Source organism: Cupressus sempervirens, chromosome 9, assembly GCF_028749045.1.
Source record: "Cupressus sempervirens isolate cs-2001-9-10 chromosome 9, ASM2874904v1, whole genome shotgun sequence".
Classification (NCBI taxonomy): domain Eukaryota; kingdom Viridiplantae; phylum Streptophyta; class Pinopsida; order Cupressales; family Cupressaceae; genus Cupressus; species Cupressus sempervirens.
In genome coordinates this window covers 10,716,426-10,788,514 of record NC_143126.1, presented here as the reverse complement: position 1 = coordinate 10,788,514, position 72,089 = coordinate 10,716,426, and the positions used below count along the sequence as shown (strand labels likewise).

At 35.1% G+C, this 72,089-nt stretch overlaps 1 protein-coding gene and 1 long non-coding RNA gene across 2 annotated transcripts; one reads left to right on the top strand and one right to left on the bottom strand.

Moving 5' to 3' along the window:
- Positions 1-24,202: 24,202 nt before the first annotated feature.
- Positions 24,203-26,537, top strand: LOC149537382 (uncharacterized). The gene is made up of 2 exons (XR_016356565.1): positions 24,203-24,488; positions 25,930-26,537. It is a non-coding gene; the product is annotated as an uncharacterized LOC149537382 (long non-coding RNA).
- A 1,608-nt stretch (positions 26,538-28,145) lies between these two features.
- LOC149537381 (uncharacterized) lies at positions 28,146-61,380 on the bottom strand. The gene is made up of 4 exons (XM_089802879.1): positions 59,829-61,380; positions 29,055-29,262; positions 28,806-28,935; positions 28,146-28,717 (listed from the first exon to the last, which is right to left on the bottom strand). Exons 1-4 carry the CDS (start codon positions 60,776-60,778, stop codon positions 28,485-28,487), a joined length of 1,521 nt encoding a protein of 506 aa, XP_089659005.1. The 5' UTR covers positions 60,779-61,380; the 3' UTR covers positions 28,146-28,484.
- Between the last annotated feature and the right edge of the window lie 10,709 nt (positions 61,381-72,089).

Here is a 72,089-nt window from a genome sequence, read left to right as displayed (position 1 = left end):
CCCGCCTTAAGCCGTTATTCCTTCTTCTCGCCTTCAGTTGTTATCTTCCTATTTTCTCTCTTGCAGATTTGAAGCTAGGTCATTTACTTTTCTGTTATGGAATAAATGGTAATTTTCTATATATATAGGAATCAACCCAAGTGTGTTAAGTTTTAGAACCAGTTAGAAGAAATAGTTTTTGAGAATAGACTGTTAACTTTTACAATTGTGTTTTTACAGCTCTATGTTATGTAATGAATTTCTACATTGAATGAAATAGTTTTCGACTTTCATATTGTTTTAGTAGTTTAGAGAAGCCGACCAAGGGGGACCACTTGGAAGGTGGATTAGATTAGGATAGAATAGATTAATTTCCAAGCATTCATAGCATCTTAGTTAGAAGTTGTGAGTTCCTTCCTGTAGCATCACATTTTGTGAATGTTCCTGCAGCATATGTGAGAACAATTTTAGTGGATGAGCCAAGTTGGAATATTTGTTATCTTTTCATTATATTTCCAGTATTCATAGAGTTAATTGTGTTATTTTCCTGCAGCAATAGTGTAAGTTCTTTTCCTTGCATTTTTACTTTCCTGTAGCAGAAGCTTAGTGACTCATTAAGAGACCTAGTGCACATACTGTGCCGACCATTTCAAGTATACGTCCCTGGGTTGATAAGATTAAATGCACCTCATAATGGGAGAAATAGTCCTTAGTTTGAATATATTATTCCTAAGTAAGGCCTAGTGCATGACTATGATACACCTATTGTGAGGCGGGTCAGATGGTATGAATTGTTTTCCCAGTTTTGGTTTGAACATGTGAGTGTTTCCCAAACATCACCTAGGTTGAATCTCTAGACTGAAACCCTACTTCCATTCCTTCTCAAGGGAATTCAACTCCTAGCATTCCATTCCCAAGCTCAAGTTCATAGGGTTAAGGCATAGACATGAAAACACATACACCCAAGGAATACAATAATTAAGGATTGAGATACCTAGATACAAAAGCAAGTAATAATTTATTCTCTACAAACATTGATTCATCTCTTTCCTATAAATTAACTCATGGAAGCTTTCAACATGAAAGATAAAGAGGACTAAGCCTACTTGGTTTCCTATGTAGGGTTGTAGATGGTGTCCTTGTGTGTGAGCCTCAAGTTTCCTTAGCCTCCATGTTGGTTCGATTTCTTCCTCCTTCCTAGATTTCTTGGGACTAATTCTTTGTGTGGGTTTCTTCAATAGTTTAACTATAGTTTTGCATTTGATTTTTCTATAGCTTTTGTCCAATATCTTCTAATGTTTTTCTCCCCAGGAAATCTCCATAATTATAGGGGACTATATCTCATTTCATTGGTTACATCTGTTGCAACCGACAACCCATAAGGTTTGATTCAATAAATCAAACCTTTAATTAATTAATTAATCTTGTTCCAATCTCTAACTAATAATTAGGTTGTCTAGGTTGTCATGTAGTCCTTACTCAAAGGATTCTTGTGATACAGTGGTTAAGGTACTCTTCCTACATCTACGAGGTTAGGGGTTTGATTCCCATGATCTTTTTTTTGTTGCTCTTTCATCTTCTTTCTTAGTCAACTGCAACTTATAACTTATTCCTTTTACCATGGTCCTTGAAGAGTACACTAGATGAGATGGTATATAGTGGGTTTAGTAATTAAGGGGTCAAGAGTTCAAATCTCCAAAAAGGGTCAAGGTGTGTTGAGATGGTATATAGTGGGTTTAGTAATTAAGGAGTCAAGTGTTCAAATCTCCAAAAAGGGTCAAGCTGTGTTCTTTTTAATTTATCGTGTTTATTTTATTAAATTTTTTTTGGTCTATTCATTTTTCTTTATCCATTAATTAAACTAAAACTCACCAAATAATGTATTTGAACTAATGCCACACATATGTTAATTGTAATTATATATTTATTTAGGTATATATGTGTGCACCCATATATACTCATATAAATATACGAGGCATCATGAAATAAAGAGCACATAAATAACATGCAAAATATCACTGCATCAACTTAAGATCACATCCATATATAAAACCACCATTACAAAATCAAGTATCACAATATCAAATTAGAGGAAAAATTCCAAAAGTTCCCCAAAAGGTAGATAACCCCCTAGTCAATAATTCTAGGCTTAGGGTAGCTATATGGATCATGGTTCCATCTCCCTTTTAACAAAAAATGGTTTGAGGTTTTTGAGGCACGCTCAAACCTGTGTAGCTAGGTGGAATTGCTGCCTAGTACTTGCACACACCTACATCACCAACCAACAAGATACAACACATAACACACACACACACACACACACACACACACACACACACACACACACACACACACACACACACACACACACACACACACACACACACACACACACACCATTGAAAGACAAGGAAGGAGGGGTGAAACATTGTGTAGATCTCCCAAAGAAATGACTATGACCGCCTCCCCTCACCCGGAAGAAATGCCAAGAAGAGTAAATACACACACACACACACATAAGGAATCATGGGTTAGCTTAAGAACAAATGATAATAATTAGAACATTATAAAAAAGGTATTGAAATCATAATAATAAATATAGAATAGCATATAAGCATTATACAAATAAACCTTAGACCTAATCTCCTAAGACTTTTATATAAAATATGATAAAGTGTCTAACACAAGCAATATCTAACATCATAAACAAGAGATATGTGTATGATAAGTATAGAAATGTTTCTAAACATATTATAAAATAAGAACCTAGTTGATTACTTTTTTATGAGTAGATATGTATTATTCTTTTGTATTAATAATGTTGGATGCTATCTCATAGTTTTACCTATGTGTTAATTTGTCAAGTTGTGAAATCAAGGAGTACCAGAAGCAACCTTAGCTCCAACATTGCCCAAGTATACTTATATTATCTCCAACTCTACTGATACTTTTTAAGATAAGAGGGGTATTACACCCTAGATAGTTATCCTATAGTGTGTTTGGCTAGTGACTTGGTGTATTGTATTGCTTTCACATTCATTGAATTCTTGTGTCATGCATTGATTAGCATAAGTGTTAACCTTGGATTTTTTATCTTTTGTGATTATGGTCGGGTCATTATCTCCACGAGCATGATATAGTGGGCCTAAAGGTTCCATGTGGTTGGGAGACATTTCTAACTATACCATTTCTAGGGATCAAAGAATAGGGACGACTATCTTATAGTTGTGAGATATCATTGACTTACCTCTTCTTCTCTTGTCCTCTTGACCTCACTTTGTACTTGTATTCTTGGTGCATATTTCTCTTATTGTACATGCCATCATTATATCTGATAGTTAAATGCTTTAAGTGACTTAATTTAATGTATTGATGACTCTAGAATAATTGAGTTCTTATCTCCCCAATTCACCCATATCTTTTACTCCCTAGTGTGGAGATTTCCTTATGTTTTTAGCTTCCTTTATTGTTTTCAAGTTGATTTTGGTGTTTCATCACACCCCTTTGATGCATCTTGTCACACAATCATGCAATAGGGACATCTCATTGCACACAGTTGTGGCATTGTATCACACAATGAGATGTATGATACATTTCATTGCACCATTAACTATGAAGTATCATGTTAGTTACTTGCATTGTATCGTATGATGAAGTATTGTATCACACCCCTTCCAGTGTTTCATCCTACAATGTTTTTGATAGGTAACATTATAATTTATTATTAAACTTAAAAGAAATTACATAAGCAAAGTGTAGCATTTTTGCATCATTGATTAACTAGCAATCAATGCCTAACAACCTCCATGCAAATAGACTACATATTACTATCACAACTCTAGTAGGTTCAACTTTACAACATAATTAAGATAGCACCGCAAAACCTCACTAAAAATAAATTGGTTTCAAGATAATCCTCGCTACTATGGTGCCCATTCGTGTCTCTACAAGCTTCAGTAACTCTACTACTGAGCAAAAAACAAGTATCGTCAACAAAAATCCCCATTTACTATATTACCAACACAAAGCCACACACACACGATCCCTTAAAACTATATGGGTGCAATCCACCAACAAACAAATGACCCACATTTCTGTTGGCTAAATTTTTTGTACATCACTAACTACGACTTATAAAATTGTGACTTTAGGCCACATTTCATTAGATTTCTCTCTCCTCTTAGCAACAAGGGAGGACCTCTTCTTACTGCAGGTGGTTTCAATAAGAACCTAACTAAAATTACAAGAAAGATGGTTCTCTTAATCAAATCCTCTTTTTTAAGGAATGATTTGCATATAACTACAACTTTCCAACTTAACAAAAAGTTCCTTATGGATATGATAATATTAGAGACCCTAAAGTTCATGTAAGAAAAACACTAGGGGCATCAATTTACTTTTTTATATTTTTAAAAACAAAACATGGACCCAAAGTCTCCTATACTTTCCTTGAATGAGGATTCAAGAAGAATAACTAGTACGACACAAAGTCTCTTACTAGATACCCTCAAATTCAATAAAGACACTTACAAATGAAGCCCATAGTATTCAACTCTAAGTGATTATAGCCACTACCATCTATTATGATTTGTCTTCCTACAACACATTTCTTCAAAAGTCCAAATTGGCTTTGAATGTAATACAGTAGCTCAAAGTCTACACAATTAAATTTAAATCCCTCTTAAGCGAAGCTCCAAAACTCACAATCAATATCCAAAAAATATCATCACATAACTTCTTGAATCAACACAAAGTTTGAAAATAAGTTCCTCTTTTATTGAAAGTATTTAGATTTACATCCAAGCAAAAAGTCTTAGAGTGCACAAACAAATTTGTAGAACTTTCTTTCCTTGCCAAAAGATGATTATTTACAATGAGCTCTCTCCTTTATATAGGAAAATAGGAGAGTGAAAGGTAGAGGGAAAAGGGTAAATCCTCAGCTACATTGACTTATTATCTAACAAACTTCTAACAAACTAATTTTACTTATTCAAAGTTGTATGCCTAATGATGTTGCAACTTAATTACATGTTACAACTTTACACGTGATATTATCACATGCAAATACATCTTGTTTTCTTATTATATGTAATATGTCAATTACAAATACATGATACATGGTAAAAATAATCCAAGTTCTCAAAAATACATGTTTTTTATTACATCATCCTTTTTTTTTGTCTTCATGCTACTATACGATGCTCAAAGTTTGACGTGCTTAGGTTTGGTGAAATGTCTTGATGTGGAACATGAACTTGCATAATTTCTCAGTCTATAGTGTAATGGTGACTATCTCTTGAAAAAAAAATTTGTTTATTTTCATATCCATCTTGAAAAAAATTTATGCATTCAATAATTCTCTCATCTCATTGTAAACTCTATTATGTGATCACTCTTTCTTCACATTCATCTTTCCTCTTTGCAAGACTAGGGTTATTTATGTTGTCATTTTTGAGTTTCCAAAAAAAGTCATTGTATGTTCTTTCAAGCATAGATAGGTCAATTTCTCACTTTTGGTGTGTAAAAACACATATTTGGGCAAAGTATAAATAGGGAACATGTATGGGATGATATCACTGAGTGAATGAGCAAATGGGTTAAGCTCAAAATTGCTAAAAAATGAGTAGAAAAACCAAAAATGAGATTTTTTGAGTGCATAACATGTGCGAACAAAGACATTTAAGTTTTGAAAATGAGGGTCAAATGAGTAGCTATTGGGTAACATATGAGAGGCATAACACACTTTTATAAATGCAATTTATGAAATTCTATCCAACAAGCATGTGGGCAATACTTTCAACCATAGGGCCGCCATATGGAGATTTATGAAATGCATGATGATGGGATTTAAACTTGCATTCATGTGAAGAGAAATGAAGAAATTTTCTTTCCTTAGAACGAGAGCTTATCTCGATTATGCAAGTAAATGAAACCTTGCACATACAATTTAGAGAAGTAGATGAAAGAATTGAAGGAGCAACAAATTATATACAAAACTAATGCAAATCTAAAAATAGAAATGAAAATATTTGGAATAACACTTTAACAAAAATAAATATACAGATTTCCTTAAGAAAACTAAAAGGAAAATATACCTCTCTTCACTAAGAACAAAAGAATAAGTCTCTCTCAAATCTTTGAAAAAACTGAAAACAAATCGAAGAGATTTTGGATTTAGATTCGTTAAAGAGAGCAAGACTTATACAGATTTAGAAATTCAATTCTTGTGACTAGTCAAGGTTTGAATTTAGATAAGTGTAGATGATTTGAGAGATAAAATGCACAAAAAAATGCAACAACCTTTGACCAAGCAATGCCATATGCAAATGCATTTAAAATGGTGTCCAGGGCATTATTTTTAGCTTGAAAATAATGAAGAATAAGATGAAAATAAAAATACATACCTTGAACTCTTTCTTGGAATGATTTGAATGAAGAAAATGCTCACAAATGAGACATTTTGGCAAAAAAACGTGCCCTACATGGGCTATTTTTGCCAAAAAATATGTGTCTATCAATGTGCTTTCACTCCTAAATTCACCACTTTACAAAAATGTTCAAAAAAGCTTTGTATTTGTGCTCAAAACTTGCCTTTTTTGAGTAAAAACACTTGCGAAAGGGTTACCGATACTTGGACTCACATTTAGAGAATATTTGCATATGAAAATGATGCATAATAACCCTCCAAATCCACATTGAAAATGAAAAATGTGGTTTCTTTAACAAAACACATCCAATAATCAATATGCTTCCCTTCAATAAAATGCCACAAAGGCTTTTATAGAGGAAACCATATTTAAAAAAGTAAAAACTTGTATTAAAAATGTGCAATGTGACATAAAATCACCATAAAGCATTAGTTTAAGCAAACAATGGTCATAAAACATTTTTAAGAGGCAAATAACATATAGAAATAACATGCTTTCGCTTATAAAATGACCACCAAGGAGACTTTGGTACAAACTTAGTGAAAACCACTCTTTTGGAAGTCACTTACATGTTTGAAAATACATGTAATGGGTTAGAAAATTTCCACCATGCCTTAGATGCACTTTATGACTCAAAAATATGGTTTTCCTCATTAATACATGCAATTAAAACAAAAATCGCCACTTATGTTTAGATTAGGTAGAAATGGATTTTTAAATATCACATACACATGTAATTGGGTCCAAAATTACCACTAGTGTCTAAGTTAAGTGAAAACTCATTTTAGACATGCATTTACATGTTATAAAAAACATGCTATTTGATTTAAAAAGTTATTTTAAGTGATAATTTTAAAAGATGTATATGCAATGGGTTAGAAAAATACTATTTAAATACATTAATATATAAAAAATAAACATAAACATTCAAAAACATATATAAATGGGTTAGAATTTGTCACTTACATTGATTTAATAAGTTTTGAATATGCAAATGCATATTAAAAACCCACTTAACATATTAAAATGTGTTACTGCATTGAAAAATTTCATTTAAATTAATGCTAGGACTTATATATTATTGGAAGTGGGTTTCCACATAGTGTATAGGCAATGAGTAATAAAAACCCCATTTTAAAGCATTAAGTTGTCTTATATAATTAAATTTAATATCTAACTATAGTTTTAAATTAAGTAACTTGAAAATTAGTCTTAAGATTAGGCTAATTTCATAGAACATTAAAAACTATGGTCAAATCAACTCAGAATGAGTTAAATTTTTAAAATGGATAACAAAATCCAGTTTAAATATTAACTATTATTTTAATCATGTTTTTACCAATAAAGGCCCTTTTTATGAGGTTTTTAAATTGAGATATGTAGTTGTCTTGAATAACCCCAATTTTTCCTTTATAACTTGAGCTAGACAACTCTGATTTCAACCTAAGTTAGATCTAAATGAGAATAACTCCGAGGGCTATTCACCTAAGAGAAAACCAAGACTAAAAACTATTTACAACACAAAGTAAAAAAATAAAAGCTACAAAAATTTACCAAAAATTGAGCGTTTGCAGTTAGAGAAGAGAAACTCTCACTAGCAAACAATTTGGGATTTAACTAATTAGAAAACTTTAAAAAATGTAGAGAGAGGATCAAATAGAGTACAATTTAGGGATAATGAATTTTTCCATGACACCTTATCGACACATTAAAACAACGAGGATGCGCTTATGAATCCATAAGAAAATTGTGTAGGGTTGCCCCAATTTTGTGAAGCCAAAATCAAAATTGGGGAACATACCTTGTTTGTTCTTAGAAACAATGAGGGATGTAGAATCCAAACCTCTAAGTTCCTTTATCTACTCCATTGGGATATAGAGTTAGGAAGCCAAAAACAAAAGGACTCAAATGCCACTAACACAAAGAACAAATAGTTTAAAACAAACATGTGCAAGCACACTTATCAAAAACAAAGAAAAACCAAACTATTTAAAACTAGTCGATCATGCAACATTTGGATGAAACCATTTACTAGTTCGACAAAATAACTACCTTTTTTAGCAACTTGCATTACCTAGCATGTTCATATGCAACTTCATATAATAGATGGAACACGAATAACTAGAGCAATGATGTCAATGCTTGTTGATGAACAAATTCACCATTTTAGATGAATCATGTGTATTGCTGCTCCAAGATAGGTTTTGTTGGAAACAATTCTTCAATTTTATATTGACATTGATGTTTACACAAATGTCAGTATTAACCGAGCAATGTAGAGTTTGCAGTATTAACCAAGTAGTCGGGTAAAGAACACTTTCTAGTATTAACGGAGTAGTTGGTTAATAAAAGAAAACTATTTGTAGTATTGTCCGAGTGGTCAGACATTGAAGGAGTCATAGTGTCAACGAAGTGTTCCATCCTAGTATTGATCAAGTGACAACATAATGCGTTTGTCAAATATTTGATTAATTGAGGCTGACTATTTGGATGTTTGTTGATGTTTTGAAAGGGTATTCAAGCCAAAATTTCATAGCTTATGATATATAAGAAAGGTCAAGTTGTGAGGATAAAATGTAAGAAGTGGAAATATGATATAGGATGGATATGTGAGAAAAGAAAAGGTAGGGCAGGAAAGTGTGGAAGATAAGATGCAAAGAACATCTGATTAGGAAGGATCCAGAGGTCAAGCCAGAACAAAGATCTGAATCTGTAAAGAAAAGTTGCTTCATAAATCAGGTCAAAATTGTTGTTGCTTTCTAACTATTGTAGCAGTAAAGAAATCTCTTAACAAAGTTGACTTAACAACCATATTGTAAATCCTCTAACAAGGTAACATTTCAAAGATTGAAGTGTTTGAAGATCTCGAAATATGCCACTCCTAACAGGGTCATACTTAAACAATATGTTTTGTAACCTTTGACAGGGTTGGCTCCTAACAGGGCTCACTTTAGAAGAGTGAAAAATATTGTGACTAGTTGTAAGGTGGTTTTTCCCAAATTGGGTTTCCATGTTAAATCTTGGTGTCATCTGTGTTTATTTTATTTTCTTATGCTTTATGTTTCTACAACTAAGTTACTAAATGTTAAAATAGATTAATAATCTTAAGATTTCTTTGTTAACCAAGTGATAGTAAAATTCTAATGTTAATTGAGCTAGTCAGTATTGCATGATCTGTGGAAGTTTGTATCGATATCTATGGGACAAGGATTCTTTATAGTGACAAATGATTCATCCCTCCCCTCTTAGTTACTTTGCTTACATTTCCAATAGGTTCATGAATTGAAACTACTCCCGCTGAACTAAACATGCTTCTTTGACTTCTTCTTCAATGGTATCTTCATGTTCAGGTACATGTGGAATGTCTAGATTTTTGTTGGCCTCCAACCAAGCCAAATGACTTATTGGACATCCCCTTGGTTAAAAAAATTCTAGACTCTTCTTGCTAACTGCAACTTACTTGATTGGTTCATTAATCACCTGTACCTCATGTTGATTGGGAAAACTATGCTCACGTGTTTCTGGTAATGACTTGACTGTATTGCACACTTCAACATGAACAAAACATGCTTCTTTGACTTCTTCTTCAATGGTATCTCGATGTTTAGGTACACATGGAATGTCTAAATTTTTGTTGGCCTCCTACCAAGCCATATGTCTTATTGGACATCCTTTTGATTGAACAAATTCTAGACTCTTCTTCCCAACTACAACTTGCTTGATTGGTTCATTAATCACTTGTACCTTAGGCTGATTGGGAAAACTATGCTCATGTGTTTCTAGTAATGACCTAAATGTACTACACACTTTAGCATGTTGCTCACAAACTTTTGACTTGGGAAAGTCTTTATTGTGTACGAGAAATTCCTTTTCAAGAGATGGGGTAGGGCATCCATGCAAAGTACACCCAAGTTCATGATCTTGATACACAAGTGCATCATTTTAACTTGATAAATACTTGCTAGAATGTCCACTTTTATGACATAGTCATTTTGAACATTGCAAGAAAAAAATCCTTCCTCACATTTTCATCACCAACCTTCTGAGACTGCGTGAACCAAATATGAGATTCACTAGCTATGTCTTCTTCCTTTTCTTGAAAGAGAATAAAAAGATCACTATCTTTAGGTATAGGATGTTGTGTTCCTACTGTTAGATTCTGCAAGAAGCGAGAATCGAGCCAAGATCTGATGTCGATCGTAGATCATATGCACCTCCACTCAACAGATGATCGAAGATCAAAAGAGAAGAATGAAGAGATATCTGAAATGAGAGAAAAATAGAGACAAAGAAAGAGAATTTTGAGAAGACTCTCAATACTCTCACTGAGCTATCACTCAACTAATGAAGGTGAGAGGAGAGGGCTCTTTATATAGAAAAAATGGGGCATATACATCCAAGAGGTGCATTAACTCCCATATCCCATAAAAGGTGAGAGGTTGTACCTACTTGGTAAAATGTCAAAACATGTGAGAAATCTAACTACCCCATGACCTACCTAGGTAAGGTCAAAAAAGTGGTTATGAGAGGTGGCACAAAAAGCCAAAAGAGGATGTGTAACTCAACTACCCATGTGTGGGAATGAGTTACACATGTGGCTTATGTATTTCACCATGTGTCCTCATAGTAACCATAGAAAATAAACCTAAGCAAGCTTAAATAATATCTGTAGGAAAATAAATACCCCCTAACATTAGGAAAAAAAACCTACACTAACACCTACATTTACTAATAGTGACTCAATGGAAAGCTTTTTTAGTGGTGAAACTAACTTTTGTTGATTCTCACCAACAAGATTATGAGTAACATTAGGAAGAGGTGTCCTCGATACATCTTTGTGAGAAACAAAGAACATGCCTTGAGTTGTTTTCTTTTTTAGGTCAAGAAACTCATTTGCTAACCTTTACACTGTGAGATCTATCCTTGTAATGGAAGAAAATTTAGAAGAAAGATAACTTTCCTCAAACTCAGTTGCCTCAATGCTTATCTTCCCAACAAGAATAAGATCATCTTCAATTTCATTCATCAATTTTTTCCAGTTGCAAGAGTGGATGAGGCTTCTCTTCTTAATAGAAAGCTAACTTCATGAATTTGAGCATTGACAAATAAACACTTCAATTTTATATTTGTAGGTTGATCAACAACTGAAATTCTTCGTGTTAATTTGTTGAATTAAGTAACAAATTCATACATAGGAATGTGAGATACCTTCTTTAGATGTGTGAGTTAAGTGAACAATGCATGAGCATCTTCAAGAGGTTTGAATCTTTCTTCAAACTTGGCTACGAGAGTAGCCCAACTTGTGATACTACATGGTGGTAAATGGTAAAACCAATTAGAAACCATGTCTTGGAGAGTTTCCATGAATAAACTTATAGCCACGTCCTCATATTAAACACCATAAACACCACATGCAATATAGAAATCAATAATATATTCATCAAGATATTGTTGTCCATCACCAAAGCACTTTGACAAATTCTTCTGTGGGCCATCAGGAACATCATGTAAAGGTAGAGCTAGATTTAATTGACAAAATGTATTTCTCCAAGGACCTTGAGCCATTTACATGTCCTTGGTAAAATATTGAAACAACTACAAGAAATAAAATGTAATGAATATATACAATGAAAAAGGACATGGGTATGCTTCAAAAGAAAGCATGAAGCTCTCGAATGCACATCCTATCCTCAGTAGAGTCACCAAAAATTGTTGGCTAATTTTTGTATACGTCACTGACTATGACATACAAAATTGTGACTTTAGGAAATAGTTCATGACATTTCTCTCTCCTCTTAGCAACTGTTAAGTTTCAGGATTTGCACCCTTTACTAAACTAAAAAAAAGTTCAGTAAACCCTTACTTAACATGGGATTCACTCCACTGTATGGGACTGGACAGTGAGATGAAACCTCAAGATTCTAGGCCAGCTCCTATTGAATCTCTCAGTGATAACCTCTTAAAACTTAAAGAAAACTTGAGGGAAAAGGGGAAGAAGTTGTTGAAAACCAAAACCAAAACCTTAAGTCTAAACTAAGGAAGTGATACACCAAAGAGGGATATGGAAATGTAACCCACATGTAACAGAGAGGATAATATAGCTTTACGAAACACAGATGAAGCACAACTTCCTGTAAAGGCTTGCACAAATGATTTATAATAAGGTTTTCCTCTGAAACCACAAAGAGAAGGATAAACTAATACCTCCCTTTGACCAATTTCACCTAAAAACACATGTTATAACCTGCAAACATACTTACTATTCTACATAAAGGTGCTGAAATGAGACAGAAAACAAGGAATAATGAAACATTCACAAGTTAACCTATCCAATCATTAAAAATGCACACAGAAATTGTAGAAAGGAAAAGGGCTCACTAATAACTTCACCAAGCATAATCACACTGCTGCAACCTGTATTATATCTCCAGAAATGAATTACAGAATTTGTAGAATGAAGTCCAGGACTCAGAGAAAAGCCACAAAACCTCTATCCACCCAAATCAGAACCCTTACAAAATGAGCCTTAACCTCATACTTATGCACAAAAATACCCAACTACATTTGGAAAGTCATAAATGCTGGGTCGGATTCAACCCCAAAGGCCAACTTGAGTCCTTGACAAGACTTCAAAAAGGTGTACAAAATAGCCCAAAAGGCATGGTTTGATAATATCACCAACTGCCCCTCATAAATGTAGCCCCAAAACTCCTGCCAGACTCCAAAAGTCCTCCAAAAGCAATAATTTCTTGCCCCCAAGTCTTATCATACATGACTCAACACTTAATCATAATGATCTGCAAAATATATGTCTCCCAACCCTCTTAAAAGGAAAATAAATATTATCTCTTTGCATAATAACATCTATTAAATGATTTATATTTTAAAAATATAAAGCATCTAATATTTATTAAATTATTATAATATAATTTATTTATTATTTATTCATTTCTTTTTATTTTAATAAATATTAATTATACATAAAATATTAAGTGATAAAAATAATCACTTAATGTTTTATTAGAATAACTAATATTTTTAAAAATAAAATAAAATAAATAATAAGTTATATTATAATAAAATATTGAATGAAAGGAAACATATTTATCTTGACCCTTTTAAAAAGAATTAAAAAAAAAAACCTTGCAATAAAAAAAAATGTTGAGCATGGGTGATAAAAGACCTTGGCAAAAAATTTGCAACTATGAGAAATAAAAATAATGAAAAACTCCCCTTCAATATCCCGGACTCCAAATATTATGCAAAAGAACAAAGGGCAAGAGATATTATTCGACTACCCTAGAAGGTTTTCATTCTGTCATTTCTTACTTTGCTTGTTTGGAGTTCTAGAAGGTTGGAGAATGAGGGTTTCTGGGAGTTTTTCGCCACCATGAAGAGTTTGGTGAAGGTATACTATTCTAAAACTTTATTTTGTCTTACTTGCTGGCCGCCATGAAAGTTTATTTTGCTGGAGTCCCTCTTTACATACCATTATGTCTTGCTCATTCTAGACATACTGGGTAAGAACGATATATCATTCTTGTTCATTTCATGATCACAGATACTGTTGAATCATGTATGCCGCCATGGAGATTTATTGCTGTTCTTACTGTTTCGAACTCACTGGTTGTGTATTCTCTTCATTGCCACTGATATATTTGCTGAGAGCTCTTGATTTGAGCTTGCTGTCCCATCATTGTTTAGATGAAATTAACAAATTTCTTGCATTTCGCCGTTCCTGCTGGTGGAAAGAAATCGTTCTGGGTTCATTGTAGCTGTAGCAGTGCCCAACCCTTCTTCCTTTTGTTAGCTCTGTGAGTTGCAATTGTTTTAAAATGGCGATTTTGTTTGTGGAGTTTCTGCTCTGTATACATGCTATCCTCTGTTTTGGAAGATGTCTTGGTGTATCTTCATATTATTGTATACTGGTTCTCTTTGTTGGCCGCCATTATTGAGCCCTTATCCCTGCTGTTGATACTAAAAAGAACCCGTTCTGGGCTTTTTTGCATTTGGATTTCATTGCTGTATTATGGATCTGTATGAAAGAGTTGCTTTTTAAAACAAATAATGATCATGAGTCTCATTGATTGATTCTGTGGATCTAGGTCCCAAACCCTTGGTGGGTGAACATGAAACTTGATGGTAAAATTCGTAACAGCCTGGTTCCCTTTCAAACAAAATATGTTGTTTGTGGTTTGCTGCAAGCTTTTATCAAAACTGAAACTGTTTTTTGCTGTATGGGTTATAGCACACATAACTCCACTTGTGTTTATCATTTTGAATCCTTCTTACTGTGCCGCCTTTATTGATATCTTATCTCCGCTGTTGATACACTTCACCATGAATGATGATATTTCAAACCACAAACCAGTCCCTGTTAGGTAGAAGCAGAAAATGATAATAACAATAAGACTCAGAAAATGATATGACATAGACATCAGTAGCCTCTTGCCCAACTCTACTTTCGTCTATTCGTTTTGGAGAATTTTTTCACCTGCCTGATTCCTATGATGAGTAGCACCAAGAGCCTTATAATTATATACTAATTCCATCCTTACTAGAAAGAAGTTCCATAGATAGGGCATCATCATTAATATTGTTTGAGAAATACTTATTTGATCTCTGTTATCTTGCTATCATGTTGCATGAGGTACTTCCTATTGATTGCCAATTTGCATACCAAGTGACCTGCTGATAATACAACCTATAATTGAGGTACTTGTCATTTTTGCTGAGAATACGATGTAAACAACATTCCTCGGTATCCCTGTTGTTTACCGCACTTTTGTCTTTTAATTCGAAGCTATAACTGTCCATCCTCTTAAAGATTTTTTGCATTATTTAGATTAATACTACCCTTTCATTTTTCCTTTTGTTGAGTTAAAATCCGGAACTCAGATTCTATTTTGCTTGTTGCACATGTTCGTAATAGCTTCATAATACAGATTTGTCAGTCTATTCATCTTTTCTATTTTGTTGCATATCTTATGAGGTTCGAGCAAGGGCTCATGACACTCACAAATGGTTTTATTTCTTTCAGCACTAAATGTCAATATCACTGCTTGTTTTCTTTCATGACAGGATGCATTGACAGGTAGAATATGTAGTTGTAGAGATATGCAGTCATTGCTTAGATCCCTCGGGATCTAACATCAGTTGTTTTATGTTTTTTTGCAGCTGTTGGAGAGCATAGGGCTCGGAGTTGGATGAGTGTGGCAGGAAAAGAAACCATGACCAGTCAAAGCATCAGGCAATGACTGGTTATCTCTATTCTTATTTCTTTTGTGTATATATTTATCTGTTAGTGTGTCTCTTGATGAAAGAAAATTAATCAGTTATCCTCACGGCTTGTGTGAGACTTTTTCCATTCAGCACATTAATTCATTTCATATTGTAAAAATGAAAATTGTACATATCAGTGATGATCTATACAATGAACATTTATATCTCTTTCGCGCATGGTTTCATAAATGATTGCAAAATGATGGAAATGAATAGAAAATGAATACTTTCTTTTGCAACGTTTTCAGTGATGTTACTTAAAGTAAAATTTAGCATGTGTGAAATTTTGGTAACAACAACAAGGTAGGCTCCATTCTTATGGTAGGTGGATTCAATTAGAACTTAACTCAAATTACAAAAAAAGATGGTTCTCTTAATCAAATCCTCTTTTTTCAAGAATGATTTGCATACAACTACAAATTTCCAACTAAACAAAAAGTGCCTTATTACTACGATAATACTAGTGACCCTGGAATTGACGTAAGAACAACACCAGGGGCAACAATTTACTTTTTTATATTTTGTGAAACAAAAATAGGAACCCAAAGTCTCATGTACTTGTCTCGAATGAAGATTCAAGTAGAATAACCAATAAGGCACATAGTCTCTTGCTCGATACCCTAAAATTCAATAAAAAACACTTACAACCAAAGCAAAAAGTCTTCAACTCTAAGTGATTATAGCCACTACTATCTATTACGCTTTTTCCTCCTATAGTACAAAGTCTTCAAAATTTCAAATTGGCTATGAATGTAATAGGGAAACTCAAATTCTACACAATTAAATTCAAATCCCTCTTAAGCGAAGCTCCATAACTCATAATCAATATCTAGAAGATGACATCACATAACTCCATGAATCAACACAAAGTTTGAAAACAAGTTGCCTCTTTTATTGAAAGCAATTTAGATTTACATTCAAGCACAAAGTCTTAGAGTGCAAATACAAATTAGTAGAATTTTCTTGCCTTGCCAAAAGATGATTATTTATAATGAGCTCTCTCCTTTATATAGGAAAATAGGAGAGAGAGGTGGAGGGAAAGGAGAAATCCTCAACTACCTTGACTTATTCTCTCATTCAAAGTTGCATGCCTAATGATGTTGCAAGTTAATTACATGTTATTACTTTACACGTGATACTATCACATGCAATTACATCTTATTTTTCCATTATATGTAATATATCAATTACAAATACATGATACGTGATTAAAATAATCATGTGTCTGACAAGACAATATTTTTATTGTATCATCATTTTTTTGTCTTCATGCTCCTATCAGATGCTCAATGGTTGATGTGCTCAAGTTTGGTGAAAGCTCTTGATTTGGAACATGAACTTAGATCCTTGCTCACTTTGTAGTGTAATGGTGATTGTCTCTTGAAAAACACATTTGTTTCTTTTCATCTCCATCTTGAAAATATTTTATGAATTCAATCATTTTCTCATATCATTGTAAGCTCCATTATATGATCACTCTTGCTTCACGTTCCTCTTTCTTCTTTGTAGATATGGGGTTATGCATTTTGTCATTATTGAGTTTCCAAAAAAAGCCATCGTATGTTATTTCAATCATAAATTTGTCCATTTCTCACTTTTTATGTGTAAAAACATATATTTGGGCAAAGTACAAATATGAAAAGTGTATGGGATGATAGAAGAGAGTGAATGAGCAAATGGGTTAAGCTCAAAATGGCTCAAAATGAGTAGGAAAACCAAAAATGTGCTTTTATGAGTGCATAACATGTGTAGACAACAAGCTTTAAGTTATGAAAATGAGGGACAAATGAGTAGTGATTGGGTAGCACTTGATAGGCATAACACACTTTTATAAATACAATTCATAAAATTTTATCTAGAAAACATGTGGGAAATACTTTCAACCATATGATTGCCATATGGAGATTTATGAAATGCATGACGATGGGATTTATACTTGCATTCATGTGAGGAGAAATGAAGAAGTTGTCTTTCTTTAGAACGAGAATTTACCCCGACTATATATGCAAGTAAATGAAACCTTGCACATACAACTTAGAGAAGTAGACAAAATAATAGGAGTAGCAACAAATTATATACAAAACTAATCCAAATCAAAAAATAGAAATGAAAAGATTTGAAACAACACTTTAAAAAAAAATATACAACTTGGCTTAAGAAAACTAAAAGGAAAACTTACCTCTCTTCACCAAGAACAAAAGAATAAGTCTCTTTCAAATCTTTGAAAACTTTGAAACTAAATCCAAGAGATTTTGGATTTAGATTTGTTAAATAGAGCAAGACTCACATAGATAAATCTTATGAATAGTCAAAGTTTGAATTTGGACAAGTGTAGATGATTTGAGAGATAAAATGCACAAAAAAATGCAACAACCTTTGACCAAGAAATGCCATATGCAAATGCATTTAAAAATGATGTCCAGGGCATCATTTTTAGCTTGAAAATGATGAAGAATAAGTTGGAAATAAAAATAGATACCCTAAAATTCTTCTTGGAATGATATGAATGTAGAAAATGCTTACAAATGAGATGTTTTGGGCAGAAACTATTCCCTAGACAGGTTGTTTTTGACCAAAAACACGTGTTTATCAATATGCTTTCACTCCCAAATTTGCCTCTTTGCAAAAATGCCCCCAAAAACTTTGCATTTGTGCTAAAAATGTGATTTTTGTGAGTGAAAACACTTTCCAAAGGGTTACCAATACTTGGACACACATTTAGAGAATGTTTCCATATGAAAATGATGCATAATAACCCTCCAAATCCACGCTGAAAATGAAAACACGATTTCTTTAGCAAAACACATACAATAATCAATATGCTTGCCCTCAATAAATTGCCACTAAGGCTTTTATAGAGGAAAACACATTTAAAAAAAGTAAATGCATGTATTAAAATCGTGCAATGTGACATAAAATCGTTACCAAGCATTAGTTTGAGCGAACACAATTCATAACACATTTTTAAGAGGCATTAGCATATGGAAATAACATGCTTTCACCTATAAAATTGCCACCAAGGAGACTTTTGGTACAAAATTAGTGAAAACACTCATTTGGAAATCACTTACATGTAATGGCTTAGAAAATCGCCACCATGCCTTAGACACACATTATGACTCAAAAACATGTTTTAAAAAATATATGCAATTGGACCAAAACTCGCCACTTATGCTTAGGCTAGGTAGAAATGGGTTTTTCAATATCACATACACATGCAATTGGATCCAAATCGCCACTTACATCTAAGTTAAGTGAAAACTCACTTTAGACATGCATTTACATGTTATAAAAATATGCTATTTGATTTTAAAAGTCCATTAAGTGGTAATTTTAAAAGATGTATATGCAATGGGTTAGAAAAAACCCCATTTAAAAACATTAATATATATAAAATAAACTTATACATGCAAAAACATATGTAAATGGGTTAGAATTTGCCACTTACATTGATTGAATAAGTTTTAAATATGCATATGCATATTAAAAACCCACTTAACACATTAAAATGTGTTATTGCATTTAAAAAGTTCATTTAAATTAATGTCAGGACTTATATATATTATTGGAAGTGGGTTTTCACATAGTGTATATGCAATGAGTAATAAAAACCCCACTTTTAAGCATTAAGTTGTCTTATGTAATTAAATTTAATAGCTAACTATAGTTTTTAATAAGTAACATGAAAAATGGTCTTGAAATAGGCTAATTTCATAAAACATTAAAAACTATGGTCAAATCAACTCGGAATGAGCTGAAATTTTAAAATGGAGAAGAAAATCCACATTAAATAATAAATATAATTTTATATCATGTTTTTACCAATAAAAAACCCACTTTTGTGAGGTTTTTTAATCGAGATATGTAGTTGTCTTGATATCCCCACTTTTTCCTTTATGAATTGAGCTAGACAATTCCAACTTCGACCTAAGTTAGCTTGAAATGAGAGAAATTCCAAGGGCTACCCATCTAAGGAAAAAACAAGACTAAAAACTATTTACAACACATAAAAACAAAGAAAAGATGTGAAAGTTTGCCAAAAATCGAGCATTTGTAGTTAGAGAAGCAAAATTGTTGCTAGCAAACAATTTAGCATTTAACTCGACATAAACCTTCAAAAAGGATGCAAAGATAGGATCACATAGAGTCCAATCCAAGGATAATGAATTGTTCCATGAAACGTTATTAACACAGTAAAACAAAGAGGATGCACCTACAAATCCATAAGAATATTGCATAGCGTTGCCCCAATTTTGTGAAGCCAAAATTGAGGACAATAATTCTACCATTAAAACAATCTGTTTTATGCGGCCCAAAAAATAAAACACCATAACCAAAATGCCCATTCGCACCACATATAATTTCGTTGCTCAAAACAAGACCATTGATAAAAAAACAAAGCTAATCATCGCATAATTTTTTTCAAGAAATCTCACTTGATTAAGTTATGACATTGGTGGATGGCCTGGCATGAACATTAAAGCCTATCCTCTTCTACACTTTGACCAGCCTCTCCTTGGAACCATTGTCAGAAACTTTGAAGCCAACCCCTCCTCCCAATTTTGCAGTTCATCATACAACATTGTAGGACGATCATTGAACCTTAAAGAGTGAGCACTTCGAGACATTTTTGGAATTCATGAATTGGATTTTTGGATACCCTATTGGACATTTTATCCTCCTAATTCAGAATAGTTTGATTATTAGAAATTTTGGGTGGGTTAGCAAGGTCATTGCATTATTTATATGTTTTAGCTATAAATGAAATTGTATGCCTATTCATTTAGGAATTTGTATTTGAGCTTTTAAACGGATGCCACAATGAATGATAGCTTTGATAATGGAATGTAACTTGCAAGTTTAATCACTAAGATGGAAAGGAATGTGTTTGTAAGTAATGGAACACTTGAGCATCTTGGGTTGATTGGTTAAGTTTTTCACTTGTGATCTTTATGATTAATGTATGCATGCATTATTTAATTAAAAAAATATGTTAGTGTATGTTATATCCTTTTTTCCAAGGACTCCTGGGTAGGGCATTACAAGTGACCTTGCATGCACACCTAATGATGATCCACGATATGATCCAACACCTGCAAAGACTAGATGGAAACTCTTTATTCCTCCATTTGAGATAGAGAATAAAATAACAATAACATCCAAAAGAAATTACCACATTGAAATATCTACAATCTAACAATAAATAACCACCAAACAGAGCAACAACACACCATGCAAACCCTCAAATAATGCTTATAAAAAACCCCAACACACTTAACAAAGTGCTTAGAAACCCCTAGTGAACCACACCCAACAAAACACTACTCGAAAACCCTAACGAAACCTACTAATTCTTAAAAATGCTTGCCATAGTTATCTAAACTTTTTATTTGTTTTACTTGAAAATGATTTTTTTAAAAATATGTTTGTTGGTCAAGGAAGAGGGTCCGATGTATTGTTCAGACTTTTTCAATTATTAGATTTCTATGAAAGATTGAGATTCAAATTATACTTTAACAACCATGTAATATTTTGACAATACATCATCAACTGAAAATATGTGATATCTAAAAATCTTTATTCCATTGCTTAAATTTTTAGGTTGTAATAACATGCCCTTTTTATTGCTTGTGCAATCATACTAAATGAAGTTATTGATTGATTTGTTTATTTGACATAAACAAGAAGACGAAATTAATTATTAGGAAAAAATATAATGCATGGAAAATACAAACCTAGAAAATCTATAGCCTCATACTATGAGAGGGAAATATTTTTATGATTGTGGCTCACCTTATACATAGTCCATCTTCATGTCTTTAAGGGAAGGATTATGGTAAAAGGGAATGGAATGATATTTGATCAGTTTATTTGGCCTCAAACACTACTGACTTTTTCTCAACAATTGATTAATAGATTCATAAAAAATTGACTTAAGACACTATATTTATGTAGATCAATTTTTAATCTTGGGACAATATGATTAATTCCTCGTTGCTAGAGTTATCTTTTCATTTTCTAGTAAAAGAAGTGTCATTAATAGATCAATGCTCAATCATGAAGTTTTTCAAAGGATTTCTCAATTATGAAGTTTTTGGAAGGATTAGTCTTAATAATAGAGCTTGAATATTGGCTTCCTAACAAATAATGATTTTTTCAATAGAAACAACAAATAATAGAGCAAGAAGCGAGCTGACATTTTGCCATCTATGAACTTGTGCAAAGCACTCTTGAACAAAATACTCATCATTCTACAAAATGTTTCTTAAAATGCAAGGGTTTCATAATTAAGGTATTAAACAACATTTGTTTCATTCATATATTATTTTAAAATCAAATAGGGCCATGGACTCATTTGATTGAAAAATAACGCATTTTCTTTCATTCTTTGGCTTCTTAGTTTTTATAGTTTGTTTCTCATTATGTTTAACTTCTTGAACTATTGTTTATCATGTGGTTGAAGGAGGTGGCAAAATTGCGGGCTTGGAATAGGGCCACCTCTCCTAAATTACTAAGTTTTCTATCCATAACCAGTCATTGCAACACCACTAGATATGATATTTCAAACTTCAATCTTAACACCCTAATACCCAAATATGATCTTTCAACATCCCATGGATTACCCTTGATCATCTTAGTATATCTCGAGGAAATCAAGGCTAAACCCTTTGGATGTATTTAACATAACTTAAACACTATGAGTCAGGCTAAATGATACCACTATTATACATGAATGCCCCCAATTTAGTTACTGACATAGTTCTAGGCCAATCTTTTTTTTTTTCACTTGACGATACCTTAGAAATTTATATGTAAATGAATATACTGAAGCTAATTTCCTATATTTCTTGCACAAAGTGCGTTGGAAATGGATAATGAATGCAAGTTCTACCAAATTCTCAAAAGCATATGCTTGATTTTGTTTCTCTAGTCTTTTGTTTTGGACTAATTCATTTTGCAATTCCTCTCAATTTGTTGATTTTTCTAGTTAGCATTCTACCTATTGAAAATTTATATTACCAATTTAGTGATACTATAGATATATACTCATAATCACCTGCAAGAATGTATCAAAAATATTTTTCTCAAATGATTATATATTAAGATTGACAAAACCATAATTGTGTGATATTCACATATAGGAAATTAACTATGGTTGAACCTCAAAACAAAATAGGACACATATAATTGTGGCGGGATCAATCTAATAATTTAACCTTTCTCAAAGACAAATCAATGAAGTTCATGTCAACTTACACCCAAGAAACTGCAAGATTGATGCATATTCCTCAAACGAATTTCATTAGAGAAAGATTAGTCTAATTAGTTACAACAAAATGAAAATAATAATCAATAGGACAATTTCGTAATAAAGTGAATAGCTTACACTCATGCATTCCCCATCAAATTGCCACAATTGGCAAGTCCCCTTCCTAGTCCAAAATACCACAAACTAAGAGTGTTTTAAGTGATAGTGTTAAAATAATGCATGGCATTATCCTCTTTCTAAGCCTCCTTTGTACGACTTCTTTGATTACTTTATATTTCTTCTTGTCGCTTCCTCCATCTTTCTCCTTTGATCTTTCAGGAAAATTTAATGGATCTCAATTAGAATCATTTATATATATTTTAACTCCTCTAAGAGTAGAGCATCGACACTACTACAAATGCAAACTTAGTTGCAGTACTATGAATAACATCATCAAATGGTCCCATGAGTCCACCAAAGAACAAAACAAAGAGATACATTGGTCCTCGTGATCTATTTCCACACTGATAGTGTTACATCCCTTCCTCGAGGACTTTCTAATAATTGTACCATATGTTTCTTGTACAACATGAAGTAAGTTCATTATGTGGATTTTGGTGTTTAATTAAAAGAATTAAAATTAATACGAATACACTTTTATTTATATGATTTTTTAATAAATAAAATCTTCATGGACATTATATCTAGGGATGAATAATGTATTGAGATGTTATAGATGATTTATTGTTTAAGAGATTATGAAGATAAATATGCCTAATCCTTCCATGTTAGCAAATGCAAGAGAAGACCAATCCCACGAGGTGGGGGGATCATCAAACAAAGAAGGTGTTGATGTGAGGTGAATGTTGGAAATGTCATCATGGCAAGAATATGTATCTTGGCTATTTGGTTTTGGATTGGGATGGTTAGATTTGGTCATATTGAGTTGGTTGTCATTCTTGTCCTTACAAAAAAATTAACAATTATAGATTAATGGATATTCTTGGTGATCTTATTCTATTGATTTAAAAGAAAAAACCTTGCCAATCTCATTCTTTTAACATTTATTATGTACACACATACATACATAAAAAGGTGCTAAATGCCATTTGTATGGTTATAACCATACAAAGGCACATACCTATACTCGTAATTTATAAGCAACCATGTGTATGTAGATACACTGGTTGACCAATTGAGTACATGACGTATAAAGTTGGCACTAAATTCATGGCACACATGAACGTATTGATCAAACCAACAAACACACAAATTATAATTAAATTTTCTCATTGGTAAATCAGACCGTGTTGAGTGGTAAGCGTAACTCTTCTTGCCAACTGATATCAAGAAATTACTTATTCTTAATTGATCATTTTTGGTTGAAGGAGATCAGATCACTTATTATTATCATTCAGACCGCCAGAAGCTAGGGCCCTGCATCTTTTATTTCAGAAATCATTACCAAATCTGGTCATCACACGAGCAAGTGATCATACCCAAGATTTTTAGTACAGAGAATCCGTCTCCTTGTCTTCAAGATTTACCAGGCATGCTCTTCTTCATGTAGCTTATGTTGTATTATGTTTTCTACAATTGCATACTGTCCCATTCAGTTGATCATAGTAATGATCTTAATACTCATTGTTGCGAATGGATATATAGAGTTAAGATGTAAACTATAGATATTTACACTCTGTCTTTGTTACATGTTCGCTATCTGGGCAATCATAGGAATGCTGGTAGCTACATATAATATTGAAATGCTATTATGGGTATCCTATTGAAGCATATTTAAATACACATCCATCTGATTTACATTTGTAATCAATGCATCTGAATTGTACTCTTGATTGTTTATACTTTTCCAAAAGAACTAGTGTACATCTGCATATAGGAAAAATAGTTGTCTCAATGATCATATATTTATCAAGAGAGAAATCATGCCCTCTTTGAGCGTTGCATTGGACTGCACTTATCTTAAATTTAATGATTATATTGTTCTCAAGAAATAAATCAAATGAATCATCTCTTGTCCGAAGTATAAAAGAATCATCAATTCCTCAAGCGGAAGAATCCTCACAAACAGTTAAAAAAGGGAAAAGATTCATGTCAGCATTTTATTGTTTATTTGCAGTTATATGAGCTGAGTCAAATATTTGATCTTAAATTAGGGTTGAACCTTACAAGAAGATTGGGGCAGACAATAAATCCTTTATGTTTGTAAGCATAGACTATCCTTGGACATTGATTGCCAAGGAACTGAGATTAACGAGGTTGATGGAAGAAGTCAAGTGAATGTTAACCTGCATCAAGGCTTAGAATGTTGCCTATTTAGAACCCTAATTGAAATAGAAAGTAGGGTAAATATGAACTTTCTAGAGGTTAATAAACATGTTCATATGGTCTTTGAATAATCAAACAATGTAGTTGGGTTAATAAATGTGTTCATATGGTCCTTGAACAGTCAAACAATGTAATTGCCAGATTGGACAATAAGTCCTTAAGGTAAGAAAAACCCAAGAAGAATCAAAACCCATGTCATGCATAAGTATATGTATCTTTTCATCATTATATCTCTGTTTTGAATCTGTGATGTTCAATGAATCTATATTTCTATTATGAATCAATGTATCATTGTATTTTGTCTTTTTAATAGGTCTATTTACATCTTCATGAATCTAGATTCTGAATGTGATTCTATCCACCTTCAGAATTTTCTTGTTGTTCTGAATTCATGGTGGTCATACCTCTCAGTCTCTCTCACCACGACATTCCATTTTTGCTCTAGGAGTTTCCATTTGTGGAGTTATATTTAATGAGTAATCAATCTACAGTGGTAACTTGATTGTTTAATAACTCGACAATTCACATGGATAACAAACCTTCTTTTGGTTGGGTAAAATCAGATCATTATAAAACATTACTGTATGTCATCAATAATAATGTTGTATCATCTTGAAATCTGTTTATAACAACGGTGAATTGTAGGGAAGGGACTCCTGGTCGATTGGTCATGAATGATGGAAACCATAAAGATTTTTCTTATGCCAAAGTGTACCAATCCCAGGTCAATGGACCATTATTGCCAAAAATGGACAATGAATTCTGGATGGGTTGTGGAGACCTTAAAGAGTTTAAAGGACTCAGTATACGAGTTTGGTGATGACAATGACAACACAGAGTATAGTGCAACTTGCACATATAAAACCATGGCAAAGGTGGTACTATCAAGCATATAGTAACCGTAAGTCACTAAAACCAGTAGGGAAATGTCTAGTTATGAAGGTCATTCTCACAAGAGAATATGTTTGTAGTGTGATTGGCTATGATATTTGTGGGTTCTACGCAAAGTTGTAGATGGCATGAAAGACCGGATCCTGTTCCGGCATCTATCATCTAGGGTCTGGCCACTTCCGTAAGGAAGTTGTGCAAGAGATCAGTAAGGTTGATATCATAAGATCAATGTTTTGGAGGTAAAACCTCGAATGATACTATTCCTCCTTTGCAAGAAGTCAAGAGCTTTTGTTTAAGAGAAACATGAACAAACTATTAAGCTTATTCAGGTTCTATGGTTTATGCATTGTTAGTTAAATTAATTATTGAATTGTTTTCTTTCGGCTTTAAAGAAATAAAAAATTGTCAGTTAAAACTGTCTTTCATATGAAGTTAGTTATTCAAGTGTTATTATATCTTTCTTTCAGTTAGTTAACAAACTTTTCAATTATTCATGTAAATAGAAAAAGGAAAGTAGTTTTTTTCGCTATTAAGATTTAAAAGAATTTTCTTATTTCCCATAAATTGCTCATTATTTGATATTTTATTAGGTAGTTAGATTTGACATGTTACAAATAGATTACAGTTGCTTCTAAGTGATGTTTAATGCATCCAGGTGCTTTGTAATTGAATTCTCATCACCCATCTGTAAAGAATAAAACTACTTCTTTAGAAAAAGCTAATTCATGAAGAATTTATTTAGTCTGCTATAAGCTACTTAACTTCTTCTAAGTTCTCCCCATGGCTGTTTCTCTCACTACATACAGGAGCATTAGTTCTACCAAACAAAGCCTAGTAGGATTTTGGTTTTGTCACCCAACACAACCTAGTTTTCATCCTTAATAAATTTAAACTTTATTTTTGAGAGGCCACAATCCATAGATCTCAATTTAGGAACAATTTGTTTATTTTAAGCTTCCAACCCTCAAAATTTGCATTGTTGAATTTATTTCTCTACTTGTCATGTGCTCACCATCTTTTCCCTAAAATAAGACCTCGTTTGGGCATAGCTCCGTCTAAAACTAAGATTAGTAATAAACAACCATTTTCCTATCCAAAGATCTCACAGGTTAGCTAAACTCTAATATCAAACGAAAATAAGCTATTTAAAACAACAAAACACCTTCATAGTTAATATTAAAAGAAGATAACGCAAAAGAGGCTCCAATCTAATATTTTTGGGAAGAATATTCAATATGGAAGCTGCCTTTTATTCACAAGCAACAATTTGCAACCACTTAACTTTGTCAAAGCAACGTGTAACAATACATAGTCAACATGTTAGGCAACAAGATCACATATGAAATAGTAGTTTCAAACACGAATCCATGTCAAAACCATATACACAATCTTGAAGTAAGTTGAACTAATGAAAGATACTTTTTTGCATATCATGTATTGACAACAATTTTTAGAGTTAATCACATAAAAAACAAAATAAATTGAATCAATTTTGAAGTTTACAAAATTTATGAGATCTAAGCTCAAGAGTGGTTGCCATAATAAAGTAAGCGTTAATATTTGAGTGCATAAACTAACCAGCAGTGTGTAGCTCTTTTGTGTTCAAGCAACATTTAATCCAACTGAGATATGGTTTCACAGTTCTGTAGTTCTTTTCCGGCCAAGCAAGATTTAGTGCAACTGAGATAAAATGACATTATAATTTTAACATGGTAAGAAAATTGCATCCTCAGCCCATATTATATAAGATTTGCATGCTCACTTTATATATATATATATATATATATATAGAGAGAGAGAGAGAGAGAGAGAGAGAGAGAGAGAGAGAGAGAGAGAGAGAGAGTCGTCATGTAAAAAAACTACCCTTGATCTATACAGAGCAATTTAAAAAGAAACAAAAACGAGATGTAGCTAAATTCATCTAGTGAAAGATGGGTAAACTCATCTGATGAAAGATAGGACCAGGCATGAAATGAGAATGGCGTTAATCTCTAATTTTACTCAAAAGCATGGAGATTGACTTGCCTCCAAAATCAGGAAGAGAACAAAAACAAAAAAGACTCTCCCAATCAACTCACCCTCATCATCTTGTTAATAAAATGTTGACAAATTACTCCGCCTCTTTGTTCAAAGAGCACAATCATGAAACTTACGTGGGAAGAATTACTCTACAACACTACAATTACACAGCTTTTTTCAACTTACATGATTTACAGGTGAAGTCATCAAATCATGACCTCTGTAGACCTTATGAAAGGTTTATTATACCCCCTTTGTAAGGTTCATCAAATTCTTCCCAAATATACCCATCAATGTAATCGCCAAATACCTCTAGGTGAAGGCTGCCAAATCCTTATAGTCCTTTGCTGTTGAGCAGGTTTGATGGGTTCTCGTAACTGAACATCCACTTTCACAACATGGTGATCTGAAGTTCCCCTGGATGAGACCACTGCATATGAACCAGGAACAAACTTGTATGGTGCATTATGGGATGCTAAAATATAATCAACACGTGTTCCGTACTTGCAAGTCCCTTGCACCTCTGAAATACACACACATATCTCTATGTCAAGAAAAAGAGACAAACATGATTGGAAAATGTTTAAATAGTGTAAAATGTGGCATACTACCTTGACCCCTTGCGATCACTACAACAGACTCACAGTCTCCAGCAAAATGCCTTGCATCGATATAGCCTTTTGCTTTGAGGAGTTTCATTACTTCACCTTTTGGGGTTGGTTTGCCTTTATCTTCATGAAACTGCATAATACATTTGAGTTTTGGAAGTTCTGGTTTACATCTATTGTTTTCCAATAAACAAAATGGAATCTGTCCCACTCTTGGAATTTTACTTTTTTTTTGGGGTTCATAAGACAAACCTTTATAATATCTTCCCAGCGTTCTTCAGAATAATCATTTGTATCAAGGGAATTCAAGCCTCCAATTAAAATATGTGGAGTGTCTTCTCCACTCATCATTGCCGTTACCTGCTTCATTCTCCACCCCTCATCTAGGTGGTCCAGCTGAGTGCAGTGGACGTGCAATTCACCAAACTGTGGAACATCAACCACCACTTTCAATACATTCCTGCATTGGCAAAATGGCAAGATTTCAGAACAGAACTTCTAGTGAAGAAAATAAAGCACACAGTGTTGAGCAATTCCTGCTCTAGACGATAACTTCACCAGCTATTAATTTGGAATCAAATTCTTTTGTGAAACAGAAATTTTCGGACTTCAATCATATTCTGGAATATAAAAATAATACAAGTATCTAGTGTTTAAACTGTCCATATTTTTCAAAAAAGTAACCAAACAACTTTTAAAATTTACGGTTGTGACAGATCAAAAAAAATCAATATCATTACAATGGGAAAAGTAATTGTGTTTCAAAACTGAGGCTATGGACCACTGGTCCCGAAAGGTCTTATTTGTACTTCTACGATTTCAAATTATCTTGAGTAAGCTATTTCTTTATTTTTTATGCCTATTCTCATGCAGCATGTGTGCAAAATCATCTAATACTTCTCAAAAAGGTTCTATCCCTGATTCCCTACAACAAATAGAATATAGCCATGGCTTTCTAGTAATCTGTTTCACTTTCTACATGCAATTATGAATCAACATCTATCTTCACTGTTCCAATATTTTGTTAGTGTTCTTCACTAGCCCTAACATAAATTGCTAACCAAAGTTTATTTTTCTTTGATAATCCTGATGAGTAAATCCACGTTCAAGCAGTGGGATAAGCCATTCTAGACTAATTGAAGTTCCAAGATTAAATTAGTTAAGGACAGAAAATGTCACAAACTATAAGATCCAGAGTCACAGTGCTCTACCTTCCAGTTAGATGTTCTGCCGTATATCCAAGTAGCGTTCCTGCATCTGTTTTTAATCCATCTTTGAAAGAGCGATGATATTTTTTAATTCATCTATGCATAATTCATAGGAAAAATACTTGCATATGTTACCTTTTCTCTTTGAAAAAGTAGGGAGAACATAAATTATGACTCTATTTTCCTTGGATATAGGCATTATGATAAAAAGATAAATCATTTTTATTAACTGAATAAGATGCAGTGATGTGGTTTTTTTTTCTCCTTTTGATAGTTCCTCCAGATAAGAGCTCCTTCCTATTAACAACTTTTCTACGAGGAAATATGTAAAAAATTTAGGTGCATTATTTCCATCTGTGATGGTTTGCATATTAATATAAGAAAAGCTTTTCACAAGTCCTGAATTTTGCTATGCAAAGTCTATTTTGAATCTGTTCTGTTGAAATTTGCGTATCAGGATTTGAATAAATTAAACTGACAAATCAGTGTGCAAAAAAGAATTGAAAATCAGTTTTCAATGCTGGTATTGTTTGACTCTCTAAAAATATGGCATGGGATGGTACATGTCCTACTTATCCTCTGTTTACCACAACTTCCCCAGTATGGAATATCCTGTTTCTACAAGAAAAAGCATAGCTAATGATATTAAATATGAGAACCATGGATCCATATTAGTAATTTTCTTTTTATTAGGTTTTCTCAAAGGAAAACGAAGTAAGGAATGCAGTCATATATGCTATTTTAGTAGCTGAATCTTTTCTATTTATTGTTTGTCTTTGAGGATTTTCGCAAAGGCATAATTTCTTTTTGTCAAACTCAAAATTGTATTTAATGGAAAAGAGCTCGTGATTTGGAGAAAGTACCTTAAAAAGAAAAGGAACCACAACATCATATCTCATTAAGAAAAACAAAATTTTGTGATTTCTTATCTTTGTCTTTTCCTAGGAAGATGGGTAGACCAAAAACAAGAATAGCTCACTCCAAAATGTGGGTTTGGAAGGATTGGAAAAGTTGGGTTTTGAAGATTCACACATGAATCCCCAGAAACACAGTAAAAAAATTAACCATCATAGAATATCTTTTGCCATTTGTTTCTTATTGTGATAATGGATCACAAAGTGTGATTGGGAATATTGATGTATAAATCAAACAATGTTTTCCATAAGCTCCTCAACTATATCAAGGAATGTTCAAACACAAGGCATAGCTTACATTAAAAGTTGGCTAGTATTTAGGATTGGATTTATCTGATGCATGTGGTTTGTGGGCAATTGTGTACATTATCAGGGGACTAATCTTGCCCCAGCTCACTCCTTCCTGTCCCCAACTTGGCAATAAAAGTGAGACAAAATGGGTTGGGCACTAGGTTGGGTCAAAGGGCACGCTTCTGAGTTAAGAAGAAAATAAATAAATAAATAAAAATCAAATACTATTTTACAAAAAACCTTTAGTGAAAAATCTTTTAAAAAATTCCTTGACCTTTTCCCTGTCCTATTATTATTGGAAACTTGATGTAGGTGTACAAAAAGGGATTTGGAGATGAATTTGTGGAATAAGAGTTTGACAAAATGATACAAACAATAGGTTAGGATTGCATCTAAGATCAAAAAGCTATAATGGTGGATTGGTAACATAATCAGATAAATGTTCACTGGTTCAGAATATATGTTGATCTAGGCAGATAAAATGTTAGTATTATGTGACCATGCAAATTAATGTGTTTTTCAATCAAACTTTTTTGGTACAATCAAATGTTGTTGACAGGTGGGAGATTTATCATGTAGAATATAGGCTAACTAGGCGCTCAGAAGATTGATCAGGATATAAATAAGTTCAATTCAGTATTAATTTCATGTTTATTGTATAACTAAAGAAAGATTTGAGTTTGGTACTATTATCAAACTATATGGTATTTGTTTAGAGATTCTAACTTGAATACAACAAAAATGTGATTTTAGGTAAACCACTGGCAAGGGGACTAAAATATTGTAGCTGATGCTCAAAATAGGCACCAAATAACTATTATGAGCACTGAAGGACAATGTATTTGGAGGAAATAATGGCAATGATTATTACAAGAAACTAGATAAGTGCAGCTCCCGAAGTAGTGGTAGTGTTGATGTTTTAAGAAACTGTGAAGTTTATAATTTGGATCAGACATTTGGCAGTGATATCAAGAAAGGACTAATGAGCTGCAAGCCGAGAAATCAAGGAAGTCGATCATGTATTGGATGCATAGTGTGTTATACGTAGTAAACCCAAGAAGTTGAGGGATAATTATACATCTAAAGAAGGATTTTGTTGCCTATAGACAAAAAGGGTATTCTGAGTTGCCATTACGTTAAGTTAGAGCATCAGTATTTGGTGATGTTGTTGGAACTGCACAAAATTCTTAAATGGATATGGGAATCACGACTTTATTCCTAATAGTAGCTGGTGTGTATATGGGTGGGATGGTGCCTAGATTTGGAAAGGAATTACTAGTAAATCTTGGCATCAAGTCAAATTGTAGTACATCACCTCACACAAACTGATAAAGACAAGTTGAGGGTCTACATGGCAGAGAATATAATTAAATGGATTTAAAAAGTTCTCTTGTTACAAAATCATTTGGAACAATTTATGGAAGTCACTGTAATGCACCACCAAACTAAAATCTGGGGGATAATACTGTACTTGAACCAAAGATTCCCAAAGACATGGAAGAGAGAGTTCACAAGATTAAGGGGAATTAGTAAGCACAGGATCAGGGTTAGAAATTGTGTTTACAGCGATGCATTATTGGAAGAGCTTCAGGATTTAACTGTGAAATAGATTTTATACTAATGTTTCAGAACACACCTCTGGACTCATCAAGAAAGGACATGGAAATTTTGGCATAAAAGTTTGTATGCATTTGTATCGAGAAGATTTTACAAGTATGGGATCATAAAATATTAAAAAGAGGTATGCAGATCTGAGCAGATAGTGTGAATTTGAGTCAGGGGGCTCTATACATTATGAGGAAAATGCCATCTTAAGCCTTTTGAAGTTCTTCAGTGTCTTGGGCTTGTTGCCTATAAATCAGTTTTTCCTTCAAATCTTGGCTAGATATGCTGAGTCCTGACAACCCATTGGATGTAATTGATCGGTTTACTCTACAGGTGGAAGTAGAAGCAGATGGTTTCTAAAGAAATCAGTTATTTGTCAAAAATAATGCCAACTTGCAAAATCATGCATTACCCAAGTAAACGTTGCATTGAAACACAAAAGACTAAGTGAGGCCTCAGGGGGACTTGAAGAGGGAGAAAGGCAACATCCCCTCATTCATTCTTTTTGAATTGCTGATCCATTATTAAAATAAAAGGCAGTTTACAATAGGAATGTGTCAAGGGAACCACATTCACCCATGTCAAAGAAAAAATAATACCAAAACAAACTGATCAAAGCAGGATCAGAAGCCATTAGTCACAATATTTTGAAGTTTTACATCATTTCCAGCAGTCTATTAATTGTTCAATGAAAATAAAAATGAATAAACCAATTCCTCTCATCCATTTCAACCATTCCCAAGACATTAGTTAATGGGCTGAATAGTGCCAGAATACACTGATATTTTTTTCTTGTTAGAAGTTTGTGGAAATTATAGGCTATGGAAGGTGCATTACAATGGAAACGATGCTAATTTTTTTTTTAAAAGCATGATGTACAAATCTTATTTCATCCCTATATCACACCATTTTGGTGGTATTTGCTAAATACAATAGAAGGATACCTTGATCAATAAATCTACAAAAGAAAAGTCCATAGATTATTAGAGTATGTCATATAGATAAGCTCCAAGTACGTAGACATTTGTTTATTAAGGAAGCACAAATAGGAGTTTATAATGCAATACATTTAGGAGTCCAGTAGTTTGAAAAAATTGCAGTATCATGCTACAAACAAACATTTACATACAGCAAATCATTTAATCAATTGTTTGGAAAACGATTGTGAATGAAGGACATGGAGGACTGTTCTGTAGTGATAGATTTATCATGGATGGACCTGCTCAAGTGCATAACACAAAATAAATGTGCTTGTGAGGATGTACATCTTATAATCATGTAGTTCGGAGACACTATTTAGAAAATTCAAAAACTGTTTGCTCCATGATTTGAGTATTGACAACACTAGCAAGTCAAAATCCACTTTGTTTAGGTAAATAAAAAAGAATGACATGGAAAGAAATTAAATGTAGATGCTCATACGGATCGTAAAGCATCAAACTATGAAAAGGAAGGTATCAAGATGTTCACTTCATGTAGATACACGATGTTCTAACTTTCAATATAAAAATATCGCATAAATGTAGTGTTGGTTGTTTTTTTTAGACTACTAGGTACTTTAAACCCAATACCAGGATGCTTAAGACATAAACAAACCTAAGGATTAGCTAGATCCTATATTCAGTATGATCAGTCTCAGCTCTGGACCAACTTCAACAGAGTACAAAATACTCCGTACTCTTTAGGCTTTGCAAGGCCAAGGTGGGTGAACGTCAAGGATATGAAGGTGATTGATGATGTGGATTTTCTTTTCAGACACTTATTAATACCTTTTCCCTCAAATTTATCCCTAATAATAGATCTTGGTCACAATTTCTTCTTAGCTTTGTAATAAACTTCTTGATCACAATGGCTATTTATAATCAAGAGGAAAACTCTTACAAATAAGGGCTGACCAGAAACTTTAGTTCTTCATTACATAAAATGGAAAATTGATTTTGATTGATATGTATATTTTGCAACTGTATAAACCATCAACTTGCAACTGAAATTAATTGATCAGTGCCTTATCCATTGTTATATAGAGTCAAAACCAGCAATCTTAGACCTATCTAATTGACTTTCAATTAAATTTGTCAACAGTGGACTCTGAATCTCATTCTTATCAAATCCTCCTTATATACTGAAAACTCTACCACTTATTGAAAGCAATTACTTAATTCTTTGAACTAAAAGCAATCAATAAGAAATATACAACTTATCTGAATTGTATTAAATTGAAAGAGCATTTCTCATTTCAATCTCAAGATCACCAATATGCAAGGAAGGAGACAAAATTCAGATACACAGATATGCAGACTTTCCTTTTTGTATTAATTTCCTTTGTAAAATACATACAATACTTGATATCAACTCACAGTATAACTCAGAACTTGGCAATTTGATCATTCATATTCATTTTTCTTTCAAATTCACAAGCCTGAATACATTCATACAACCACAAAAGACTTGGATGGACTGTAAAATAACATACTACTGAAAAATATACAGACTTCCGACCTCCACTCCTCATCCTGGAAATCCTTATATAGGATTGCAACAAGCTACAGATGGGAGGAGGACACATGTCATCACCTTAAAGGAAGAGAAAAAGGGCAAGACATGAACAAAAAGATATTCAAAAACATTCTCATGCGCTTGATCCAAAATTAGGAAGGTAGTTGAAAAGTCAACAGGTGGCACTTTACTGCAGTCACTTTAACTTTAATCCACTTGGTCTTCTTCTGCCCTCCGGTTCCTCAAAAGTCTCAAAATTTGATAGGCATATTTATGAGAGATTTATCCTTCTGATGAATTGCTCAATATATCTGATCTTATCCTTAATCTCTTGTTGCCTTTAATCTCAATTATTTCTTAGCCGCTTCTTGTTGGTAGAGCCCTTATTTCTCCCACCACTTCCCAAACATAAATCTCTCGCTTGGTGGGCCACTCTATGGTTTTAACCTCTTCTAGGTCCTTCATGGCTTTTATCCACCTGGCATCCGTTATGGCTTTAGACTCCACTGTGAATTTATTCAAGTCTATTTCTGCTCTAAACAAGGAGTCAATGAAATTATGGAAAGGGGCATCACTGTTGTCTTCAAAAATTGCCACCGTGGCCTCTTGAGTCAATATTGCATTGAATGCATTAGACCAATCATGCCATTCTTTCAACATATTACTATCATCCAAAATTGGTAGTATGCAGGGCTCAATTCCCTGAGATAATTTTTTTATCTTACCTTGTATAATTTGTAATTTCCCAGTGAAGAAACCAATTAAATCTTTAACTACTTCTAGGCTCTCCTTCACTATGATTATCTTATCAGGCAAATCTAGCTTTTTAGCCATCATCAAAATAAGCCTTTCTAAGAATTGAGTATATGGCCCCCATAGATTGAATGTAGGTGATAGCCATGAAAGTGCTTCATTGCAAAATTGCTTAGCACCTTGTAAAGAAACATAGAATGTATGAGCCTGTTGTGATATACTCTTTAGAGTTTCAACCCTGTGGCCAATCATACACCTAAGGACATATGTCCTTACCTCATCTCCTTGCTAAGTTGGTGGAGCATCAATGCTTATTCTCTTGGGCTCTGTTGTATCCTCTGCCTCCAGCGCATTTGTTTGTGTTGGGGCCTCAGTTGTGACCTTAGATGGCTGCTCTTGATTTTCCTGTTCTGCAGTAGCGACTTGCTCTACATTGGATAATTTCTCTTTGAGAGATGCAACCTCAATCTCTAACACTTGGATCTTGGCCTCAAACTCCTCAATCTTCTCTTTGTAGACATGGCTCTTCCTAAGCTCATCCTCGTAAAGCTTCCTTACATCAATGTAATCATGCACAGAGTTGGATAACCCTGTATCTATCTCCTCTACCTTGGCCTCATTCATGAATGAGAAATGCTTCAAGGCCTTTGAGATTTCTATACTTGAAGTACATTGCAAAGTACATACAACTATGTTACCCTATTTTGTGCTCTGCACATCCATCAGCTTTGGTTTGTTTGATGAGGGAGCCATTTTCCATACTGCCAAAGATTTGGTGTCAATGTTGAATCTTGATCCTCTTTGCAGTCCATCAGCACCACATGCCTCATATGAGATGACATTTTCCTGTCTTCTGATCTGATCAAGCTTGAATGCTTGCTCCAAATCCCACCCGGGCACCAACAACATCCCACTCCTCTACAAAAGATCTCTTGCCTCCTCCAGAGTCATGACTTCACTCTCAGGATCATATGCTTGCAATTTCTCAACCAGTTCTAGCTTTTGTTCATCAGATTGTCCTCGTTTCATTTTGAGCATCAACTCACTTTGTTTTACCTTATACAAAAAACTTTTGAACTCAGTTGACTTGATGAATTCATCATCCTCTATAAACTGTTGGGCTTGGATAATCCTATCATCCAACCTTGTTGCAGCTAGTTATAAATCAGTAAGTGTATTCTCAACTGCAATAACCCTGTCTTGTACATAGCTTTGCCTCAAATCAGCAAAATACTGACTCTTACAAGGTAGTATTTGCAGTGTGCTCTGTTTAACCTCTGCAGGGATAAGGACAACTTTTTGCCTCTTATTCCCCCTAGTGATCCATGATGCCTCAATAGGCTCTTCTTCTTCTTCTTCTAGAGTCACATCAGGTTTAGGGCTGTCAGGACATACCCTCTCTTCTTCTCCTATGGGTCCCTCTGGCATTTGGGCCATAATTTCAGCATGGACAGTGACCATGTTCCTAATCCTATGAGGATAGGGGACATCCATATAAAATCCCTTGAAATTGGGATCTACTCTCTTCATCTCCTTCTCTACCCTCAACACATCATCAAGTTTGGCCAGTTTGTCAGCTGCCTCCCCCTCTGCAACAATATTAGGGATAACATCTTCATGGGGTAGCTCCTTGGTATTAGGCAACACATAGTTCCTTATTTCTTTGAGGGTGTTCTTCATCCAATTATCAAGATCATACATCCTGTAAGGATTAGTTGACAGGTTGTGGTGGAGGAAAGAATGAATTTGATCTAGGGCCTCTTTTTTCAATTAAAAAGTCCCCAACCTTGAAACATCTACACAAAAGTGTGCTCCTATGAACCTTAGGCCCTAGATACTCCCTATTAACCATAAACAACTGCCACATAAATTCAATAATGGCCAGTCTGGGAGGGATGAATTTTGGCAATATGTGGGGTGGCTGGGGACAACCATATACTCTCATTAGGGAAAAGGTTGGAAAAAGGAAAATGTCCCCCCAATTATGGTCTAATCTTTTGCTTTTTGGGAGGAGGGCTGGTCTCAAAAGACCCTTCAAGATTCAGGTGCCCTAAAGTAACCTAGGTCTAGCATTTTCATTATGACAACACTAAAATTATTGAAAGAAGATACAAAATCAGAAAAGTGATATGAACTATCCCATACCCATGTCTACAGCTGAATTGGCAGCTCTCCATTTGCATCAGAGGTATGATCAATGAAATCAAGGCTTATGTACCCCACGTTCTTGTATAGGATCAAGTGCATCAGCAGGGAGTAGTGATGGAATTTGAAATCTTTCATCTCTACACTTTGAGCCAGTGCAATGTTTTCCTTCATCACCTCCAAAATATACTCAACATAATCATAATCCCCTCCATGGTATGAGTCTTGCACATCCCTGGCTATGATAAACTCCGCTCCATACACCATATCTGTTCCATCCTTGCCAACCACCTTGTGGACACCACACTATTTTTAAAAAATAATTCTTAAATTTATCCAAAGGCATATTTTCTCCACCTTAGGGTAATCACCCACACTCTTTAAGTCCATAGGAATATGTTGTAGCATAGACTTCCTTGTGTAGGCCTTCGTATTTTTCTCAAACTTCCTCTAGATCCTCCAAGTCCATAGGCTGGCCCATGGCACCATCCAATCCAAAAGCTTTAATGAATGAAGCACGGTCCAGTGTACAAAGAATGGTTCCATCTCTCCTATGGAATGATTTGGTGGCCGAGTTGTACGACATGATTAGGACTTTTAACAAATCAAAGTCAATAAAAATCTCTAGAAAAATCAATTTTGCCAAGTTCTTCTTCCACAAATTACACACCAAGATCTTCTTCTCTCTGTTATGATAGAAATACTTGAAAAGGTCAGAACCTGTGACTCCAGGGCATGTAGCATCTTTGCATAGAGCATACGGGTCCAAAAAAGCGTGATCATCTGCAGCATTAACATTTGAGGATCCTAGGAAAAGCTTAATCCATTCTTTAACAAACCTATTAGGTTTCCTTTGTCTTGTTTTCCCTCCCTTGGAAGTTGAAGTTTCCGCAACCTCCATGTCTGACACTTGAATCTCTTCTACCTCCTTATTAGACATTCTGACTATATGTTGGAAAATACTAGATCAAATCTATACTCAGGCACTGAAGGTAATAAACTGTACGCATTGGAAACTCTGCAACTACTTGGATTTTCTTCTCTTTGCAAATAGTAAACTGTAACTAATCAACAGAATGTCTTTATAATTCAGTGTACAACATCAACGTTCCTTTTGCATTGATTCTCAACATGCTCGAGCCTTAAAATCAATTTCTTCCATCACCTCAGGGGAGCGTTGCCATTACTATCCAGCATTACATTTTTTGTACATTAATCAAATCTCATTGGTCGAGAGTCGCTTGTCATTTCTAGCTCAAAAAAGAAAAACATATTTTCAGGTCAAAACTAGGGTTTACAATCTTACAATCGACTTAGAAGTCAAACCCTTTGTAACATCTTAGGCAAGGAACATTTGCTCTATGATCTTATGATCTCATGAAATCAGACCCTTTATCGCATCATTGTAAGCCTTGAGAAAAGCTTTTAAGATCTCACGATATACTAGTTATCGTGACACCGGAGCTTACCTTTAAATCCTTTACGATCTTATGAGAAGCATCTTACACTCACTAGTGTAGCATCTTGTCTTACTTCCCTTTGCCTTACGATCTTACGATCACAATTTGGTGGACCATTTTGTAACTTCGACAATCATCCTTCTCATCCTTACGTTGTTATGAGGAAACCGTTACCTTTCTTCATCATAGCATCATCGGCATTAACTTTCACCTTTACGATCTCCCGATACACTGCCTATCATAGCATCATAACTCTTTATTGCTGCCCTTGAGATCTTACGAAACACTGTTTGTCGTAAGATCAGAGAACAAGATTTGTCATATTTCCATAAAACTTATGCAAAGACCTCTTTGGCCCCACCGGCCTGATGTGGAATCCACCTTTTATGCGTTGTAGTTCTGACCAATCAGGATAGAACACATGTCATTTCTCTAACACTGAACTGCCACCTTGCTTTTTCATTTGTTACCTTTTGATCTTACGATCGTCATCCCCTATAGCATCGTGAGCTTCAAATTCTTCTCCACCAATCTTACGACTAGGGCCTTAGCGTAACATCAAAAAACTTCACAAAGATCGTTACGATGCCTCAATTACTCATTTATCGTAGGATTGACACTCTTTAGCTTCTTCCTTGTATTTTCACATTTCTACGATCCTACGATAAGCCACTTATCGTATGGTCGTGATCCTTCTCTTCTGCCTCTATGATCCCACGATCACCTGTTTATCATAACATCGCACACCATGGTCTAAAAACCTTTTCATCAGACTTACGATGGCACAACACAAAGGAATCGTAAGATCGAGAGACACAAATTTTAACCCTACGATCCCCCGCCAACCCCTTTGATCATAAGATTGTAAGAGAAGATTCAAATTACAAATAATCTCCCGCTTAGAAATAAAACCTAGGGTAAGGGCTAGATTGTGAATTTTTATGAAATTTTTCGTGTGAGAGAAAATGAAAACACAATCCTAGGGCATTACTTCATCAAGCTAGGGCAAGAATATAATACTAGGTTGGGGCAAAAATATCATGTTAGGGCCATCCTTTGAAAATGACAGCAAATAAAATATGAACCCTAACAACACAACACTCTTTCTAAAACATTCTCACCAGAAAATTTGAAAAATTGGCTTAGTTAAAATAAGGGCTATCATGTAGGACTTCAAAGATCTTGTGGGTTAGAAAGCACAATGAACTCTAATAGAGTATTTGTAAAATGACTCAATCAAAAGAGGAAATTTCATTCCAAATGTAGGCATGACTAGTCATTAGTGTGGAAATGAAATTAATGAAAAAGAATATTGTTATTCACATGAAATTGTCTTTTTGGAGAAAAGTTTAGAGTTGAAGCATTGGCTTAGGATTATTGTTATGGCTCGATAACATTGAAATGACCAGTATAATAGAGTTAATATCATGTAAGAGCATATTTTTCTAGCTTCTGAGGAGTTTATTGACTTGGAGAGATAAGATGAGCCTTATAAAATATTGGTGTGAAAGAAAAACATGCCAAATAGATATAGTAAGGAAGCAAAGGGGCATGGAAGCGACGAATCCTAGTCTATTCTAGAGCTAAATCTATTTTTGGGGAACTAAACCCAAAAGGATCAAGACAAAATAAGAACAAATAATGATGTTTTCTTTGAAATTTTGAAAATATGCAAAACCCCACATTTCTTGATAGACAATTTTTTTCCCCATTCAAAGCAGCGACAATATTTGAGTATTGTGGTGAATGTTCCATCTACCGTGAGAAAAAATTGCTACCATGGTGAATGATTAATATATCATAGCATATGAGAGAATATCATGGCAAACGAGAAACTAATATGGCAAAAGAAACAATGTGCAAAGGAAAAAATATGCCATAGTGCAAACAATAGTTTGGGTGATGAGGGATCACAATTTTGACACTTCATTTTCTATATTGGAGGCTTTCAATGCATTGAACAACCACTACACAAATTGAAAAGGGGATTTCTAAGTTCATGTGGATCTCTTGGAATATTTGATAAGTATTTTGACATTAATGAAGCACAAGGAAGGTCAGCTCCAATTCGTAGTGAAATCCATAAAGAATAGGAGGTAGCTTGGAATTGCAAACACCTCTCTTTGTAATTGTTTTCAGTTAATACAAATTAGTAGTCATGCTAGGCACCTACCAAAGTGGTTTTTCCTCTTTTGGTGGGGATTTCCATTATAAAAATGTGTTTTCTAATGTGTTTGTGTTGATAAATTCTTTTCTAGATGAAATGAGTTAAATCACATAGCTTCCAAAGATATAGAAACAATTCTAAATAATAATAAAATAATAGGAATTGGCGCTTTTTATGAAACTATGGATCAATTTGGTAATTGAGCAAGTTAAACTCATGGGAATGCAAGTGGAAATCGAAGTTGTATGACAATGAGAAGGTTATCTAGAGAGTGGAACGTATTATTGGAATTAAGTAAGAAAGGATTATGAAACCTTAGAAATTTATATGGAATGAGTAGTGAAGTGCCACATGTAGAGCATTGAACAACAAGAGAATATGTCTAGACAACAACCTGAAATGAACAAAGAACATTCATCTACCAATAATCTAGTGGATTGTCTAGCCAAGAAACATGGCATTAAACAAGATAACAAGAAGAGAAGGTGGAGCATGAGTTCCATTGGGTGTAATGTACCCAAACGCATGGTACTCGTATTTCCACTGCATGTCACATACCATTGTGATGTACTTGAGGGAAATCCAATGGAAGAACCCTAAGGAAGCACCCAAGGGAAAATACCAGAGGGAAAAATACCTTCAACACCTTCCTCCTTCAATCAATGGTACTCGACACACTTCCAAACACTCTGTATAACATGTTACTTCCATTGAAGGATAAAATTGTAGATAATTCCTTCATCATTAGATTATTGCATATACAAGAATGAATTATCAACACAAAGTATACACCAACATTGAATGGCCAAGAACTAGATAATTCCTCCATAATAAGATTATTGTAGATATAGGAATGAATCATCAACACAGTACACCAACAATATTCAATGGAAGACTAGGGTGGTTGCTAACCACCGAAGCTGCAAATATAGAATGGGGAGGATCTTGCACCTTTGAAACTACATACAAACCACCTTCAACCTTCAGCATCTGGAAATACAAAGAAGAGTTCAAATACAATCCATGATGATTTACAATGCCCAATCATCTCCTTATAAAGGCCTCGAGAAGCGTCTAGAAATTTATAACAGGTCATAACGGGCCTTATTTTATTAATTTATTATTTTACTAATTGGGCCTCCTATTTTATTAATTTAATTAATCAATTAAAGGTCCTTTCTAATATGATTTAAATTCTGGGAGCACTTAATTAGTTAATTAATTGAGTCATTTTATCAAAAAAATTGGAGACATCACATTGGGAAGGAAATTTTTTTTTAAATGAGGTAAAAACTAGAAGGTTTCCATTTATATTTTAAACCAAGGTAGACATCAAAACTTTTAAAAGTCAAGTTAATGTTGAGATTTTAGCAATTTGAAAAAGAAAATGGAGGTTTATCTCAACATCCATAACATTAGTGAAGTTCAAAATTATACAATTGAAATTTATAGGGAACCCATGTTACTTTACACAACATTAAATGAAGTAGATACCCTTCCCAAATATCATGATGAGTTGCATCCAATCAGAGGAGAGTTATCATTGCTAACCCAACTAATTTAGATGAGGTTTGTTTATTGGGATATTACATAGAAGGAAAAAATGGTGAGGAAATTTTATCTAAAAAGGAGTAGCCAAAGGAATTCCTTTAAGAAATTTATAGGTAAGAAATTAATGCTATTTAATCAATGCAAGGACCCTTCGAATCTTGTTCACGTTGCAACATTTTTGTTCGTAGTGGAAACAAATTCTGAAAATTGCATCCCAAGTTGTACCTAAAAACTAAGCCCATTTAAAAGTCTAGAAAATTTGTGATTTTCATTCATGAAGAGGTGGAAATAAAGATAGATTGGATATTGATGAGAAAGTGAGATGTGTTGTCGGTAAAATCTATATTGTAACCGATAGGTAGATATGTATCCGAAAGGGCGCGTGACGGTTGAGTCACCCCTTTGGGAAAGTATATGTACACCATCCAAAGGGACTATTGAGACATCATGATTGGAATCATCATAATCATATTGTAAGCATTGGAGTGCATATTGCATATATGAATAAAGTATCTGTTCTATGTTATATCTTACTGTACTACATGCAATAAGTATCGTTTTATTTTGTACGGTAAACAAGATGCATAGCTACAAGGAATGTCATGAGAAAACAAGGATTTTCATAGTCAATTGACCAACTATTCAATTTAAACTCCAATTGAAGAGACTGTGTTTAAGAGCACTTGTAGGTCCAATTTTGCAATGCAATTAACATTCATAGAATATGGCTAGATATACAAGTTTGAAGGCTCATGATTATCCTTAGAGGCACCCTTTGGATTTTGTTTTCTACATATGTATACTACAACTGTACGAATCCTTCCATTACAAACTTCCAATGGGAAACAGCCTCCGACGACAAGCTTCCACCATATAACCACCCTACTCAATATTCCATGCATACAATAATTTGTCTCCCTCGTATGAGAAGAGGAAATTGTACTTTAATGTTTCACCTGTATAACCAAAATTCTTGTACATTAACCAAGCTTCAGCCATATGATAGAATGTTACCCGCATGGTACCATGGGCCAACACACCTCCACGACACCCATACAAAAGCTATGAGACAAATGTAGTGGCCAATATAGAATGCTGATTTAGGTTGAAGATGTGTGTACGATAGATAATTTCCCATTGTTACACATATTTGGTCTCCTACACTTTGTATGGTATTCTTAGTATAGTTTTGTTTTGAGTCATTGAGCAAGGTAAGGTATACAAATTTGGCAACAATATCTCAATCTTCAATGCAAACCATAATATATCGCAAATTGACACATAGGAATGAATAATTGATGGAGTGCGTGTGTGTGTGTATATATATATATATCAAATTACATCAAGTTTGTCGTCAATTAAAGACTTCACAAATTTGGATCAATAAGCAAAATAGGGTGAGGAGTGACTCCCATTGAAACTGTTAATGCCATAAAAGGGAGGATCTCACACCTACAAAACAACAACAATGTTGAATTCCAACTGGAATTGCAAATACATAAGAAACATAAAATGCACCATGACTTCTTATAATGCCAAACATAAATGGCTCCAAGAAGTTTCTTGAATGGTTACAAGCAGGCTAACATTAATAATTTATTACTTTTTATATTATAATTAAATTGATTAATAAAAGGGTATATAGGATATCAGTAGATTTGGGACTGCTTAAATCAATTAATTATGTCAAGTCATTTGAATATTTTGAGAACATTATTGTCCTTTAATTGCTTGCCCTCAAGCAATTGCAAATTGGGATGCTCCTAGACCTACTTGCTCACCCATAAGGCATCTTCAGCCTACAAATTCTTCCAACAGAATACATACTTTTTTATTGTGCGTGAGCTCATCTTCCTTTCTTTGACATCGATGATTCCTCTGAGCTTCAACACACGTTTTCCCTCTTCATCAATAGGTGGGAGTTCTTGGGAAACCATGACACATTCACCAATTGACTTCTTGAAGCATGAAACATGAAAGACATTGTGAATTAGACTTCCTTTAGGAAGCTCCAAATCGTAGGCAACTTCTCCCACTCTTTAAGCCACTTTGTATGGTCTATAGAAGCAAAGCTTCATCTTCTCAGCACCACTTTTCTTCAAGGAAGGCTGCATGTACAACTGTTGTTAGAGGTAGACCAAATCTCCTACTTCAAAATTTTGCTCAACCATGTTCCCATTAGTCTACATCTTCTACTGATTTTGAGCCATCTATAGGTTATCCTTGAGAGATTGAAGAATATCCAAGCTCTCATGCAACCAGTCCATGGCACTCGGTGCACAACTATCACTTAATGAAAGACCCACAAATGAAGAAGCCTCATGACCATAAATTGACTTGAATGGTGATACACCTATCGACATGTGGAAGGTTGTGTTGTAGCAATGCTCCACTAAGTGAAACCAATGGATTGACACTTTCTATTGTTTTATGACGTAGTTCCTTAGGTAGCCCTCCAACCACTTGTTCACAGTTTATGTATGCTTATCCGTCTGCAAGTGGTAGCTTTTACATAGTGACAACTTCATACCTACCAAGAAAGGTTCCATCCAAAAAGTGCTAAGGAAATGACCATATGTGTCGCTGACTATGTTATGTGAAAAGCCATGCGAGCGAAACACCTCTCAGTAAAATAACTCTTCCACATAAGTTTCCTGAAATCTCATGGGAATGGCAAAGAAATGGTCATATTTGGTCAAAAAATCTATCACAACATAAATGCAATCCTTCCCTTGCACCCTAGAAATTCAGCAATGAAGTCCATCAAAAAGCTTTCCCATTTCTAATCGAGCATTGGCAAAGGCTGAAGTAACCCTATAGACAAAGTATGCTCATATTTATTTTGTTGAAAAGTGGAACATTCTCTTATGTGTTGATTACTTCATCTTTGAGGCCCTTCTGAAAAAACCTCTCTTAGATTTGCCTGTAGGTTTTGAGGTATCTTAGATTTCTTGTCAAGGGTGAATTGTGAACATCCCTCAAAATATTCACTACATCTTCGATCTGGATACCAAATAGATTTTATCCTTGTAGTAGATGACATTATAAACTCTCTTGTACCTGTCATCCTATATTTGACCATCCATCAACTGACATACAAAGGTGTTCTTGGAGTATTTAACCAATAGGTAGGCCCTCCAATCTACCAAAATATGTGACAATAAACATATGGAAGGTCACCTTAATAGTGTGTCAACCACCACATTCTCTTCCCCTTCACATACTCAATGTCAAAATCATATGCTTAGATTTTCCTCTTTGATCCCTATTGTCACTTGTTCAAGTCCCGCTCCAAGAAATATCTTAGACTTTTGTGGTCTATCCTCACAATATTTTTTTCTCGAACAAGGTATTTTTGAAACTTGGACAATGTACATAGTTGGGCAATAGGTAGTTAAGTTAAAACATGTACAAAATTACCTATCATCTATTCCCTTGAACTTCCTATGGCACAAGTGTTAGTATTAACACTACTCTAATGCCCTTTCTTGATGCATCACTCCAAGGCAAAGGGTTGAGCGAAGTTTGGTAGTGCTAGTAATGAACATGTACTCATGATTTCCTTCAATCTATTGAAGGCTTGGTATGTCTACTCATCCTAATGGAAAGCCCCCTCTTTGTCAGGTCTGTTAGTGGTGCTCCTAGCTATGAAAACCCTTTCACAAATCTTTTGTAAAAACCACAGTTTGAAGAATCTACATTGGTCTGTAAGCGTCCTTGGTGTTAAGCAATCAAGAAATTTTTGAATCTTCTCTTGATGCACCCGAACCCCTTGGGTTTTGATGACATGACCTAAGTACAAGATTCTAGTCATCCCAAATTCACACTTGGATCTCTTTGCAAATAGCAAGTGTGACTCCATGATACCTATACCTTGTTTAAATGTCTCAGATGTTCCTCCCATGTTTTGATGTAAATAAGTATGTCGTAAAAGAACACCAACAAAAACATAGGTAGTTTCTTATTAAAGTTGTTATTCATGTAGGACCATAAGGTGGTTAGAGCATTGGTTAACCCAAATGGCATGACCAAGAACTAATAGTGTCCGTAGTGGCAATGAAATGATGTCTTTTAGACATCTTGTTCCCCTATGGATCTGGTGGTTCCAAGAATAGAGATCAATCTTGGAGAAGTAAATTTCTCTAAGCAGCTCATCCAATCGCTCGTCAATCTTGGGAAAGGGGTATCTATACTTGATGGTCTTCTTATTCAACTCTCGGTAATCGACGCACATCCTCAAGGTCTTGTCTTTCTTTTTCACTAACACTATTGAGGATGCAAAGGGGCTAGAGCTAGATCTTGTCCATCCTTTGCTAAGGATTTCCTAGATTGTCTTCTCCGTCTCTTCTTTGAACTTCTTAAAATGGCGATAGAGCATGGTGATAATAGGATTGGTTCCTTCCTCCGACTCGATGGTGTGCTCATATCCTCTATGTGGGGGTATAGTAGATGGGATATTTGCGAAGACCAAACTATGCTTTCCCAACACTGTCTAAAGCTCATCATCATGGTAGTATGGTTTTTGCTCACTCAAAAGTTTGATCAAGACCAAGCAGTGTGCATCATATCTGAAAATTGCTTCCATTCATTGCACTTAAATCTCCCTTGAAACGTCATTCAACATTCCTCTTAGTACTACCTTCTTTCCATCCACTTTGAATGTGAACTCCACCATATTTAAACTCTGAATGTAGAGTTCAAGGGTCTTCATCCATTGAATGCCCAATGTGATATTCATATCATCTGGATCTACCACAAAGAAATCATCTGACAGTCTATAGTTCCCCATAGTGATGTTGAGTTGCAGAACTAGATGAGTACATGACAATAGATTTTCTCCCACCACCTTGACTTCAAACCCTTCATGTTCGTTCAAACGCAAACCCCTCCTACCGATGAGTGATGAGTTGACGAGGTTGAGAGTGGCCCCCCTGTCTAACATGACTATGACCCATTTTCCTTGAGGTATACCATGAACCCAAAACACACTGCACCTTGGAGTGCCAACTAGTGCCACAATGACGCCTCCTTTCGTACTAGTGTGGTAATTTTCTCCACACGGTTTATGTCTTCTTTAGCCCCTTCTTTTTCATGTAGCTCAGATTCTTTATTCTCCTCACTACCAGACACCACGTCAACGTAGTAGATCTTTCTCTTTCCTAAGCATCAGTAACTTGGCTCCTATGGTTCCTTGCACGTGTATCCAAGCTTTCTCCTCTTGTGCTTCTACCTTGTGGCCTCATTTGATGGTGGCTTCTTCAAGTAGGAATTATTGTCTTTCTTCTGCGATGCGAGGGGTGGTTTAGCATGTGTGTAACTCTTGGAAGAAGAAGAGGAGGTCGCCATGCCAAATGCCTTCTTAATCACTTCTATGAGTGTTTTGGGGTTGAACCCTTTGACCCAGCCCTTTATGGGTTCCATCAATCCATCCATGAATAATACGGTCTCCTCTCCAAACTGTTGATAACCAACACTAGTAGTCTAAAATTTTGTGATGTAACTGTCCACTGGTCCTATTTGCTTTAGTTGTACCAACTCCTTGAAGTTGACTTTGGATCCATCCCGTCAATGTGGTCTACGAGTTTCTCCGTGGAATTGACATATGAAGTGAGTTGATCATGGCTCAAGGTGATTGTTCTATGGTGTTATCATTCATGAGCGACTCCCTCTAAGTAGAGAGGTGTAAATTTGATTACCTTATCTTCAACCATTAGGTTGAGATGGAAGTAGGCTTTTGCTTTTTGTACTTATGCTTGTGATGATGTTTTTCCAAAACTATCAAAAGTAGATAGGTTTAGCTTGTCGATGTCATTATTGTGATGGTCATGTCTCTTAGAATATCTCATCTGCAAACCACATAATCCTTGAAGGGTAGTTTTGCTCCAAACTTAGCATCAAACTAATCCTGCATCTCCAAGAATGTAGACTCATTATCCATGTTTTTTAATCCTTTTAGGAAATGTCGACATCATAGGGCGTGTGGGAACATTATGTATTGAACTTCTCTTTCACAAATTCATTGCTCTACCCATTTTGATTCCCATTTGTTCTTCCTTCTGCCAAAAGTTGAAGTGTTCCACTAATTTGTTGTCCTTTTTCCAAAGTCTCACTAAGCTGTGTTTCCCTTGCACTAAGGTCTTATTGAGTTGTTTTCCTCGTGTTATCTCCAATAGTAGTGTCATCATTTTAGTGCTCGATTCCCCCATCTTACCAACTGATTGGGATCTTGTCCACATCCAATGTTACTCAACAAGATAGCAAGATCACCAACTCTGGCACCACTATAAGGTACCTACGCACACCACATCCATATGACTCCCTCCAACAACAAACTTCCACCATAGAAGACCCTCTAATGGAAAAATTTCGCCATAAATCACCCCAACTCTATATTCCATTCATTCTTCCCCTTACGACAAGTTTACAATGTACAATAATCTTTCACCCTTACAACCAAAATTCCCATATGGTGACCAAGATTCACTTGTATGGTAGTATGTTACACATACAATTCAATAGACCCACACACCTTTGTGATACTCTTATAGATAAGATAAGATAATAGTATTAATGTCCAACGAAAAAACCACATAGGTCTATGGGACTAAGTATACAAACAAAAGAGTCGATCAAAGCAGGAGCACCAAATGATGATTGAGAAAAAGAACAAGACAAAACATCAAACTAAAAAACCAAGGTAAGGACTAAGGGTCCTTTCTTGGTACAAAGAAATCAGTCACAGAAGGGTATAACTATGAACAATTCAGAGTCTTAGAACCTCGTCAAGAACCACTGGATGAATGTCGTTGCCTGGAAAGACTGGTGTAGTGTTGAACTGATCTGGAGTGAGTGGTACTAGATGGCCTTTTCACTCCTCGAGGTGGAGACATGGGGGACAAAAAGGCAGTGATGAGCTGATTTGAAATATGGCCCTGAGGTATGAGTGACTGCAGGGTATGTTCACGGAGCTGCGTGACCTCTCGTTGGTAAAGTGCAAGGCACCTCTAGTCGATATAGCTAAAGAACATTGAAAGAGAAAAGCAATCTTTGAATAGGCAGTAAAATCTCCCTCTGATCTCACAGTAGATAAGACAGTGAAATATGAAGTGAATCTCAGTCTTCACCTCCGCCAAAGCACACAGTCGACAGATACGATCCTCTCTATCCATATGGTGATCAGTCTGGACTCGAAGACGGTGGGAGCCAACTTTGAAGGAGCCCAAAGAGAATCTTAGAGCATGACTCTAGTGCCAATAAAGATAGGCAAGGCGGACAATAATAGCATTCTGAATCTCAAGAAAATGATCAGTATAAAAGGCCATCTTTGGACATAATCCACCAAGAGGATTACGCCAAGTAGTGATAATGAATTGTCTATAGATATCCTGTCTGACATGCTCATTCAACTCCTGACATGAAGGGAGGAGGTGAGCAGGAGCATCCAGTGAAAATTGGTGAGGAAGACGATCAATCTCAATCCCGATCGAACTCAATAGAGAGGTGGCCTAGGCGTACCAACAGCGAGATCTAGTGCTAGTGTTGGATCTCATAACCATAACAAAAGAACAGTATGCCAAATGAGAATATCTATGCCAGTCAACAGCCAAATCCGTAAAGCCACGAAGCCAATGGAGGAACCATATCAAGTCAAAAGTGGTCGCATGTTTGAAAGGATGAGCTCCAAACTTGGCCAAAACAATATTGTGGGGGGTGAGTCTGTAACATCTAATGATACACCATAAAAGCAACGTCTTAACATGCTCTCTAGAGGCCCAATCGAAAGCAAGAAGAGAGGGTCCCCAAACCACCGAGCCATAGAGAACAGTCGGTCGAACCAAGGAGTCCAAGGAGTATAAGAGCTATGAGATAGATATAGTCGCCAGTATGCAATGTGGCTTTGGGTTGAAGATCTCCGTACAACAAATAATATTCCACTCTCATACATATTTGGACTCTAACTTTCTCGTACAATATTCCCAATATAGTTTTTTATTGACTCGATGAGGAGAGTAAGGTATACAGATTGGAAACAATATCTCAATCTTCAAAGTAAACCATAATATATTGCAGATTGACACATAGGGTTGAATTGTTGATTATAGATTAGATAATATAAATATATGACATCATATTTGTCTTCAACTGAAGACTTCACAAATTCAAACCAATAAGCAGAATAGGGTGATTGACTCCCATTGAAACTATGAATGCTAGAATAGGGAGGATCTTGCACCTCCGAAATGCCAACAAAATTGAGTTCCAACTCTAATCGCAAACACGTAAGAAACATAAAACTCACCATGACTTTCTACAATGTTGAACACATCCTTATAAAGGGCTCCAGGAAGTTTCCTAAAGTTTGACAAGTAGGCTAACAAAAGCAATTTATTAATTCTTATTTTATAATTAAATTAATTAATTATAGGGTCCATAGGATAGTATCAAATTTGGGACCACTTAAATCAATTAATTTAATTGAGTCATTTGAATATTTTGGGAACATTACAGATTGGGTCAAAAAGGTTTTTGAAGTTCAAGAAAAGAAGAGATACTAAGTCTAATTTTCTATCAATGCTCAATGTATAGATGAAGTAGAAGCAGATATGATTTCAATAGCTGCATTAGCATTGTAGTTTGGAGTCTGCACTTTGTGAGAGGTGCTATATTCATGAGAAGAGGGATCTTAAGTATTGGTGGGTCAAGGATAGAGTCAAATAATCCATCAAAGAACACCAAACCAAAGCAAGAACTACCATGGTAAACTCCAATCAAGTAATAACGATAACAGATTTCCATAATCCATGATCTTATGTGTTATGCTTCTGGATGAGATTGTGTGAGTTTTTTTATCATCAACGTTTCAAATCATACTCAATGATCCATCATCAGGATTAGAGAGCCCAAGAATGAATCATTGGGCTCTCTCATCCTGATGATGGATCATTGAGTATGATCCAAAACGTCAATGATAAAAAACTCACACAATCTCATCCAGAAGCATAACATATCCAATCAAGTACTCAACCTAATTCAAGAGACCAAATAGTTATCTTCATTGTTTATTGAAAAATAAGTATGAGGATGCGTTTCAGGAATCTTTCATATCTCATATTAGCAATAATAACAAGGAGATAGATGAGTTGTTGAGATTGTTGGAGAAAGTTTTTCATGTCCTACCTCCTAAAAAAGAGGTAGAGCATGAGACTCGCTTCTTGAACCTCGTCTATCCAACATAGGCTTGTATATACAGTTCTTGTGGAGCAATGAGGTTAAATATAACTCCAAGAGTTATTGAGAAATAATTGATACTTACAAGTAATTCTCCATGTGGTTTCCTATTTAATGGTAGGAAAGAGGGATGATCTTGAAGAGTGTGAAAAAATTATTGAGATCTTAACATGATTACCATAAAGAATAGTAATTTACTTCCACAAATAGATGACTTCTCGGATCAAATATAACATGCAAAATATTTCACCAAATTGGATCTAAAAGTAATCTATCATCAAGTACAAATGAAGAAGGTTGATACATGGAAAACTATTTTCAAGACCAAGCACATTATCTGAAGTTTGGTAGTTATTCTTTTTTTTTATGTAATGCATTGGCTAAATTAATGCATTTGATAAATGATGTGTTGATAGGATTCATACACACACACACACACACACATATATATATGAAATTCTCATTTTTGTTGCAACATGGTAATAACATTTAGTACATATAAGACAATATTTTGAAGTCTTGAAGGAAAAAATTCTTGTGCAATCTGAAGAAGTGTGAATCTTCCTAAGAATCATTGACATATTTGGGTCATGAGGTTGGAGGTGGTGATTTGAGGAACTACAAAAATAAATGTTATCAAGAATTGGCCTATAACAAATAATAGTATAGAGATAAGGAGCTTTATAGGTACCACTCAATATATAATTAAGTTCATTCTTGTTTTCTCTTCTATAGACGCTCCTTTACTCTCAATGGTCGCATTAGGTAAAAATTTACTTTGGGTAAGATACACAATTTGTTTGATGCATTGAAGAACAAGTTGCAATGCTCCAATGTTAGCCTTGCCTACTTTGCAGTTGTCCTCTATAATATTCCCGTGTTGCTTGGTGCCTATGAAAGTACCTTCAGTTTATGAGACCAACAAGTAGAGACGTCGTACACAACAGAGAGCCGGAAGCCACGCGGTAGGAAGTCGGAGGCTGCACAATAGGAAGTCAGAGGCCACATGGTAGGAAAGAAAACACTTACAGGAATAAAGGTGGTGTTGTACGGCGTTTGAATCCACTATCTGGAAAGTACAGTGAATTCCAACATTATATGCCAAATAAGATAATATTAGAATGCCAACTGCACAAGATATATGCCAAACAAGAAAAGATGTTAAACATAGTTATTCGTCAATTATATTTGTAGACAAAGACGACGCTCCAGATGTACTAGACCCGAAGCAAAGTAATCTAGAGAATTGGAATAGAGTGAGGGTCTAATCCCACTGAAATTGAAAAAGCCAAGGAAGGTCTTCCACTTCCAAAATGATGAACAATATAGATATCCAACAAGAATTCACAATATAAAGAAATAATCCAAATCGCATATCAAAAAGATCCTACACGCCAATCATAAATACCCCTTCAAACAAATCTCCCAAGGGCTTACAAAAAAATGCTGACACGACAGACACCTATGGATAAATTATAAAAATTGGGCTCCTTTGTTAAATAATTAAAGGTCCATTTATAATATTATTTACATTTTGGGACCATTAATTATTTAAAGTATTTATAATCTTATTAAAATTGGGGACATTACAAATCCTTGCCATCCAAAGATTGCTTGTCCTCAAGCAATCCACAAACTTCAGGATCCCAAACCATGTATGGATGTTGATAGCTATCTACTGAAAACTCCATGCTTCTTCAGGATCACATGTGCATAATTGAATTCAATTGAGACGAGTAGACCACCATGCTGTGCCACTCTGATATAAACATTACTATATCCAGAACCACCAGGATCCCATGGAAGCCATAAAACATATCAGTACTCCGATCCAAAACCCTCATGGGATCACACACACCAATCTCCTCTGGAGTCTCATGATTTAGGTAAATCTTGCCAATTCTAGAAGGATGGTCTTGCATCAGCTTGGATCCAAACACATTACACTCCAACACTACCATTCTACCCATACTTGTCAAAGTTGCCATTATACCAATGAAGACTAAATCTCCATCAAGCTTTTGTTGCTCTATTATGATATAAACGTCCCTATCAAACTTCTATTGTGTCACATTGTCATGTCTGGAGTCACCAAGATCCCAAAGAAGTCAGTCATAAACTACATCGATGTCGAGATCCACAACCTTCATGTAATCATCAATCTCCTCAAGAACCTTGCAACTCATGTAGATCCTATTGTTTTTCTGAGGAAGCCCTTCACATGGAAAAATTGCAATCATGCATGACTTTGGCACAACTGAAGGATAAACTCCATATTCAACCAACTGTGGTTGCTCCTACAAAGAATCATCAGTAACATCTCCATGAAGTTGAACAATTGCTAGTAGAGCTTGCTCATTTAAAGGGTCATGGGTAGAACCCATATTTCCATTAGGTTGATCGTCAGGTGTTGGTTCAATGATATCTGTGCAAATATCTTCCTCCAGAATCCTTTCCTTCATCTTGAACTTGGGTACCAAATAGATTTTGTCTTTGTAGTAGATGATTTCATCGATTACCTTGTATCAATCGCAAATGTGCCTTCCAATCAATTGGAAATTGAGATATAGACCGTATGGCATCGTTGGGTGCCATTGTGTGATCCAAGTCCAAACTCTCAATTCTCCCAACAGGCTGGCAGAATCACTAGCTCTGATACCACTGTAATATTCCCGTATTGCTTGGTGCTTACGGAAGTACCTTCAGTTAATGAGACCAACAAGCAGAGACATCGTGCATGGTAAAGAGTTGGAGGCCGCATAGTAGGAAGCAAAGGCCACACAATAGGAAAGAAAACACTTACAGGAATAAAGAAGGTGTCGTACGATGTTTGAATCTTCTATTTGTAAAGTACAATGAATTCCAACATTATACATCAAATAAGATAATATTAGAACACCAATTGCACAAGATATATGCCAAACAAGAATAGATGTTGAACATAGATATTCACCAATTATATTTGCAGACAAAGATGACGCTCCAGATGTGCTAGACCCGAAGCACAGTAATACAGAGAATCAGAATAGGCTGAGGGTTTTATCCCACCAAAACCAAAATAGCCAAGTAGGGAAGGGTGAACAATACAGATGTCCAACAGGAATCTGCAGTATAAAGAAACAATCCAAATCGCATATCAAAAACATCCTACACACCGGTCATAAATACCCCTTTCAGAGAAAATTCCCGAAGGTTTACAAAGGAATGACAACATGGCAAACACCTATGGATCATTAATAAAAATTGGGCCCCTTTATTAAATAATTAAAGGTCCATTTATAAGATTATTTAAATTTTGGGACCATTAATTATTTTAAGTACTTTATTAAAATTGGGGACATTACATCCTCTAAGATCAAGACAAATGATAGTGAGTATGCTATGGGTGTTGTTTTGTGACAAGATGGAAAACCCATTTTCTAACAATCAAAGATCTTCATTTAGTGGTAATGGGGTATCTTCTGTATGACAAGGAGCTCTATGCACTGGGTTAGGTTTATAAAAAATTGAGGACACTACCTACCAGGGAGAGAGACTCTAGTGCACATGAACCATAAACCTTTACAATATTTTCAATAAAAAATTGTGTAGAGTTTGAGATTACAAGTGAATGTGTTTTCTATAATAATTCAATTTGGTAATCAAGTATAAGAAATGAAGTATAAATGTAGTGACACATATGTTAGCTAGGGATCCAATTTCAAAGCCTATGTCAGCTCTTGGTATGATTTTCTAGTTAAATCATCCTACATGGAAGTGTATGAACAAGAATACGCACAAGACTCGAATTTTGGGGAGATAGTTTGTTGGTAGGTTTTGGTGCATTTAGTGGGAGAGGATCTCAACACCAAGCTCCAAGCAAAGCTGCCTTCCAGCCCAAATAGCTGGGAAAATGGATAAGGTAATATGACCCTACTGCAGCTCAAAATATCCTAGAAGAATAGAATTCTGAAGATTTTGTATGAGTTTTGCATTGCATTTAGCACTCATACAACAAAGCAGTCCATTCCTCTACAAGACAGTCGTAGTTTGAACTTTGAAGTTTGTTTGAGTTATGTACATACTATTCCACTATGTTGTACCTGATTAATAAATTGAATTTGGAGGTGTCGAAATGACAATGTACATCTAGAGGATTCCTCAAATCCAACTGAAGTTGAGAAAGCGTCTACAAGAGATTCAGTCAAATACAAGGAGAGGTGTGATCAGCATCATGTGGAGCATAATCTGAAGGTAGAAAACAAATTATGGTTGACCCTAGGTAAAGAAAATAAATGCAAGGATAAGCCCAAACAACTAAACCTTTAAGGCATGTGCCGTTCAACATCTTCAACTAAGTTAGGGAACATGTGTTGATTTTAGACCAACCTTTCATGAGACTCCATCTATTGATCAACTGTGAATACCTTCAATTGTAAAAACCATCTACATTGGATGAAGAAGAAAAGGATCTGGTAGTATCTTTGTTGGAAGAAATGGTGTATGACAAGAAAGCATGCTTCTCGAGGATATTATGCTAGACTGAAAATAAATAAAGACCAAGGAACCCAAAATTCTTGAATGTGAGACTGAAATGACAAACAATCAATCAAGCGAATTCCAAGGATAAAGTGGGGTGAATGCTTCCCCACTTGATTTCTTACTTAGGTCTTTGAAAGGAACAATGTATGTTGAAACACTAACTAAACTAATCTTAGAGGAACATATTGTGAAACTTTCAGATCTTTACAATAACAAAAATGAGAAACATATATAAAACATTAATAAAATTATACTACTACATAGATGTACATGGTGAAAACCCTTTCAAGAGAAAAAGCCCACTCCAAAGCATGAACCAACTGTGTTATAACCAACAAAAGTTTCTATACAATCTCAAGGACATGCCTTAAAATATAATTACCAGCATACAACTTTGGAGAACTTATAGCAGCATAAAAGTGATTGTAAATTGATTATAACTAAGTTCATTTTAAGCATTGCTGAATAGAATTAGTACACAAAACTCTCAAATGGAAGGTATAAACCATGAGCTCAAACCACCCAAAAATGTGGTACCCAAATGCCACAATGGGTTCCCAAGCTAAAAATAGCACATTCCTTCCATCTATCATAAGGGCATCATAATCGACTCCCTAGTTCAGGTGCTCCAGTTTGGCTATTCAATGATGCCTTATAACGTATCTTAACACTCACCATAAGTTGGTCAACCAATATGACTTCCTCTTACATCTTTTTTCTGTCATATGTTTTTTCACATTTCCAATGTGAGAGCCCCAATTTCAGGAGGCCATAACTTTGGATTTAGGAGACCATTGGGGTCCTTTTTAAAATTGTATAGCATGAAACAATCTATAAAACAGGAATTTTGGAAGAAACCAAAAACAACCTAGAATTTTTATTGTGCCTAAAAATGAAAACTATAACTCAGAAATTGAGTTCTTATGCTTCATACTTTGAAGTTTTGAACACTTCTAGTTGTTTCTGCATCATTTATATATTTAACATTAGGGGCAAGGCCGAGACACCTTTCCTGAAAATCTTTTTGGACCAAAAGCCTCTATAAAGGGAGGTATGATCGAAAAAACTTCAGATGAACTATGAAACCTGATTTTATTTAACATCAAAATTTAAAAATATGCAAGTACCCACTGTTTTTTGATAGACGTACTTGCCACCTAGCAAAAGTGGCAAAGACATCTGAACACCATGGCAAATGCTCTATCCACCATTGTAAATGAATACATACTGTGGAAAATGATTGATATACCACAGCATATGTAAAAATTCTGCATCAGAGGGAATACTGATGGAAGTGGCCAAAACACCATGGTGCAAGCAACAGTTGGGGAAATGAAGTCTCGAATGTTGATACATTGTTTATCTTGGTGACTTTCAATGAATAGGACGATAGCACAAATTGAAAAGGAAACTACTAAATTCAGTTAAAACTCTCAAATGTTCTGAGAAGTGTTTCAACGCCATTGAAGCGCAAGGAAGGTCAGTTTCAGTTCACAGAGAACTGGACTAAGAGCCAGAAGCAGCTTGAAGTTCAGAACACCCTTCTTTGTACTTGTTTTCAATTAATACAAATACCAACTGTTTTTCCCTCCATTAGTGAAGTTTTTAAGTATGACTATATTTTCCAATGTGTTTGTGTTAATGAATACTTTTCTTGTTGAAAACTTTAATCCCACAGTTTCTGGAGTAGGAACAGTTAGGAATCAGAGCATAGTAATATTTGGTGATCTTTAATACACAGTGAACAGTTCTGTAGGCATTTATGGATCAGTTAGTGTTAAAGAGCATATATTATTAATTTATTGCATATATGGTATACCTATTTGATTTCTATATAGACAAAAATGCACCTAAAATTTATGTGATCACAGAGCCTAAGAACCGTTCAGGTGAAGTAACAGCATGTGATTTCTGAAATGATAAAACTGAACTTTTAAAAACGAACAAAAATCTGAAACGAAACAAGATTAGAGCTTTAAATTATTCCATGCTCCAAGTACAATATGAATAGCACACTGGCTTACTAATGAAAACATTGGTTTTCATAGAATAACATGTAATTTTCTCATGGCTGATGGGATTCACAATTCCAACACAATAAAATGAGTAAGATAAAAGAGGTGTGATTTTCTACACGAGATTGGAAAAATTAATCGAGACAAAATTGACAAATTACGCGCTAATTAATTTGGACTTTTCTATCTACTCTTATCCATTACAGTGCGTAGTAGCCTAGATGCTAGGTGCTCTATGGATTTGTTGTAAATATTTTGGCCTTCAGTCAAACCGCAATCGTATATTTGAACTCTAGTCCAGAAAATTATTTAAAGAAGCGTTCAAGTGCTAATGTGTAACAGAGTTCTTGGGCAGAGGTAATGAGCATGAGCACGACCTTTTATGGATACATGATGCACCTATCTGAACAATAATAAAAAGTTGAGAACGACAAATATGTTGACAAATGCATGATGAAAAATTGAGAAATATGCAAACTCATCATCATGCTTCATTCAGAAAAATACAATCATTCTCTCGGTTAAATTCCTGACTACCTTTAATGAATAGGAGCCCACTATTGTAGCACAATAGAGAAGAGGAAAGGAAGAAAAAGGAAAGAGAAGTTTTTTTGCAATTGCAGAAGATGAAATATGACAAAATGTAATATCACATCAAAACAGAACATGTACCTGAAATCCGAATCGTCAACAATTTTTTGAACATGCCATCTCTTTATGGGCCACTTGGAGAGAATAGCATTCCCATATTGAGGAGCCCAACTCTCTGCGAATACATACTTCATCCCCAAAGCTTCTGCCAACTCTGACAGCGGTTTCATTCCCTTCTCCTCCTCTGCCTTGACCTCTTGAAGAGCCACCAAATCAGCATCCACCTCTTTCAAAACTTCCAAGATATTTCTGTTCCTGTTCGAAGTTTCATAATGTCTAGGACTACTCGCTTCATAGACTTGACTTGAACTAGAAATGGAATGCCTGGCAGCGTAAGGAAAATCAGCAAAACTTGTAACGGAGCTCAGATGGGTTTTCAAATCTTCCACCGAATTTGATCTCCTAATCGTTCCCTGGCGGCTGCTACTTGGATCCTCACAGACAACAGACCTTGAATGCCTCAGACGACTCAATGAAATTTCATTTTCAGGAAGGTTTATGGTCACCCTTAATCTGGATTTAGAGCCAGAAACTTCACCATACTTCACTTTTTTCACTGGGTACAGCACAGAATCGTCCGCGGTGACTTTTGAGCCGGGGAACTGCTTTAAAATACTCCTCAGCTCCTGAGTTGAAGAAGACCCAATTGCCGACTTTCCTTTTGCATCTACTTTATCTGAATTTTGATAAAGCTCACCCCCGGCATCCTTCAATGTAGACTGTTCTGCAATTGTTCTTGGAAGAGCAGGAGCCATGGAGAACAGAGCTGTATTGAAAGTTGCAAGCCTGATTGTTCTTGTTCTTACGTCTGGATTAGGCTTTGAGTTTTCTTCATGATAAGTCCCCTGTTTTCTGTTTTTGTTGCCCATTCTGACCATAGTTTTGGGTTTTTTGATTCTCTTCCTCTTTGAATTTCTTGTTTGGCAACTCATGCACAACTTGTTGAAATGCCCATATATACATGAGAACATGACACTCCCTTCGCCGCACCCAAATAGAAACAAAACTCAAGGCCAATCAATATCAACCTATGTATTTTATCCCAAGCATTGGCATACACTTGAATCAATTTGCCGGACAGAACAAAATCTAATGAAATGATTACAGCTTTCAGTCTAAAATTCAGTACAATTTTTTGGGTCGCATTCAAACCAACTATAAACGACACCCAAGTAATGCAAAACTTATGACATGATTTCGCCTTCCCCCTTGCAAGATTTAGCTCTCAGTTGGGCCCCTGTTATGGGTTGTTTTACTTGTTAAAGAAGATAAACAAAATTATAGGTCAATTTCTTCTTCTTGTAGTTTGCGTTGTGAACTTCAGAAAGGATTGTTGTTGTTCTTGTTTGTGTCTGCAGAGATTTTCAGTTATAAATAAAAACATGGGGATCTCTAACTGCTCCCATTGCAATGGACAAGCAATTCTGTCAGCATATTAATCAATGAATCGTTTGATCCATAGTACGACCTCTTGACATGTTTTTTATTCCACCATTACCAAATTCTGACGTTTAAATTTAAACTATCTGTGTTTCCAAGTGTTTTGAGATATAAATAGCAAAACAATTGAAAAGATTTCCTTTCTCTCCGGTTGGTGAAGCAGTTGGGTTTTAGGTGGATTCTTTTGGATGTAGTCTTTCACAACCCAGTTAGTTTTATAATATGAATGTTGATGTCATTTGAAATATACATTATATGAATGTTAATGTCAGGCGTGAAATAGATAATATGAAATGTTACCATCGGGTATGAAAATATAATTAAATGAATTGAATCCTTTTGGAGTGGTGGTTAGCTGGGAGCAGAGTTTTAATGTCCAATGACATTTTATTGTATGTTTAATTTATTAGACTCTCTCAATTGTTTTAATATCAGTACCAAGACTTCCCCATATGACGTTTGTTTCTTGGTATTAAATCTGCAGTATGCTTTTAAATTAATGCAGTTTTGATGACGATATATACACGTAAATTGTGGCGTGGTGATGATAATTTTTATTCTTGTACTGTAAATTCAATTTAATAAAAAATAAAAATTGTAAGACGGCATTTTGTAAGCTTCTCGGAAATCTTAATTATTTCTAAGATACTGAGGTTTCTATAAATATGAAGGATGAGGTAGATGTAATTGATTTTGATTTGATAAATAAGCATCGTATCGTTTTTAATTTTATTTTAGATTCATTTTGATTCAGTTTCCATTTATACAATAATTAAGTGGAAGGGATGCATTTTAACATAAAGTTGGTAAATGGTTTGAATTTAATTCAATTCTATTTATATACATTTCTAAGTATCAACTTTATTCTTAGTTTATCCTATTATAATTTAAAGTAATCAAAATTTCAAATTTAAATTTAGGCAAAGTCAACTTTCTTACTATGTCATGATGTGAGAAAATATGTTAATATATAGTAATCAAATTTTAATTTTTTTGGAACCTATATCTTATGGGTGTTACTAAATTTGTTCATTCAATCAGTCAATCTAGTCACTATATGTCCAGTTGAGTACGAAATTCACTAGGTTATGTGCTATAATGTTCTATTTCAAAACAAAGCATTAATTTGTTCTAATCTATCATAGATCTAGTAATTCAAGAGCTATTATCCAAATTGCATCATTGTTAGGAAACCATGTTATTGCATCATAAGCTACACAAAAATTCTAAGCATCACCGCATGTTTGATTGATACCTTTGATAATATTTGAAACCATTCAATCAACAATAGGGGTTTCATCAAAGGAGATCAACATACCCTCCTACTCTTCAAATAGTAGGGGCTTTTAAACCCTCCTTGTTCATAGGTGATATGCATACCCTCCCACCCTTCAAATAGTAGGGACCTTAGAAGCCCTCTTCATTCATCATGGTCATTGAACCCTTTGAATCGATAATATAATGGGAGCTTGAACCGAGAGGGTTCAATGACTATTCTTGGTGCATGCATGCATAGGGATGGTATATTTATCAATGAAGAGAGTTCTTATAAAATCATTGAGGGCTTGTATGGCTATTGTTGATGAACAAGGAAGATTGTTATCTATTGCCGAGAGGTAATTAATTGTGGGGGCCATAGTTGATAGTGCGGGGGGGGGTTTGTGGGGGGGAGCACTACTATTTTGTGGTAGTTCTCGATGCAAGGTGGATATAGTTAGTTGATGAATGACCTTTGGTGAGCCCTATTAGCTCAACCCGACTAAGAAACAAAGGCCAACAATCCAACCAAATGCCTTATATACATATGTGGGGGTCTAAAGGAGTCAACTTGGTCTTGAATCTCATGACAAAATCCAAACTAGTGTGTCAACACCCTTCTCTTTAAAAATAAGTTACTGACATTAAGGTAAGCATATCTCTACCATCAATTTCAACACAGTCAAGGTTCAAATTTGCAAGTGTACAAGTGAAACATAACATTAGATGAAAATCCAAAGACTTGGGTGTTCATCCAACTATTATTACAACATTGATATAATAATTGTTGACTATTATATTTTTATATATTAAAATTCAAGAATCTATTTAGAAACATTCTCAGTCCCAACTCTTTATTTTAGAACAAGTATTTATCATTGTATGATTTATTGCATTATCCTATTTTATTTGTATATTGTATAGGGTGTGTTATTTTATAATACACTTGTATTGTGTTAAAAAGTGTACACTTTCTTTTTATGAACTTTTAGTCCTCCTTCCGTTGGTTTGATACATTAGGAACTCCTATTGCATTTAATAACTTAAATCAAAGTCATTCTCTCTCTTGTAATCTTGCTCAAAACTCTACGTTGACATTAATTTTTATGCATGGTTATTCATTTTTTCCTCCTACCTTGAAAGGCAAGATTTAAGTGCATTTTTCTTTGATTTTCCTGCATAGATGTCATCATTTTTCCTTTGACCAATGACGCTTCTTTGACCGAGGATCATATTGCCTTACAGTTTGCACCTCTAGGTAGAGGTTGAGATTGGCATATATCTTGGGTAATTGATGAGGTTGATCTCTACCCTTGGGGTAATTGTCAAGATTGGCCTTTACCCAAGAGGCTATTTTTGGCTAGTTCTTGAGCTTGATGCAAAGAGTTGTCTTTTTTCCTACCTTTTGCTTTTGGTCCTTTTGATTTTTATGCCCAAAATTGGTCTAAAAAGAAGCTTACTCACTTCATTTGATCATCCATTATCATTATAAACAATCTATGCTCAATCTCTCAAGGTGCATTCAAGGAGTTTTCAAGCAAGAAGACAAGCAAGGCATTCTTCTTCATCCATCCCAGTATTCAAGATCTTCATCCATCATGCATTTCCTCTTCTAGATCTAGCTTATTTCTTCATTGGGGATAACGGAGTTGGACATTAAAGAGGAGATTCTAATTTTATGCATTCATCCAACCATCACTAAGGTAAATTACAAGAATCTTCATATATGGGGTATTGTCTTCCATGATTTCCATTTGGTTTTGGTCAAGGCTATTGCATTAATACTTTTGATCACATATCAAACATGATTGTATCTACATTAGTATGATATTATCCATTGTTAGAATTACTTCTACTCCATGCTAGCACTTCCTTTATTTTAATTCAAGGTTAATTCCTAAACTGGGGCTTGATTGAGGCAAGCCCCTCCCCACCAACAAAATCCATTTTTCTTATGTGTAGGTCTAGGTCAACTTCATGGGTCTAGGTCAACTTCAACCTTTACCCTCTCCATCTCATTCTTGGCCTTCTAAATTAGTCTTTACTTGAGACCTCTGTATTCCTTGGATTTGCAAATTCAAGTCTTGGGAGTCCATATCCAATTCGGTTTATGTTTCTATTATAGTTTGATAACCCATTTTTTAGGTTTTTATCTTGGTAAGCGTATATTTTCCCTTTTTCATTTCATTACATTACGATTCTTTCTCTTAGGGAAAGGAGGAACAAAAGCCAAGGGGCCTCATAGGAAGGGGATCATGTGTTAGTACTTCTCTTTGTACTAATCAGGTCTCCCTTGTGGAGGAACCTTGGTATTCCTCCTATATTTTTGGTGTGTGTGTCACATTTCACATACTACATTTGTGTGAATCCTTTTCTCTTATATTACATACTTTTTTGTCGAGCTCTTTACATGAATTCTTACACATCATTGATTCCACTTCTAATTTTGGAAATAGATATCCTTTTACAGTTAGTTGTACTTTTTATGCACTTTGTAACATTTTATGTAACTCAATCTATAGGTTCTAATTTTCATTTGGATTACATCAATTGCATTGTTTCATTAAGTATATTTGCATTGTGAAAAATACAAAAAAAGTTGCACCTACACCTAGTCCATTCTTAGATTGCATTGTGTTTAGCCTAAAATAATTCAAAAACATAAAAAATATTCCATTCATACTCATTGGATTTCATGTTCAATGGAGTTTATATCTTCATTTTCTTGTTCAATCTTACATTTTCTTTACAATCTTCAAGATGTTCCATTTCATTCACATGATGACACTTTGGTTCTTCCTATCATTGATTACCATAATGATCACCCTACCAATCCCACACATGAAAACATATTAGCACAAGAAGAGTTTGTATCTTCAAAACATCTCCCTTCAAAGGGTGAGATCTTGAACAATGATGTTGATCATTCTCCTAAAATGCTTCTCCCTCATGACTCTACTTTTAGTCATGATTATTCCTCTCCTAAAGTGTCCCTTTTTCAACACAATATTTATTCCTTTGATGATTCTCCTCTTTGGGATGAACCCTTGGATAAGGATGTGGATTATTCCTTGTCTCTGCATGATCAACCAATTCCTATGAATTCCATTGATATTGCTTTTATTGATGAGATGTTGATGGGTTATGTTTTTGCTTCTCCTAAGATTCTCTTAGAAGTAGAGGATATCATCCTTGATGTTTTTTCTTTTTCCTTCAATACTATTCATTGTACATCTCAAATCAAATTAGAGCTCATTCAAAACAATGACCATGATAACATTATTTTCACAAATCTAACATTAGAGCATAAGGCTTGTACTCAAATTGACTCTATTTAATCTCTCAATTTTTTTCCAATAAAAATAGGTGCCCATAAACTGCTCAAGATGATTTAGTTTTCATACTAACATGACCAAGATCCTTGAATTTGAAAGTAAAACACCTTCATTTTATGAGTGTATGGATATTGAATGGTTATCGTTCAATCTGCTTTAATCTAAATAATATTCTAATATGTCCACCATTCCTAATGAACATCTGGGTTTCCAAATCTCTTAACAAAACAACTCATTTATTCATATGTTTCATCAAATTCATAGCCATAAGACTGGTGAATGTTATAATTTTCAATATAAATGTCAAGAATTCATTCATTATGGTATGCTTCAAATGAATTTTAATGATGATTGGTATCTTTTCCATGATCATTCTGCCTGATACATCTACACTCCTATTATGTTTCTCTACATTATGTGAAATTTCTAGTTTATTATTTGTGGGCTCATCATCATCATTTGTGAGCAACATAATAGTATTTTTCCTTGTCTCCTCACTTGGAGGGCAAGGGCCCTATTTCACCCTTCTATATATCTCACAAAATCCATTTTCTTCGTTCATTGACTTGTTTCCTTTTTATATGACGACACTCTTTCTTAAATGCATTTATTGTGTTACATAAGGATTAACATCCTGAGTGCAATCTTATGTTTCCTTGAAGCCACATGTCTAGTGTAAACAGGAACCACTTAGGGAAGCATAATGTGACCTTGTTTTCTTATTCAGTGCATCAAATATCCCTTGTGAACTTGATTTATTTTATAGTCTGATGTTCTTTCTTGCATGGGTTTTTTGTTTAACACAAGGATATTTATAGCCCATGTTACAACCTTGCTTGCTTGAAATTATATCTTTGTTATAACATATCCCTCAGTTATGGTATCTATTCGATATTTTTTCTCATTTCTCTGAAGGATCCATTGTCTCTTTGATGTCCTTACTTGGAAGTGCATCTCTTGTATATTAAGATGACTAATAAATAGGTATAGCATGACATCCTTTTGTCTTCCTATTCATTTATCTATGGCTTTACATTATTTTGTGACACATTCTTATTTTTGGCATGTGATGCTTTCTCTCATGCAAGATATGCTTTTCTTTTCTTCACAATTTTTTTTCATGTCTTGGATTCATATGTTTCTTATTTAATAATCATCTATAGTATCATTCTTCATGTATCATTTACTTCACATGTGATATATTTTCTAGCATATGTGTTACATCTTAATTTTTTTGGAATTGTATAACCTATGAGATATCTTGCCTTCACACTTAGGGGGAAAGGTTTCTGGTACATTCCTTCTTTCTTTTTTATAAGGATCTACTTTCCTTAGTACAATGGAGTTTGTTTATTTTGTGACATTATTCTCTTACAAGGAATTGTTGCTTTGATCAAGACTCTCTCTTATACAATAAGTGTGTATCCTTGATCATCGTCTCTTCTTTATTTGGAAAACTACATTCATAATTAACATTTTCCCTTACTTTGTCTTTTAAAGTTTGTCATCCTTCATCAAGAATCCCTCTTTCGCTTGGAAACATGGGGCTAAATGGGTGCATTCTTGTTCTCTTCCCCCTCTTTTGTCTTGAAGTTTTTGTCTTTGTTTAGAAAATGTTAATATATCCAAGGTCCAAGATTACTGAAAGGGAGGGATCATTTAATAATCCGCTAACTTTAAACTTTAATCACAGATTCACAAAATAGATTATCCAATACCAAATCTTGTATCTAATCATTCATCATCCATCTATGTAATGCACACCCTTGGATGTCCCAAAAAAAACTAAACCAAATTGCTGAAAGGAATTATGTCAAACAGTTTGCATTCAACTTCTTAAAACCCCTTATAACTCTGGAAATCAAACGTTTTTATGGAATTGGTATCATACAACATAAACAAGAAAGAAACTACAATAATATGCAAAGTGGAAATGAATTGCTGCTAATAAAATGTTATTTTCAGAATTCATAAAACCAAATACATGGCAGATTTATCAACTCGCTAATTACTTCAGCAATATTGTCATAATACTCCAGCCCATGCTTACAAACTTGCTGCTACAATACTTTGTCCTCCAATCAGTCCACTACCTTCATAATACCATTCCCTCCAAGCGGCATAAGCGTCGGACAAGTAGTGAAAAAGATATGAGCAAAATATCAAATCTGCCTGTAGTCGGAAATGCAACTAAACTGCCTGATAATGAAGCCAATAAGAAAGAATTCCAAAGGCCAAACCCCAAGGGAATGACGTCTAGAATGTTACAAGAGAGGATAGATGTCCTCAAATGCCAAGAACAAAGCTGCAACTCACACACCAATTTCTTCTCATATTCAACCTGTCTAATGAAGCCACAAATGCTTCCTTTTATTCTATTCCCACGGGTCCGCTCAACTCATATGGGCAATGTGGGATAAAAGATGTGTAATATAAAACATATATTAAAATACCCCTTATGTCTCCCTTGGGTACACATCACCATAAAATAAATATTAAAGTAACACCTTAATATTTTACAATTAAATTAGACGTTACTTTAATAAAACTTCAGGCATTAAAATGTATTAGCAATCGGACTCCGAATAATGCGAGTGATAGCTCATCGAAAAGCTCTCACCGAGTAGTATCGAATCCAATCACCAAAATTGACTTGCATTGTGTCCTGCCGACTTACTAAAAATAGTAAGTATGCCTGAAACTGAGTAAATCAACTTCATTTTGGCCCAAACTGGAAATGACTAGGCCAAAACACTCCAAGATCCCATTAAACCCTTCGTTAGCCCTCAGGACCATGTAGAACAAGGCTAACGCACACACACTTGGTCAACTGCTAAAATGGGGACATTATAGTCCGCCCCCCTTGAAATTGCTTGTCCTCAAGCAATCTCAGTCCAGCCTGTTGAATAACCTGCTCACTCTCCCATGTAGAATTTTCCTCCGGCAGGTCTTTCCATCTGACCAAATACTCCTTCACTATCCTATTTCTAAGCTTCCTCTCTCTGGTATCCAGAATAGCCTCAGGTACTAATACAAGCTTCACCTCCTCATCCAAAGGGGGTAAATCTGCAGAAGGCACTACACTCTGACCAATGGCTTTCTTAAGCCTAGACACATGAAACACATTGTGCACTCGATTTCCCTCTGGAAGCTCAAGCTCATAGGCGACTTTGCCCACTTTGCGAATCACCCTGTAGGGACCATAAAATCCAGGTTTCAACTTTTCAGCTTCGCTCTTCTTGAGCGATGACTGTCTATATGGTTGTAGCCTCAAGTAAACCATATCCCCTACCTCGAAGTTGCGCTCTATTCGGTGCTGATCAGCATACAATTTCTGTTGATTCTGGGCCTGTTGTATATTCTCTTTGAGCACTTTCAGGATGTCCTGACTATCTTGCAATAAGTTTTTGGCTTTGGGCACTCTACTGTCCCCCAAAACTAAATCCATGAAGCTAGGTGCTTCATAACCATAGAGTGCCATGAAAGGAGTCATCTTGATGGACATATGATAAGTGGTGTTATAACAATACTCTCCCATATGCAACCATCTGATCCAAGCCTTTTGTTGTGTAGTTACATAGTTCCTCAAATATCCTTCCGCCCATTTATTCACAATCTTTGTTTGCCCATCTGTTTGCGGATGATAACTAGTTTGGTGTAAGATCTGTACCACACAACCTAAACAACTCTTGCCAAAAAACACTCATAAACTTACTATCCTGGTCGCTGACAATGAATCTGGGCAGCCCATGTAACCTGAATATCTCTTTAAAGAAAAGATCTGCCACCTGTGCTGCTATGTAAGTGGACGGAATAGCAAAGAAGTGAGCAAACTTCGTCAAGTGGTCCACCACCACATAGATGCAATCCCTTCCCTGCACTCGTGGTAAACCAGTGATGAAGTCCATCGAAATACTTTCCCATTTCCTATCAGGAATGGGCAAGGGTTGTAATAAACCTGCAGGAAATGTGTGCTCTCCTTTATTTTGTTGACAAACCACACACTCCCTGACATACCTCTGAACATCATCCTTGAGCCCTTTCCATGAAAATCGCTCTCGGATCTGCCTATAGGTCTTGAAGACCCTCGGATGTCCAGCTGTGGGTGCATCATGAAATGCCTTCAGTATCGCCTCTCTCAAATGTGATGACGGAATCAAATAAACCCTGTCCTGAACTCTGATCAATCCATCTATCACCTCATAGCGATCATCCTGTATGGTACCTGAAATCAATCCAGAAGCCCAAGCATCTCCGACATACTTTGCTATAATCCGATCTCTCCAATCTCCTGAAATCTCTGCCAGAGCACATAAGTGAGGTCTCCGAGATAAGGCATCAGCGACCACATTTTTCTTACCTTTGACAAACTCTATGTCAAAGTCATAAGCCTGCAATTTAGTCACTCATTTTTGTTGCCGGTCATTAAGATCACACTGTCTCATGAAGTATTTAATACTGTTGTGATCAGTCTTGATCACAAAACGTCCACCTACCAAATATGATCGAAATTTGGCCAATGCATGCATTATGGCCAACATCTCCCTGTCATAGATAGAATAACTTTTCTCAACTCCTCGGAGCTTCCTACTCTCGAATGCAATGGGATGTTTCTCCTGCATCAATACTGCTCCAATCCCATCACCTGATGCATCAAAATGAAGCTCAAAAGGCTTCGTGAAATTCGGTAGAGCTAGAACTGGACATGAAGACATTACCTGCTTGAAATGCTCAAAACACCTCTGTGCTGCCCCTGTCCACACGAAGGCTCCTTTCCTGGTAAGATCTGTCAAGGGTGTAGCAATCTGTGAGAATCCCTTAACAAACCTCCTATAAAAACCACATAAACCAAAGAATCCCTTAAGCTGTGTAAGGTTTGTGGGAGTAGGCCACTCTACAATAGCTCTAATCTTTTCGGGATCAACCCGAACGCCATCTGCACTAATGATATGCCCCAGGTAAAGGAGCTCAGTCATGCCAAACTCACATTTAGATTCCTTGGCATACAATGACTCTCTCTCCAGAATAGATAACACCTCCTCTAGATGATGTAAGTGTTCCTCCCAAGTCTTACTGAAGACAAAGATGTCATCAAAGAAGATCAAGACAAATCTCCTCAGCTGCTTCCTGAATACCTGGTTCATACAACTTTGAAATGTAGCAGGTGCATTGGTTAGACCAAATGGCATAACCATGAACTATAAGTGGCCATAGTGACATCGGAAGGCTGTTTTCTCAATGTCCTTTGCTCTCATCCTGATCTGATGGTATCCGGATCGCAAATCAATTTTGGTGAAGAAGCATGCCCCATGCAACTCATCAATCAGCTCATCAATCCTAGTAATGGGATACCTGTTTTTAATTGTTTTCTTATTCGGTGCCTTGTAATCGATGCACATGCGCATCGTCCCATCCTTCTTCTTTACCAATACTACTGTTGAAGCAAAGGGGCTCTTACTAGGCCTGATATGCCCCATCTCCAACAAATCCTTAATCGCCTTCTCTATCTCATCCTTGTCTTTCTTAGGATGATGATAGGGAGTAATCATAACTAGTTTGGCTCCCTCCTCGAGCTCAATAACATGTTCCATCCCTCTATCAAGAGGAACCCCATGAGGAATATCGCTAAATACTTTAGCGTGTCTATCAAGTATCTTCTGGACATCTAGTGGATGACTCTTTTCTTGTGGCTCTGGTGAAGTTGGCATAATGTGGCACTCTGCCGCCCACTCTATGTCATCATGACGAAAAAGTCTCTGCATTCTCCTCAAGGACACTACTTTGCAACCTCCATCTGAAAGCCCTCTAAGTACCATAGTTCTACCCTCAAAGTACCACAGTTCTACCCTCATGCTGGAATCTCATCTCCAATTTCGCTAGATTGAGTGTGAACTCAACTAGTGAAGCCATCCATTTCATGCCGAGGATGACATCATAATCTCCCATGTCCACAACATAGAACTCATCCTCCAACTCGTAGCCATCTCCAAACCTGATGCGAAGATTAGATATCTTCTGAGTGCATAATAACTTATCACCGTTAGCCACCATGACTCTAAACCCATCATGCTCCTCTGTCTGTAACCCTCTCCTGGCTACCAACTGTGCATCTATGAAGTTATGTGTAGCCCCAGTGTCAATAAGAGATATCACTTTCTGCCCCTGGATAGTACCCCTGACCTTAAATTTGATTGCCTTTTGGGCCCCTGTCAAGCGTGCCAACGATCTATCATCCTTAGGAATGTTGCTC

Bases quoted from the DNA above. Each gene is read 5' to 3' on its own strand.
- LOC149537381 (XM_089802879.1), bottom strand. From the start codon at position 60,778: ATGTTCTCATGTATATATGGGCATTTCAACAAGTTGTGCATGAGTTGC. The intron at 28,936-29,054 runs GTTTGTCTTATG...TGTATTATGCAG, and splicing joins GCTGGGAAGATATTATAAAG to TTTCATGAAGATAAAGGCAA. The intron at 28,718-28,805 runs GTAGTATGCCAC...TGTGTATTTCAG, and splicing joins AGTGATCGCAAGGGGTCAAG to AGGTGCAAGGGACTTGCAAG.